Source organism: Ictidomys tridecemlineatus, chromosome 11 (assembly GCF_052094955.1).
Source record: "Ictidomys tridecemlineatus isolate mIctTri1 chromosome 11, mIctTri1.hap1, whole genome shotgun sequence".
NCBI classification, from domain to species: domain Eukaryota; kingdom Metazoa; phylum Chordata; class Mammalia; order Rodentia; family Sciuridae; genus Ictidomys; species Ictidomys tridecemlineatus.
The window spans coordinates 116000317-116061918 of NC_135487.1; the positions used below are offsets into that span (position 1 = coordinate 116000317).

Here is a 61602-nt window from a genome sequence, read left to right on the forward strand (position 1 = left end):
ATAATTGAAATCTGAAGGGATCTTAATTGCCTTTCCTTCCCACAATGTATCATAATGGTTTATGACATTATGCTGATTGAACTTGGTAAGCAAATTCTCTTGTATTGCTGGAAAAACATTTGTGTGGCAGAGTGTTAGAAATATATCAGATTAAAATTCAGGTACCTCTAACACAGTGAAATATCTAGGAGGTTCAGCAGTGTGGGGCATATTGAGATACCACTTCTAAGGTGAAGGATAAGTCCTTGCATCTGTTTCTCCTACAACAAAGAATGAGGCACAATGTCTAGTGGGCTTATTTGGATTTTGGAGTAGCACACTCCTATCTGAGTGTGTTATTCTGGCTCTTTATTGAGTAACTTGAAAAACTGCCAATTCTGAGTTGGGTCCAGAATAGAAATCTTTGTGATCTGGGTGTCCTGATTGCAAAAGTGTCCTAGGACCCTTGGACTCCAAAAGTTGCGCCCCAGGTTTTCAGGCCTTTGACCTAGGACAGAGCTGTAATACCAGCTCCCCTTGTTCTCCAGCTTAGAGATGTGATAGCATGGGACTTCTCAGTTTCCATAATGTGTGAGCCAATTCCATAATAAATCCCCTCTCAGATTTCTCTAAGTCATATGCAACTAATATTTTAATCAATGATAAAGAAAATATACAATGGTGGTACCATAAAATTATAATAGACCTAAAAAATTCCTATCTCAGGGCTGAGATGCAGCTCAGTGGTAGAGTCTTGTATAGCATGTACAAGGCCCTGGGTTTGATTCTCAACATTGAAAAAAAAAAGTTCCATTGCTTAGTGACATCTTAAGTCATTGTAATGTCATTGTGCAATGCATTACTGACATGCTCATAATAATGTTGATATAAATAAACGTCCTATTGTCAGATATATAAAAGCATAGCACATATAACATATACAGCACATATTTGAGAATTATAATAAATGAAGTACAAGTTTATTTATGTACTGCACTCCTCTCACTGTTCTGGAGATTGAACCCAGAAGTGCTTTATCACTGAGCCACATCTGCAGCCCTTTTTATTTTTTTATTTTTTGACAGGATTTCACTAAGTTGCCCAGGCTGGCCTTGAATTTGAAATCCTCCTGCCTCACCCTCCCATGTAGCCGTGACTGAAGGTGTGCACCATCATGCCAGGACATATTACACTTATTGTTTTAGGGTGTACCCGCTCACCTTTAAAAAAAATTACTATGAAACAGTTTGCCATGTTACACCAGCAGCGACTTCAGATATCTCATGTTGCTGTCTTGATTTTATCAAGAGGCTGCAACCAGTGATTAGGTTTGTGCCAGAACATCTGATAAAGTTTGCACAATGATGAAATTGTCTAACATATTTCTCTTTGTTAAGTAATGCATGACTATATGTCTTTGGGATTTTGTTTCTCTGAAGAAGCCTACTATGGGGTTTTTAACAACTAAAATAAAAATGAGATTTCTCTTTCTTCCAACATGTTCCATAAAATACCTCCCAGCGGTTGCCTGTCATCAGGAAATGGTTTGTCTTTTTTTGTGTGATGTGGCATATTAGTTTCCTGTGGCTACAATAACAAAGTACCACCTACCTGGTAACTAACTAACTTCCTTCCTTCCTTCTTTCCTTCCTTCCTTCTTTTTCTTTGTACTGGGGATTAAACCCAGGGTTGCTTAACCACTGAGCCCCATTCATAGCCCTTATTTTTATGTTTTGTTTTGAGACAGGTCTTGCTAAGTTCTTAGGGCCTTACTAAGTTGCTGAGGTTGGTCTCAAACTTGCAATCTTTCTGCTTCAGCCTCCTGAGATGCTGGGATTACAGGTGTGCATGTCTGCACCCATCTACCTGGTAACTTTAAACAATGAAAATTTCTTCTCCCCTGATTTTGGAGGCAAAAAGTCCAAAATCAGTTTCACTGAACTAAAATAACTAAAATGAATGTTATTTCACTCTTTCTCACCCCTCCCTCCCTCCTTTCCTCCCTTTCTCCTTCCCTCTTCCTCTCTCTCCTTCTTTCTTTCTTTAACCAGGGATTGAACCCAGGGGCACTTAAACACTGAGCCACATCTCCAGTCCTTTCTATATTTTTATTTTGAGAAAGGGTCTCACTAAGTTGCTGACGCTGGCTTTGAACTGTGATCCTCTTACCTCAGCCTCCTGAGCCACTGGGATTACAGGCATGCGCTGTCTCACTTGGTTTTCTCTAATTCTTACTAGCATCTTCAAATCTTTCTCTCTGCTTGTTTTTTGATGGGGGGAGCGGGAAGAGGAGTTGAACCCAAGGGAGCTGTGCCACTGCGCTACATCCTAATCCTGTTACATTTTTATTTCGAGATAGAATCTCATTAACTTGCTGAGGCTGCCCTTAATTTGCAATTCTCCTGCCTCAACCTCCTGAGTTGCTGGGATTTCAGGCCTGTGCCACCATGTCTGGCTAAATCTCTAGATTCCTTCTTCACACTGCTTTCTTCTCTGTAGCAAATTTTTCTCTCTTTCCTATAAAGACATTTGTGATAAAATTGAAGGTCCACCTGGATAATTCAGGAAAAATCTCAAGAATCTTGAATCATGGCTGCAAAGACTCTTTTTCCAAATAAGATAACATTTATGGGTTCCAGAGATTAGTATTTAGATATGGGGGGCATTTTTCAGCCTACCACATATTACATCATATCTATGCACATTTCCGCAATTACTGCTGAATTTTGTACAACAAGTTTTCTGGGCATATTGTAGCATTTTGAGGATAACAACTAAAGCCCATAAAAAATAGACTAAGTAGGAAAATGGATTTTTAAGGGCTCCCTGTACCAGTATTAAATTAAATACTTATTCTCTCTAGTAAGTAAAGCTTTTTTTCTTTTTGTCTGCTTGAGGCTCACACTAGTCAAGTTTTCCCTATTTCTGCAAGTACATTGACATATATCAGAGGGTGTACAGATGACACTACTTTCTCTACTCATTATGTAAGCTTCATTTATTGCAGAACTGTGCTGCATAGCCTTTTAGCCTCAAGAGAACCTATATTGCCAAGGCAATGCCCAGAGCCACAAGTAATGACCTAAGAGCTTAAGAAGACAGAAAAGGTATATAAAGCAAAAAAGAAGATTCTGAGACACAGACAGGCAGTAAGAGATAAAAGAGGGAATAAATAGAAAGAAATAGCTCTATCTGGAAGGGAAATGTCAACCAATAAATATCAATCAATTAATGAACAATTATAATACAATGTAATATACTAGATCCTGGTGAAGGAAAGAAAACAGGTAGAACCTTGTCCTTCCATAGCGAGCCTTCAATGTAGGAAGAGAGGAATGTACAAGTCTAACGAAAATATAGGGTTTATTAATGTAAGGACCAAATAAAAGGGTCCAAATGATATGGGAATTTCAGGTCCAATGGCACATTCCTGTAATCCCAGTGACTCAGGAGGCTGAGGCAGGAGGATAGCAAGTTCAAAATCAGCCTGGGCAATTTAGCAAGGCCCTCAGCAACTTAGGGAGACTGTTTAAAAATAAGAAGGGCTAGGGATGTAGCTCAGTGGTAGATCACCCTTGGGTTCAATACCCAGTGCTGAAAAATGGAAGAATAAAATATGTGGGACTTAAAGAAAAATCTACACCTAGCAAAAGGGATCAGGGAAGTTTCCATGAAGGACACAAAGTATGTGTGATACTAGAATTAGTACATAAGAGACAAAAGAGGTCACGCAGCTTTGGGGCAGAGTATTTTACAAATCCATGGTCTATAACCTCAGCGGAGCAAAGCTTCAATATGAGGCAGATTTTCTCTAGGTCCTTACAAGTCTATCCTTCCCACATGGCAACTATTTTAGACCCTCTGCACCTTCCCTACTCCCATTCTTCCCCTAATTCTTATTGAGAACTCTTAGGTTGTCCAAAGAACATGTGAGCCTAACTGCATAGCCCTCATCCACCCTGCTTCTCTTCAGCTCACAGAAGAGGTGGAAGGCATGGATAACCACCCCACCTTGTGCTTGGAATTATGCCTCATTTGACCTCTTGCTGGACTTTGCTCTGCTTGGTATTTCCTTTCTCTTACGGGAAGTGGTTAAGAGAGCAGTCTTGACGTGGACAGTTGGGCTCAAATCTCCACTCTGCTTCCTCCTAGCTGTGACATGAATATTACCCCTTTCTGGAGTTTGTTTTAATTTACCTAAGTGGCCAGGTGCAATGTTGCGTACCTGTAATCCCAGGGGCTTGGGAGGCTGAGGCAGGAGAATTGCAAGTTCAAAGCCAGCCTCAGCAATGTAATGAGGTCCTAAGAAACTTAGTGAGACCCTGTCTCAAAATTAAAAATAAACTGGGGATGTGACTCAGTGGTTAAGCACCCCGGGTTCAATACTTGGTACAAAAAAAAAAAATAGTTACCTATGTGTAAAATGGGAACGACAAAAGGACTTATTTTGGAGGGTCCAGGGGAAAACATGAGCTATTCCTTGTAAAAAAAAAAAAAATCTAGTTACTGACCTTGAGAAGTTGTTCAATGAGTCCCTGTATGTATCTTTAACCTCCCCATCACTGGGCTCTTTAATTTCTGTCTCAGATCATGCTGAAGTCACTTCTGTCTTTAGAAACAAATTCTCACCTCCTTTACCATTTGCTTTTTTTTTTCCTTTTTGCCATGCTGAGACTTGAACACAGGACGACACCATGCTAGACAAGCACCCTACCACTGAGTAGGCCCCGAGGCCTTTTAAAATTTCATTCTGAGACACTGTCTCAGTAAGTTGCCCAGGCTGGCCTCGAACTTGTCATCCTCCTGCTTCAGCCTCCTGAGTAGCTGGGATTACAGGCATGCGCCACCATGCCTAGCACCATTTGCTCTTTATCCCATATCTCTTCATAACCCAAACTCCTGAAAGAATGATCCATACAGGTAGAAGCTGCTGAGTTTCAAGAAAGCCTGGAGCATGACTGAAGAATACAGACAGGGATGGAAGAGAGTGACTGAAGGTGGTGTGGGGCAAATCATGGGCAAGCTGGGGTGTTGAACTTTGACCTGAAAGTCATGGGGAGCTACTGACCTCTGGCAGGGAAGTGATCCATTGGAATGCAGTTTTTTTAATCAGATAGCAGTGTGCAGATGAGAACAGATTTGGTCCATTTTTTTCTTGCTATACCTGAATACCACAGACCAGGGAATGTACAAAGAATAAAAGTTTATTCAGCTCACAGTTCTGGAGAATGGGAGGTCCAAGGTCAAGCGGCAACATATGGTAAAGAACTTCTTGCTGTAGGGACTCTCTGCAGAACCCCATGAGGGCACATGGTGTCACATGGCGAGAGGGGCATCTTTTAAAACAAACCACTAATGGATTAATCCACTCAGGAGGGCAGAACCCTCTTTAATGTCCCACCTGCTCCCACTTCTAATACCTCACAAGGGAGATTAAATTTCAACACAAGTTCTGGTGGGGACATTCAAACTACAGCAAAACTTAAAGTTGTTTAAGATGAGCTCATGAGTCCAAAAGAGGCAGCAGCAAGTAGAGGCAAGATATATGAAACTGATGCCAATCGTACTGATAGACCTTGGCAAAGGAGAGCAGCGAGAGTAAGTTATTCATGATGTGTGTCAGGTTTCCTACCTGGTGGTTGTTTGCACCCAAACAGAGGCGTGATGGGGAAGAGGAGAAGCTGGTTTGGGGACAGAGATGATAAACTCAAATTGGAACTTGCTGAGTTTAAAAAAATGGCACCAGACACCAGGTGTCACTATACTCCCACTATGAAAATCGCAAAGCAGCCACAGCTACCAAAGGATCGCACTAAGCTGTGTCCACTGCCATCTCTTGTCAGGATCCTGTCTTGACTTCCCTTCCCCTGCAGGGCTGGCACAGAAGCTCCACAAGCACTAGAGATTTGAGATGTGTTAGCTATTCCATATTGTCTGTGGCTCGCTAGGAGCTCTGAGCTCTGTGCTCTGAAGTTCCATGATTGAAAAACCAGTCCTTGGGGCTTTTAAAGATTTTTGATTTGGGGAACACTAAACTCATGGTACTGAGGATTTAACCTAGAGGTACTTTAGCACTCCACAATATCCCCAGCCCTCTTTATTTTTTATTTTGAGACAGGGTCTTGCTAAATTGCCCAGACTGGCCTTGAACTTGCAATCCTCCTGCCTCAGCCTCCCAGATCTCTGGGATTACAGTAATGTACCACCACAACCAGCTTGATTCTGACGAGACCAGTCAATTCTGGCAGCAGACCCTGGGGCAGCCCTCCTGCTCCTCTCTTCTCTCCCACCTGCCTTCAAGCTGTAGGTGGCACAAGTTAGCTATGTAGTCACTATGTTATAATTTAAGGAAACACAGGATGCACAGGTGTTGGGGAATGTGTCATGAAAACCACGAAATGCCTACTTTTCTCATATCTCAAATATTCAACATTTCCTATAGGGACTGTTGGCCTTACAGAAATGTACAAAACAAGTGATTTTTGTGGAAAGCTGCATTCAAGCCAGCTGTATTTCAGCTCATACAACAGAAGGACCAATAAATCAAATTACTTGGTTTTACCCAAGAATTCAAAATCTTAGGGTTGAAGGGGACCACCCTGGAAAGCACTGGGTATAACCAATTTTCTTGGCAAATAGACAAAATTGAGGCCTCTGTCTTCCCAAAGAGGCCAGTAGCTTCCCAAGTACACACAGCTGTAGTGGCAGTGGTGAGGCCAGGTGCCAGGTCTCCTAGACTGGGACAGCTCACCACCCACTGCTTCTGCAGTCAGTTATTTTTTGCATAATTTTGCCCCTTGCATGTAGTGGTTAAAGAACCTTAAGTCCAGAATTTTAGAGAGAAGGTATGTGGGTAAGGAGCTAAATTCAGGGTCTTTCTTTCTCTCTCTCTCTCTCTCTCTCTCTCTCTCTCTTTCTCTCTCTCCTTCCCTCCCTCCCCCCTCTCTCCCCCCCCCCCAGAGTGTTCTACTGAGCTGCATCTCAGCCCTTTTTATTTTTTGAGACAGAATCTTACTAAGTTGCTGAGGCTGGCCTTGAACTTGTGATCCTCCTGCACCTCCCAAGTCTCTGGGATTACAGGTGTGTGCTCCTAGGCCAGGCTAAAGTTAGGTTTTAAAAGTCTAAATGTTCCAGGATAGGATGTGATAAACAGCATAAACTTAGGATAAGATAGACCTGGAATCAAAGTTAGCTTGAGAGATGGGTAAGATAGAAAGATACAAAAAGAACACCAAAAATTCAAAACGTGAGGATGAATAGAACGCACATACAGGTTTTTATTATTTATCTCTTTCTGTGTTCCTTGTTTTTATGATCATCTAATGTTGCTATCATTTCAAAACAGCTTGTTATCATTTAGGCATAATCAAAAAGGCACTTTTCTTGTAAACCTCATGACAACCCCCAAATAAAAATAATAGACAAACCAAAAATAATAAGCCACGAATTAAAACACAATACTAGAGCCACGTGTGCTGGCACATGCCTATAATCCCAGCAGCTCAGGAGGCTGGGGCAGAAGGATGGTTCAAGGCCAGCCTCAAATCTTAGTAAGGCCTTGTCTCAAAATAAAAATTTAGAACGGCTGGGGATGTAGCCCAGTGTCAGAGCACCCTGGGCTCAATCACCAGTACCGGACGGGGGTGGGGGCAGGGACTAAGTACCAAGTGCTAAAATTCTTACTGTTTAGCAGATCCATACACACCTCATGGGTGCAGCTTGGTTTAGAAAGAGAAGTAGTCTGTGGAATCACAGTGTCTGTATCACTCAGTCTTGCCCCACTGTGACAAATGCCTTAGAAAATCAACTTATAGAGAGAAATGTTTCTTTTACTTAATTATTCAAAACGTCACAGTTTTGAAGATTCCAGTCCATGATTATGGGGACCCATTGGTTTTAGGCCTCTGGTTGCAGGGAGCACAGCACATCTCGGCAGGAACATACAGTGGAGCAAAACCATTTACCTCATGGCCAGAACTCAAAAGAAGGGAAGAGGAAAGAACAGGTTTTTATTATCCCTTTCAAGGGCATGCTCCCAATGACCTGAAGACCTCCCACTAAGCCTCAGCTCTTAAAGGTTCCACCACCTCCCCATGGTGCCTGGTCACAAGCTTCAACATATAGGCCTTTGAGGAACATTCTACATCCAAACTATAACAGCAAATCTGAGCAGAACTTAAATCAGGAATCTGGTGTTGGGTGCACCTGCCTGAATAGTGAGTCTCTGAGGGTCTTTGAGCTCACAGACTTACAGAATGTCAACAGCAAAATACATCAATAAGCTGGGTGCAGTGGCACACGCCTGTAATCCTAGTGGCTTGGGAGGCTGAGGCAGGAGGATCAAGAATTCAAAGCCAGCCTCAGCAAAAGCTAGGCACTAAGCAACTCAGTGAGATCCTGTCTCTAAATAAAATACAACATAGGGCTGGGGATGTGGCTCAGTGGTCGGGTGCCCCTGAGTTCCATCCCTGGTACCAAAGTGGGGAAAATACATCAATAAAAGCCTTAGGTTACTATAAGATTTTTAGAGGGGCACTTGATAGCAAAATTAAACTCTTTCAAACATTATAAGGGATAAATTACACACAGCAAGATGCAAAAGTCTTTTTTTTATGCAAAAGTCTTAAGCCTGTTAATTTCTAGCTAGATGTACTTTGTGTAAACACCACCCATATCACAATACACAATGTTCCTAAACCCAGAAAATTTTCTTCTGTTCCTTCCCAGTCAATACCAACATTTCCAAAGAGACACCTATTCCAATTTCTAGCACCATACATTAGTTTTATATGTTCTTATTTTTTTACATATTACAGCCTCATAGAGTATATGGTGATTTGTCTATTTTTTTTTTTAGCTCAGTGCAGTACTTTCTACTTTTATTTCTGTTATTGCATGTATCCATAGTTAATTAGTACCTTTTTTACTGTGTATTCAGTTACTTGAATATATCATTTTTTAAAAAATCTGTTCTCCAATTCATATATATTCGTATTGCTTCCAGTTTGGAGTTGTTACAAATAAAGCATATATATGTATGTATTTGTTGTTTTTGTTGGGGTACTGAGGATTGACCACAGGTATGCTCTACCACTGAGCTACATCTTCAGCCCTTTTTGTTTTTATTTTATCTTATTTTTTTGAGACAGAGTCTTGCTAAGTTGCTGAGGATCTCACTAGGTTGCCCAAACTGACTTCCAACTTATAATCCTCCTGCCTTAGCTTTCTGAGTTGCTAGTTGCACCACCACCTGCCTGTGGTTATAAACATTCTTGTTTGTTTTTTCAATTTTGCCTACGACTTGCCAGTTGTTTAGTCTTGTCCTTTGTCAAGTGCAGCTTTCTGCCTCGGTCTCCTCATCTGCAGTCTGAGGTTAACAGTATCTGCACTGCAGGATGATTGTGAAATGAAATAGAATGCTCAGAAGGGACCATATGAGGTCTGCAAAGCTTCATTAACCCCAGGGGACACAATTCATCTTGAAGGGTCCCCTCTGAAGGCACAAAAAGGCAGTGTGTTTTAGAGTAAGACACTAAAAACTCTTGTGAAAGAATAGAGAATTCAAACAGCACATAGCTGTTTAGAAACACACCTACCATTTTCAGAAAATAGAGTTCCAAATATTTTTTTTCTTGCAAGAAGTGAGGAGAGAAGAGAGAATAAAAGAAACCCAGATAAAATCAACAAGGAGAAGGAAGTTTAGAAATGAAGGGACTTCCAAAATTAATTGGAACAAGCTTAAGGTGAGGTTATAAGGTTTTTTAAAAAATATTTATTTTTTAGTTATAGGCGGACACAATATCCTCATTTTAATGTGGTACTGAGGATCAAAACCAGTGCCTCACACATGCTAGGCAAGCGTTCTACCTCTGAGCCACAACCCCAGCCCAAGGTTATATGGTTTTTTGTTTGGTTTTGCTCCATTTTGGGGTGTGTGTGTGTGTGTGTGTGTGTGCACGCGCACACACATGTACATGATGGGGATTGAACCCAGGGGAGCTCTACCACTGAGCTACATCCCCAGACGTTTTTTTATTTTTTTTAAATTTTGAGACAGGGTCTCTCGAAGTTGCCAGACCTGCCACAAACCTGTGATCCTCCTGCGTCAGCCACCCAAGTTGCTGGGATTATAGGCATGTGTCATCATGCCTGGATCCAGGTTAAGTTTTCAAAAGGAAGAAAAACATTTTTTAGAGGAAGAGGAAGAAGAAATGTCAACAGGAGTTGGAACTTGACTCAGTGACATCTGACTTGATTGTGTTGCTGCTATTTAGGTAACTCTCTCCTGGGATGGGATCTTTGGCTCTTAGGGCTCAGAGCTGGGTTTCCTCTTGTCTGGCATGAGATGTCCCTTAGGTTTTCAGTGTCAGGCCAGGGATACCTATGCCAGCCTCACTCTGCTTACCATCTTGCTTCAGGTGGTGCTATCTGCTCTCCCACAGAAGTCCTCCCCAGGCCCCAGGCCTGCAGGCAGCACTTCCGTACACAGTGGCAGCTGGTGAATGTGACTGGCCACTCTGCCAACAAAAGCAGGAGCTGGCCCCACAGCCCAGTCTCTGAGATCATTTCAGGAATAACCCAAACTTTACAAAGTTACGTAATAGTTAGTTCCTAGAACAAAGTAAACCAGAAAATGGGAAAAACTCATCTACCTAAATCACAATCACCTTCACCTATCTAAATCACAATTGCCAGACCGGTTGTACACAGTGGTGCACACCTGTAATCCCAGCAACTCAGGAGGCCGGGGCAGGAGGATCACAAGTTCAAGGCCAGCCTGGACAATTTAGGGAGATGCTGATTCAAAATAAAAAATACAAAGGGCTGGGAATGTAGCTCAATGGAAAAGTGCCCCTGGGTTCAATTCCTTGCATGAAACAACAGCAACCACAACAAAACTTACCACTGAAGGCAGGAGCTGCTGACCCCATCACAGGGATATGAGGTATCTGTGAAAAGGCAGGAGAGTTACCTGAAGGGCCCAGAAAAGCACACCACGCAAAGAGCTCAGGGTGTGTAGGGGCTACCCTGAGTGAGCATGGAGGTCTCCCAGAACTAGAGAGAGGGAAAGAAAGAAAGAGGTCCTGGTGTGTGGAGAGCCACAGGCTGTATGTGGTGCTCTCAACCTGTCCCAGGACGGGGATCAGTGGTTGCCAGATGTGCCTTACTGGGCTCCATTCCCATGAACTGTGATATGAATGGCGTTCCCTGGAGTGTTGTCATGTAGCAGCACTACATAATTCTCTGCAAAGGTAAATTGCCTCTATCTTTCCCTCCTTTGGTCACCAGAAGTCACAGAAGCAAGGAAGCTTCCTTTTGAATCAGAGCTGTGACCCATCCAGTGCAGGACTCTGGCTCAGGCAAACCCATTGCCGAGTGTTCTGCAAAAAGAGAATTATGGCCCTCACTTTGTCTTTCCCTGTGCAGCCTATTCATTGCCCCAGGGTGATTTGGCTAATTTGCCTAGAGCACTCATGGCTCCTCATTGCCTGGAAGACATAGTCCCAGCTCTCTGGCATGGGGCCCTGCTTGCCAGCTTCATTTCCCATCGCTCCTTGCTTTGTATTTTACACTCCAGCCTCTGCCCACGTCACATTGCTCATGTATTGCCACCGTAGCTCCTGGCCTTCCACTTGACCTGGAAAGTCCTTCTCTCCTTGCTCCACACCTGCTTCCCCTGGTCCTACCTGCTTGTTCTCCTGCCTTCAGCATCACTGTCCTTGATCTGGCCAACTCTTGTCCCCCACTGAAAGGCTCTGCATAGGCATCCTTCCCCTTAGTAGGTTCCCTGGGACACCCTGACACTGCCCTGCTGGGTTGGCTAGCCATGACTGGAGCATCCTGTTAGTGCTTCCAAGCTGTCTGGCATTTATCTCTTTCTGTATCTTTCTCAGGAGGCTGTGAGATACCAAAAAACAAATGCCGAATGTTTTCTCTGATATAAGGAGGCTGACTCATAGTGGGATAGAGAGGGGGGAGCATGGGAGGAATGGATGAACTCTAGATAGGGCAGAGGGGTGGGAAGGAAAGGGAGGGGGCAGGGGATCAGCAAGGATGGTGGAATGTGATAGACATCATTATCCAAAGTATATGTATGAAGACACAAATCGATGTCAACATAGTTTATACACAACCAGAGATATGAAAAATTGTACTGTATGTGTGTAATAAGAATTGTAAACTGTCATTTGTTTTTTTAAAAAATCAATTAAAAAAAGAAAAATGAAGAAATTTTAAAAAGAGAGATTGTTGAATTAATTATTATCTTGAATTAATGTCACATGCGTTCATGTCTCGTTAGTATCTCAGTACCTGGCACACAGATATTATGCTTTATACTTGCTGAATAAATGCTGAATGGGTGAACAGGCCATGCATGATTCCAAATGTGTCTGAGGCCCATCTCAGTGCAAATGGTATTTTCAAATTCTAGTTACTTATACATTACCTAGGTAAGAATAAGAATATATATAGCCACTGAGACATGAAGATTGAAAGTTTAAGGCTAGCCTGAGCAACTCAGGGAGATTCTATCTCAAAATAAATAAAAAGGGATGGGAATTTGGCTCAAGTAGTAGAGCACCCTTGAGTTGAATCATCAGTCTCTCTCTCTCTCTCTCTCTCTCTCTCTCTCTCTCTCTCTCTCATACATATCTGGACACATTGAAGTCATTTCAGGGAGAGGCAGGAACAATGACTTTTTGTGGAATGCATAGAAACTGTGAGCAGATAGAAATGCTCAGAATCCAGAAACCTAAACAACATGTCTTTACTGAACCTATGTGATTGATAGCTACATGTTGATTTTACTTTAATTGCCTTGAAATCTAAATTTAATTATGTAAAGTTTGATTTACTAGGAAGAAATCTCCAGCCGGGCATGGTGACCCAGGCTTGTAATCCCAGTAACTCAGGAAGCTGAGACAGGAGGATCACAAGTTCAAAGCCAGCCTCAGCAAGTTAGCAAAACCCTGTCTCAAAACAAAAAATAAAATAAAAAGGGCTGGGAGTATGGTATGGCTCAATGGTTAAGTGTCCCTGGGTTCAATCACTGCTACCCAAATAAAAAGGTTTCCATAGTTGGTTGGCACAGTAAATAGCATAGTAAAAAAATTAAATTAAAATTTTAAAAAACCCCTGGACTGGGGATGTGGCTCAAGCGGTAGCGCGCTCGCCTGGCATGCGTGCGACCCGGGTTCCATCCTCAGCACCACATACCAACAGAGATGTTGTGTCCGCCAAGAACTGAAAAAAAATAAATATTAAAAACTCTCTCTCTCTCTCTCTCTCTCTCTCTCTCTTTCTCTCTCTCTCTCTCTCTCTTTCTCACTCTCTTTAAAAAAAAAAAGAATTTAAAAAAAATTTTAAAAAAACCCTGAGAAAATCCAGAGGGGAAAAAAAAATCATTTTTTCTTTACTAAAATATCTTGGGGGGAAATGCTCTTTGTACCCCTTCCCAGGGTCACACATTTCTAATCTTTATGACATAAGCTCCCGAAGGCAGAGGTCTTGTCGTCTTCATTCCTTTATGCTCAGCAGGTCCCAGAGTGACTGACTGCTCATAATATATGATCAGCAACTGAGTTAAACCGAACTAAAGGAGAGAAAGAGGGTAGAAGATCAAAGGCAAAATAAGAAGCTGGAAAAGCAGCAAAGCAGAGTGAACAGGGAAGAAAGAGCTCATTTTTGGGCTGTGCTTTCCATCATCCCTTTCCAGCATTTTATGGCAGTTCCCTGGCACAGCTCCCACTCTCCAGCCGGCCAGAGAAGGGAGATGGCAGAATGATGTTGCTCCTGGGACTTTGCTCCGCTCTTTGATTCTACGGCTAAGGGGCAGGTGCATTTTCTAAATTACACACTGAGGTGGCAGGTCATTTCTAGCTCCCCCAGCCCCACCTGGCAAATGAAGACTCGATTGGCGACAGACAGACATTTCAGAGCAAAGCCCGGAGACTCCTGGGTCAACTGGAAAACAGCTGCTCACGTCAGAAGTGGACGTGGCTGGGGAGGGATGGTGGATGTGCAGGCTGAGGGATCCCCAGCATTCAGCAACCTGCCGGCTGAACAAAACTGGAGAGGGTCCTGGGTCCTAAAGAGGCACCTTGTGGCTTTCTGAGACTCTGGTTCTTTGAGCATTCCTCTCTAAACCCACTTCCTCATTCAAAAAGAAAATGATTCCACCAACTCTGGGGTTCTGGCTGTCAAATGATGCACAGCACGTGGTGAGCATTAAATGCAGAATCGTTATCACACATGTCATGGTCTTGGTGCCTCAGGGACTCCATCTGTTAACAAAGAGAGTGATACTTATTTCACACTAATATGCTGAGGATCCAGTGAACTGGAATCTGTGGGCTCTCAGCAAAGGATGCGGGGAACTTACAATATGTCAACTTGGGTGTTCTAACGCCAAACCAAACCCAACTCAGGATCTTCCAGCCAGGTCACCAGACTGGCAGGTGGGAGAAATGCCACGGACAGTGTATCTTGATTTCAAAAAGTAGGTGACACATCTCTAGATACACCTGTATACAGAGTGAATACATGTGGTCTCAGCACCAGCACCTCTGCCTGGTCACACACAGAAAACGTTAACATCAATAAAGGGAAGGACTGGAGATGTGGCTCAGTGGTAGACAGCACGAGATCCTCAGCACATATGAGGTTCTGTGTTTTATTTTCTCCACCACCAACAACAACAACAGAAAAGAAAAAAAAAAAAAAAAACAAAGGAGAGACTTTCCCTATGATGAATGTAAAGTTCTAGAATCTGGGCCTATTTGAATAAATAGGGGTTTGTTCGTTTGTTTAATTTGGGTGCTGGAGATTGAACCCAGGTTTCTTAACCACTGAGCAACATCCCCAACACTTTGTTTAAATTAGACAGGGTCTCTCTAAATTGCTTAGAGCCTCACTAAGTTGCTGAGGCTGGTTTTGAACTTGGAATCCTCCTGCCTCAGGCTTTCGAGTCTGCTGGGGATTATAGGCATGTGCCACCACAATCCACTAGTTTTTTTTTCTCTTAATTTATGATTGGAATTAAGACAGAAACTATGCTTATTGAATTTGGAAATTACCCAAAACTGGGATAAAAGCAAAAATATCAAGATTGCAACAGGATTAAAAAATGAGCCAAAACCACCATACTATTCAGTGGGTAAAAATGTATAAGCCTGTATTTGGGTTAAATAGAGAACATAGCTGGAAAAAACAGGATAGAGGAAACCAGCTTAACATTCATATGTTATTTTTTAAAAAGTACATTTAAAAAATAAATCAATATGAATCACTGGTGCAATGTGGCTGCCAAAAAAGCTAAGGCAATCTTGGGTTGCATTAATAAAAGAACAGTGCACAGAAAGAAATAAGAAATGATCTCAATATGCTGTAACCTCTATTCTAACTGGAGTCTTTCTAGTGAGAAAATGATCAGAATAATGGAGAATCTGGGAGGCCATATGGTCTGAAAAATGGGTGAATAAAATGGAGATAGAAGACGAAGAAAGTGAACATAGTTAACTTAAGAAACAGATTTGGAAGGTACTGATTTTCTATCTTTAAGTGAAAGAAAAGTCCTGTTGTATATTTTAGACTAGTTTTAGTATAGACCATAGGACTGAACATTAAAAGGAGACTTTAAAAGTGAGCTTTAAAAGAAAATATAAATTTCACTTCAATATGAGAAGGGACTCATGGTCATGATATGATTGCAACAGCTCCAGACATCATGACCATAAGAAAAGACTATTAGTGAGAGAAGGACCATATGGTATCAGAAAGCTCTACTCTCCTATTTATTTCTTTTATCAGGAAACAATGTATTATTTCCAGAAACTCCCTGAACATCTATTTTATTTTATTGGCTAGAACTAATAAGGCTACCCCTATCTTAAAAAGACTGTGAAATTGAATGGTAATAAGGTAATTGAGACAATCTTAAATCGATTATGATTAGGTCAAAATTAAGAATAATGAGATGGAGCCAGGAGCCAGGCATGGTAGCAGATGCCTGTAATTCCAGTGGCTCAGAAGACTAAGCAGGAGGATCACAAGTTCAAAGTCAGCCTCAGCAATTTAGCGAGGCCCTAAGAAACTTAGCAAGACCCTGTCTCAAAATAGAAAATCAAAAAAGGGCTGGACATATGGTTCAGTGTTTAAGCACCCCTGCGTTCAATCCCTGATAAAAAGAAAAGAAGGAGGAGGAGGAGGAAGAGGAGAGAAAGAAAAATGGAATGGAAAATGGAAAGAGTTTGGGTCCTTGATGATATCATTGAGATACTCAACAGCCAATTTTCAGTCTTCTTAGAGAAAATAAATGTGTATTTAATTAAGCCATTGTGAGGAGTCTCTTGTACTTGCAGTTAAATGCACCCTAACAGCTACAAAGACACTTTTTATGAGGGTAATTGGGAATATATTCAACATATTTGTAGTTCCCATTCATTCAATCATTTATTTAGTGTCCACTAGGTCACAGAGATGGGTGAAACTGAGGATGTAATGGTGAGCAAAACAGACAAACTTCCTGTCCTAGTGGAGTTTTGTTAGAGTCTGTAAACAAGTCAAAATAACACCTGGTATTTTGCCAGGGGAATGTTAGAGTTCCTAAACAAGTCTGGATGGTGCCTGGCAAAATGCCAGAGGGAGTGGTTTGAGAAGTAACAAGTAGAGATTCCTTATTGGTTGACTGATGTATCTAGTTTATGCTAATTAAGATAAGCTGTGCAAAATGTATAAATAGCTCTGTTGTCCTACAATAAAGGGCTTCCACTCCTGCTGTATCAACTGTCCACCCCCCCCCCTTATTTTGCTGCAGCCAGCCGGACTGAGGCAGAGTTTACAGTCTATGCAGGGAAGAGAGGCACCACTGAAAAAACCCACTATGTATACAAATACCTACCTCCCATGAATCTGTAAAGAAGAGGTACATGGCATATGGGAGCATGCAACAGAGGAAGTCAGATGGAGTCAGGGAAGTCTTTCCTGAGAAGGGAGCACCAGTTTGAGAACTGAATATGTATATTCAGACTAATGTCTCTACCCAGAATGGCTTCTGTCTCTTGCCTACATCTTGTTGACTTATCTACCACCATGTTGAAATCTCCCAACCCAGTTGTCTTTAGTATCACTCTTTCAAGAAATCCTTTCTGACCTTTCAACTGAAGTGACCTATTCCTTTTAAGCCCTACTGGATACATTCAAATCTGCCTCACAATTCCAGGACTGTTTCAAGTGCTTCCTCATCCTCACCCCCACTCCTTCTGTAAGAAATGCTCTCATGCTCCCAGCAAATGCCTAGCAACCTAGCTTGTTGCTTTGGACTTAGCCAACATTCAAATTATATTATGATGATTACTGTGGTACTGGGGATTGAATCCAGTGGTGCTCTACCACTGAGCTATACCCCCAGCCCTTTTTATTTTATTTTTATTTTGCCCAGGCTGACCTTGAACTTGTGATCCTTCTGCCTCAGCCTTTTAATCCCAGTAGTTGGGATTAAAAGTACATGCCTCCACATTCAGCTAAACATTTATTTCAATCGAGCCTTTAAATTACATCTTATAGACGTTTACTTCCATCTTGTTTCAGAAAAGATTTGATAACTTACATAGAAAGGTGTTTATTGTGTGACATTTTCGTAAACCCCAATCTTCACAAATCCCGAACCTTGGATTTTCCCCCATAAACTGTTTTTTTTTTTTAAAAAATACCAAAATTTATTAATGTTTATTATTGGGGCTGGGCATGAGCTTGGCTGTAGACTCTGAGTTGGATCCCCAACATGGCAAAACAAAAACAAACAAACAAACAAAAACCACAATAATGATTATAATTATCCTGTCCGCTATCATTATGTATAGAAGTCGTCTCCTTGGTTACCTGGATTATGAAAACCTTTATTCCTTAGCATAAGGGTAGAGTGCTTGGACTTCTCAAGGTCGTGACCTACTTTTTACGTCTTGGAAGTGACCTGGCTCTTCAATATTTTCAGGGTGACAGCTGTTCTGGAAGGACAAGACCCTTAAACCCACAAACTGTTAATCTTCACAGCGGGTTTATGAGAGGGACCCTAATTAAAGGACCTAGCAACATAATCGAACACTGAAAAGCAGGTGCCCTTGTAGAGATCATCTGGTGACAGAAACCCCGATACTTCCAACCTAGGCGAGGGTAAAAGGTGTTGTCTTTCGCGATCACCCGAATATGCGAGACTCCCAGTCACTCTCCTTATTCCTAACACTGAAGACGCACTCCAGCCGGGAGTTCCGCAGCCATCCTCTGGGTGGAGGTAGTACTGGGTTCTAAAACCGTGGCGAGCCATCAAACTACCAATGGCGCTAAGTTCAAAGCTACAAGAGATCACGCCCAGAGTCAGGTCCAGAGAGAAGAAACACCCAGAAGAACCAACGCGCCTTCTTTCCGGCCCCAGGTTCCGCATGAAGGGAGAGAGCCGAGTCTTCGCACCGGCGCTCGGTGCCTGCCTCCCACCCCTTAGGAAGAGTCGCTCTTCTGCGAGCGGAGAAAATGGGTACAAGGAGTCCCCAAACTTCAGAGGCCCTGCTCGGGGTCCTCTCCGTTCATCGTTTGCAGTCTGACGAAGGAAAGCGAACTTGCAGCCTCGGCCCTCGCCAGTGCGCCGCAGCCGAGCTGCAGTCGGGGGCGGGGTCGGCGGGCGCCCCTCCGCCGGAGCCCCGTGCGCTTCCCGGTCCTCCTCCTCCGCGCCGTCACTGGCTGCATCTCCGCGGCCCCGGCACAATAGAGGCTCCGCCCTCTCCCCCGCGCCCTCCCTTCGCTGCGCCCTCGCCTCCCGCGCCGCCGCCGCCGCTCTCCTCCCGGCGCCCAGTCCCCGTGCGCCCCGAGGATCCCTGCAGACCGCGTCTGCCTGGACGCCCGCCTTCCACCTGAGCGCGCTTGGCTAGCCTGTGCCGGCCTCCACCTTCGGGTCACCTCCTCTTCCCTGCTCACGCCTCTTTAGTCTTGGCTAGAGTCTGGAAGGCAGGAGATGCCCAGAGTCTCCGGGGCGCACCCTCCAGCCCCGCTTAGCTGCACCCATCTTTAGAAGGTGCGCGGGGCAGCCACTCTCGGGCTCCTGCTAAAACATTCTGTAGCCTCAGTCTTTGCTGAGATCCCTGACCCAAGCCGTTCTCCGTAGGGGCGAAGGTCTCTGTGGTCTTGTCCCTCATGGCCAAGGCTCTGCTGCTAGTTCTTTGCTTCTCTCTGATTGCGGCACGGGTCTGGGGTTCCAGCACTGTCCCCACAGGGACCAGCGAGCCTCCAGATGAGCAGACGGTGGCTCCCACAGAGGATGAGATTCTGCAGAATGAGGCGGACAACCAAGAGAACGTTTTATCTCAGGTAGGATGTCCCGCACACCTTGTCCTGGGTGGTGGCAAGGGCCAAAGGATGGTTCTGGATGAAGCGTTTGGAGGGAGAAGTTTTTCTTTCCATTACTAATAGGAAGGACATTTGGTTTTCGTTTATCAGAATATTTTCTTAAAGGGAAATCAGGGGTCCTATTCCCAAACTCATGAGGTTTTTCAAAGTTACCAAATCTGGATAAAGGAGAGGAGAGGAAAGGGAGGACTTCACAGGACTCTCTGAGAAGGAAGAAAAGGGGTTTTTTTTTTTGGTGTGTTTTGTTTTTTGGGTTGTGAAGAATACTTCTTGTCTATGTAGCTGTTTGTCAGATTTGGAATGGGTAAAAAGGAGGAGTCAGATGGCATAATTCATGAGAGAGATTTTATGGCCTAGGGTGAACCACCCAGGCAGAGACATGAGGTGTAGACGGAGCTACAACATGTGTAATTCATGCGAGGTACCCCCAGAATAGAGGAATTGACAAGACCCAGGGTATTGCAAGGATACAGTGGAAATTTATATCCACAGTCTGGCCTGCTTCTCAGTGGAGGCTGAGCCACAGATTATAGTGATGAGCTTTGAAATATGTCCATTTGTGAACCTGAATCAATCCCCAAAACATCCTGATACCCATTCTATAGATAAGGACCAGAAAGCTAAAGAGTGCTGGGAGTGGTAAGAATCAAACCATCGGGCAATTCTCAGCCCAGAGCTCGTGACTGTAAAAGAAACTTCTCTCTGGTGTTGTAAACTCTCCAGAGCTGGCGTGATGGTATGCAGTGGGTGACACCATGATCCTCAGGACCAGAGATATCAGGGGAAGGATCCCTAGAGCAAGCCCGGATCTCCATTAAGCCCTTAGACTGGGTCTTGTCTCCTTCCTGTAGAGGGAGCGATCAGCTCTGCTTTGAGATTTCTCAAACACTGTTCTCCTCATTCTTCTTTCATAATTATGCTAATATATGCTTTGTGCCCACCCATAACCTCATACTGACCCATAAATCGAAAAGACACAAAAATCCTTCACATTGGGACTCTGGAATATCATAAACAAAAGCTTTCCTGAAACCCGAGCCTCCAGAAAGGAAGGAACCCACCCAGGGTTCTCAGAGCAGGGTTGCGTAGGAATCTAGGATAAGTTTCAGAAAATAGACAGCCATGATTTACTGTCAGCCCAGAAAAAAAAACAGCTGCTTAAGTCACCCCGAACTACACCTCCTTCTTCCACTGACCCATTCTGTATTTGACAACAACACTTAAGCAAATATTAGTCTTAGAAGAAACCCAACCTTGGCAGGGGAAACTCCCCCTACACAGCATCCCAAAGAACATTTCTACTCAAACAAGTTTTATGCCTGCCTGCTGGGATCCTAAGTCAAATGAATTGAACACTCTGGCTGTCTAGGAAGGGAGTCCTGGCTTTTAGTATTTAGGGCATGCTGGAAAGCAACTTGGGGTGGGGGAACCTTTTTCCCCACTAAGTGCCCAGGGTGAGGGCTCTATAAAGTCTGCTCTTGCAAGTGTTTTCTTGTTTGGGGGAAGATGGTAGAAGCAAGAACACAGAAGGAAGTGTTTGTATTGTAGAAAGAAGCAGATGTAGCCAGTTTCCTGGTTTTGGCCCTGGGTTTGGGTTCAGAAACTGCTCTAGGAGCCAAATGAACCCTTACACTGAATAAACCTTACTGACTTCTGGACCTGTCTCTCTCTTCCCAACTCCCTTTCTCCAACTATATTCTCTTTTTTGTTTTCTTGGTACTGGGGATTGAACCCAGAGGTGCTCTACCTACATTCCTACCCCTTTAGTTTTTACTTTTTTGAGACAGGGTCTTGCTAAATTGCCAAGATTGGCCTCAGCCATCTGAGTATCTGGGATTACAGGTGTGTGCCACCATCTGGCTCCCTTTCTCCAATTCTAACCCATCATCCCAGGCTCAGATCAAATACCATTTCCTCCAGGAAATCTTCCCTGGTACCCAATTGGAGCCTCTGTTGACTTCAAATTATACTTTATCCCTGCTCTTCAGGGCACTTATCCCTGTCTAATCTGTGCTATTTTTTATTTGCCTCTTGCACTGTAGGCTCCTTGAAAGCAGGCTGTCTGTCTGACCCATCTCTACCTTTAACTGCACTTCCCCCAGTCCCTAGGAGGTACTCAATAAGTGTCAAATGATGAATCAGGAAAGATGCCCCAGTAGTCCTCAAATCTGAATGCCAACTTTCCAATCATCTCTTCTTCAACTCTTTCTTCCTTTCCTTTTCACATCCAAAACTGGATTCTAGCTGAAGGCAAGACTATTGGAAGAAGGATGGAGCTCATTTTTTTTTTCTTTTAAATGATTAAAGACAAAGGCCCCCTGAAAATCCACAGCCTTCCAAGATAAACGAAGAGAGCTGAACTCCGAGTGCCTTCCCGGAAATGTCCAAGTCAGCAAATTGCTTTGTGATGACCTATTCATTCCATGGTTCAGTGTTGTTTGAGGTGTCTGGCTGGTGTAGGACATTTTTTAGGTGTATTTTATTTGCATATGTACTTATTGCTTTGACTTTTGAATTTTTTTTTACATAAAACTAATTGTTCTCTATATATGGATCTATAACTTGAGTGGCTTAACAATAATTCCTGGAGATTTTTTCCATGTCGATATATATTGTTTTCTCCTAGAGTAGTACATTTGACTAAGTTCATCGACAGACTCTTTGAGGAACCATATATTTGTATAACCCCAACTCATTTGCTCTGTGTGTGTCTAGTTGCTGGGGGACTATGACAAGGTGAAAGCCGTGTCCGAGGGCTCAGACTGTCAGTGCAAGTGTGTGGTGAGACCGCTGGGCCGAGATGCCTGCCAGAGGATCAATGAGGGAGCATCCAGGAGGGAAGACTTTTACACTGTGGAAACCATCACTTCAGGCTCCTCCTGCAAGTGTGCCTGTGTTGCACCCCCATCTGCCCTCAATCCCTGCGAGGGAGACTTCAGGCTCCAGAAGCTACGGGAAGCAGACAGCCGAGACTTGAAGGTAGGAGCTGGTGGGGGGCGGTGCCACAGATGAGAAGCTCTCCTGGGAACCCATGAGCCCACGGGGCCATGGCTGGGGATTGTAAGGCCTTTGAAGGAGGCCAGGCCTAGTCCCTGGAGTCTTGTGTGTGGAGATAAGGCTGTTGTTTTGACAAAATGGTCAATTTCAGCTCTGGAGTCTGAGGGAGATGTGAGAGCAAAGAACACTGGCCCCTCCTCATAGAGACTAGGAGGCCAGGCCTGGGATCCGCTGCCAGGCCCAGCTGGCCAAAAGAACTCAGTGTTCTCCAGGAAAATTGCTGTCACCGTTTCCCGTCAGCCCAGGGTGGATGTTGAAGAGGTAAAAGACAGAGAAGTGAGCCTCTCAGTCCTTGGCACCATTGTTGAAGTGACCCGGGGATGAGAGGCCTGGGGCCTCTCATCAAAACTGATGCTGTGGTCATACCTTATAGGGTGGGGAAGCTCAGGCCCTACCTGGGCATCTTTACTGGCTGACTTCATGTGATACCCCAGCTTTGCTCATGATGTGGGGTAGTAGAATAAGCTTGTTTTTGGAGTCAGGCAAACCTGGGTTTAAATCAGCACTGCATGAACTTGCTGAAGTTACTTAATTTGTCTGACCTCGGTTTCCTTGAATAAAATGTGGGAATAATATCTACTATGAGAATTGATGAGATGACAACTACTGAGTACAGAGCACAATGCCTGATATTCAGTGAGGCATGTCTGTGTAAATGGATGAATGAATGCTCATGTAATGCACTCCTGCTGGTACCTGATACTCAGGGACTAGTAGTCATTGGTATCTCTTAAAGCAGTCGTGTTTATCAGAACAAGGAATGCCCCAGGATTTGGCCATATTACTCAGAGCTGCAGTTCTTCCATGAAACTACTTTCTGAACCATGTGCCGCACTCACTTAGTTCTAGAATGGGACTCTGGGGGAACTTCTGGAACTATATCAGGCAAAATTTCTATTAGGAATCAGAAAATCATCCCATGGCAAACTAATCAGCTATGGCCCTTACCCAGGATACAGCTGTCTTCCTCTGATGCAAAAGAAAAAAAACTTCTAGCCAGGTGCAGTGACACACTCCAATAATCCCAGCAGCTTTGGAGGCTGAGGCAGGGATGATCACAAGTTCAAAGCCAGCCTTAGCAACTTAGCAAGGCCCTAAGCAACTTAGTGAGACCCTGTCTTGAAATAAAATATAAAAAGGGCTGGGATGTGGCTCAGTGGTTAAGTACCCCTGGGTTCAATCGTCAGCACCCACCCCCCGCCAAAAAAAAAAAAAAAAAAAAAAAGAGAGAGAGAAAGAGAACTTCAAAAAACGAGTATTTCTATGGAATGTTTTATCTGGAAGCAAGGCTAGGAAGTGAGTGGGGAATAGAGAGATTGCAATGGATCACCCAGCCAACTCTTCCAGGGTCTGGTTCTTGGTAGGGAGGCTCCATTTAAGCATATCTCATCTGCTTCCATTCCTGTATCCTCACCCGCTAAATGCTATCTGAGCCTCAGCCACCTTCCTCCTAGTGGCACTATACTGGCAGGGGATCATATTGAAAAAAAAAAAAAGTGACAAGTTTAGGTGCCCGATGACCAGGAGCTACCTCAGACATGGGCTATCCGGCCTCCCTCTTGTTATTTTTTTTGGAGGGGATGATACTAGGGATTGAACCCCAAAGTGCTTTGCTACTAGACTACATTCCCAGCCATTTTATCTTATTTTGAGAAAGGTTCTTGCTCAGTTGCCCAGGCTGGCCTTGAACTTGCCATCTTCCTGCCTCGGCCTCCTGAGTTGTTGAGATTATAGGCATGTGCCACCATGCCCACCACACCACTGGGTCTCTCTTACATCAGGATTGGTTAAGCTGTTCCCACTCCCTGCCCAGGGCCTGTACATGCTAGGCAAATCCTCTTACACTAAGCCATTTTCTCAGACTAGCTGAATTTTTTGAGATGGGTTCCTGTTATGGTCTCCAGCCTGTTCTGGAACTACTGGGCTCAATTGAGTCTCTTGAGTTGGTTTTCTGAATAGATGCAACTATGCTTTTGATGCTAAGAAATCATCTCTTGATATCTTCCAGGACCTTTAGTAGACAATGAAGTTGAGGGAGGGTTTCATAACCATATCCTGAAGGTACTTATGTTACAATCACTTTGTTGAGCATTTATAGATTACCTGTTATGGGCCAGGTACTCTGCTAGATATCTTGAGGAAACCGAGATGAAGAAGCTTTGAAGGAGTTATAGTCTAATAGGAGAGATGCTGATGACTGATGGATTCATAAAAGAGTCCTAAACAGTTTGTGAAGATGTTCAGACCTTGGATTTACTTGTTCTTGTAGGATTCTTCTATTTTTTTTTTTTACCCAAATATTTCAGAAGGCAGAATACATCATTTGGCTTGTCCCTACAAATGTGCTTCTAGGGCTACCTTTCAATTCCTGGCTAGTGGCTTCCCTGTTGAGCCTACAACATGGAAATCTGAAGGAAACTTCTCCCACTGTGCTCTCTCTATCCCAACCCTGGACTAACCCCTGGCTCTTGTTTCATAGCTCTCCACCATCATAGATATGCTGGAAGGAGCTTTCTATGGCCTGGATCTCCTGAAGCTGCATTCGGTCACCACCAAATTGGTGGGGCGAGTGGATAAACTGGAGGAGGTAAGGAATATTCTGATTTCCCTTCCCCTCCCTTCCCTTCCCTTCCCCTCTCTTTTCTCTTCTTTTTTGCAGTCCTGGGAATTGAACCAGAGTATGTCACATGCTAGGCAAGTGCTTTTCCACTGAGCTACATCTTTATCTACATTTTTTATATTTTATTTTGAGTCAGGGTCTCACTGTTGACCACACTGGCCCCTAAGTTGCAGTCCTCCTGCTCCAGCCTTCTGGGTAGCTGGGATTACAGGTGTGCACCACTGTGCCTGGCTTCTCATGATATTTTTTTACAGAAAGCATGTGTCCTAACTAAACCCATTCTCTGTTAAGGTCTGTAAACAAGTCAAAATAACACCTGGTATTTTGCCAGGGGAATGTTAGAGTTCGTAAACAAGTCTGGATGGTGCCTGGCAAAATGCCAGAGAGAGTGGTTTGAGAAGTAACAAAAGTGAGCCATTAAATGTGGAGATTCCTTATTGGTTGACTGATGTATCTAGTTTATGCTAATTAAGATAAGCTGTGCAAAATGTATAAATACCTCTGTTGTCCTACAATTAACGCTTCCACTCCTGCTGTATCCATCGTCACCCCCTAGTTATTTTGCCCAGCCAGCCAGGCTGCGGCAATTCTCTTCTTTGGAAAGAGAAAAATATATTTTAAAAAATAAAAATGTAAAGACTTTATTCTTTTTCTCTATAAGAACTGTATAAATAATCTGTTTTAATTTTTATTTTGACTTCCAGGGAACTCAAAGCTAAGTGATATGTAAAATTACAATAAACATCTTACTTCATTTTTAAGGTAGAGTTGTCACCTCCTGGGAATGTGGTTATTGATTTGTTCTTTTTTTTTTTTTTAACTGTTCTAGTGCACATATCTCTGTGTGTGTATGTGTTGTATGTGTGAGAATGTGTGTGTATCTCATCCACTTAAGAGAAAGAAAACATAAAAGTGATCATTTTATTTTATTATTATAATCATTAACACATATTGATTGTACAAATAGTGGGTTCCACTGTGACATTTAAATATATGCGTATATCCCCCCTTGATCATGTCCATCTTCCCTTCTGTCCTTTCTTGCCATACCCTCTCTCCTCTGATTACTATTCCCATTCCCTTCTTTGAAAGCCCTCTTCCACTTTGAGGTCGTCTTTTTCAATTTTTTTTTTGTTTGTTTCCACATAATGAGAGAAAACATATGATATTTGTCTTTCTGTTTCTGGTTTATTTCACTCAACATGATGCCTTTCATTTCCATCTGTTTTTCTGCAAATGACATGATTTTATTTTTATGGATGAATAATAACTCAGTTGTATATATATATGTATCCTGTTTTCTTTATCCATTCATCTGTGGATGGGCCCCTGGGCTGATTTCATATCTTATGTATGGTAAAGAGTGCTACAGTAAATGTGTGCGCATCTTTTGAATGATGACTTTGTTTCCTTTGGATATATATACCCAGGAGTCATATGGCTGGATCATATGGTAGTTGTATTTTCAGTTTTTTGAGGAACCTTCATGCTGATTTCCATAGTGGCTGTTGGATTACCTATTTCTTGGTTGTTATGATTTTTTAAATTCTTTGTATATTCTGGACATTATTCCTCTGTCAGATGAATAGCAGGCAAAGATTTTCTCCCATTCTGTCGGTTGTCTTTTTCACTCTTGATTGTTTCCTTTGCTGTGCAGAAGCTTTTGAATTTGATGTAATCTTATTTGTCAATTCTTGCTTTCGGAAGTCCTATTCAGGAAATTGTTGGCTGTTCCAATATCTAGGGGTGTTTCCCTATTTTCTTGTAGTAGTTTCAACATTTCAGGTCTGATTTTTGTACAGGGTAGAGGGGTCTACTTTCAGTCTTATACACATGGATTTCCAGTTTTCCCAGAACCAACTACTTGTGAAAAGGCTGTCTTCTCTAATGTGTTTTTGTGTTCTTGTTGAGAATCTGTCAGCTGCAAATGAATAGGTTTATTTCTGGGTCTTCTATTCTGTTCAATTGGTCAGTATCTCTGTTTTTATGCTAACACATGCTGTTTTTATTACTATGGCTCTATAGTGTATTTGGATGCTTCTAGCATTGGTTTTTTTTTTGTTGTTGTTTGTTTGTTTGTTTTGTTTTTGCTCAGGATAGCTTTGGGTATTCACGGTCTTGTATGCTTTCATATGAACTTTAGGATTATTGTTTCTAGTTTTGTGAAGAATGGGTATTTTGATGGAGATTGTACTGAGTATGCAGAGAGTTTGGATATTTTAACAATATGAATTCTCCTACTCTAAGAACATGGGAGATCTTTCCATCTTCTAGTGTCTTCTTCAATTTCTTCAGTGTTTTGTAATTTTCAAAGCAGTCTTTCAGGGCTGGGGATGTGGCTCAAGCGGTAACGTGCTCGCCTGGCATGCGTGCGGCCCGGGTTCGATCCTCAGCACCACATACCAACAAAGATGTTGTGTCCGCCGAGAACTAAAAAATAAATATTAAAAATTCTCTCTCTCTCTCTCTCTCTCTCTCCCCCCTCACTCTCTCTTTAAAAAAAAAAAAAGCAGTCTTTCATCTCCTCAGTTAAGTTTATTCTTAGATTTATTTTTTTTGAAGCTATTTGGAATGGAATTGTTTTCTTGCTCTCTTTTCCAACAATTTTATTATTGGTATACAGAAAAGATATTGATTTTATATGTATGTTGATTTTGTACTTTGCTGTATTTTGCTTATCAATTCCAAGAGTTTTCTTGTAGCTAGAATCATATCATCCAGAGGGATATTTTGGCTTCCTCCTTTCCTATTTGTATCCCTTTCATTTTTTCTCTTTCCTAATTGTTCTAGCTAAAAATTCAAGTACAATTTTGAATAAGAGTGTTCAGAATGGATACCCTTGTCTTGTTCCTATTTTTGGAGGAAATGCTTTCATGTTTTCCCTATTCAGTATGATGTTGGATATGGGTATGTCATGTATAGTCTTTATTATGTTTTGGTATGATCCTTCTATACTTAATTTATTCAGGATTTTAATCATTAAAGGGTGTTAACTTTTATCTAATGATTCTTCTGCATCTACTGAGATGATAATGTGACATAAAAGTAATTTATAATCAATAATGTTCCTACATTGGACATTCAGGCTGTTCATGCCCAGGATGAATACCAGTCCATAATACCAGTAATATAATGTTCACAGTCAAAGTCACCACATCACTTTGGGTATGGAGGAATACACAACTGGTGCCATGGTTTTCATTTAATGGTATGTGATGTGATGTAAGAGTTATAAATAGTTATAGACATAACAATAATGGAGACATTGTTTTGTGGTTGTAATGCTTTATTTATAAATAAGAAAGTCTAGTCACCAGAAAAGTAATATTCATCATTCAACCCTACTGGTAAGAGGCTTATGGATATGTTTTATGGACTGGCATCTAGTTTTTGGACTGATATTTGAAATAGTTACCAAAGAGCTGCTACTTCAAATAGAAATCTATTCTTTAATTTTCATAATGTTACTTATAAGTGATAAATTTAATAAAGGAATAACTGTAAACATATCAGTATTCCTCATGGGGAAAAATGGACTTTTGAGGGTCTTTTTCGGGGTTCCCTGATAAGTGTTTAGTAGATATGGGATGTAAAAAAAATATAAGAATCTCTAGTTTGTAGCTGAAAGAGTACCTGACTGAGTCAAGACAGAGAAAGCTACTCTTTGCCTGCTATTCCCAAGCAACCATATCTTAGGTTCTCCATATGTAAAGTGGGAATGGAACCCTACCTACTCCATATGATTCCCGAGGGAATAAAATGCACACTAATTATTATGAAAATATTTTGAAATGATTAAACGTGGCACTTGAGTTATGACCAAGGAGAGATTGGGGCACACATTCCTACATTCCTTTGCCAAGAGAGCTAAGACAGAGGTGAAAAACATTGAAGTTAAAAGGATCATTCTAGCATGTTCCTTCTATTCCTAAAAGTAGTCTCAAAAATGTAAACCCAGCTCCTTCTCTACCCACCCTTAAGCTTGGCCCCTTCAGCTCTGAATGTTGCCATTTTGTTCTTGGTGGGGTGGCAGGTCCACGGTCACTTCAGTTATAAACTCTTAAGAAAAAGGGTGAGGGCACTGGAGTCAGAGCTTTGTAGACAGGTTGATGTGGCCAAGAGGATCATATCAGCCTCCTGAAATATCTGCCCATTCTCCCCAAAAGGGGCTACCTTAGAGACCTAGGACACAAGCCATCTTGAATCTCTCCTTCCCCAAGCATTACATTGAGAGCTGGAATGATGAGACTGGAAATAGTCAACACCGTCCTGCTCCCAGGGGACTTCATGCAAAACTTCTGTCTGATCCTTCCAGAATGGTTCAAAAGGAATTGAACCAGGGTCCGATATTGGACAGTATCTATGTTTCCTGAGCCTCCCCTGAGATATGCCCCTTTAAGAAAAGGACTGTATTTCTATGGATCAAGGGGCATTGGCAACATCTGCTTTTACCTGACTTTGGTAAACATGTGGTTTTAGTCTGTCTAGAGAATACAGATTGGGAAAGTTAGCTGTAGGGGAAGAGCAGATGGCTTGGGAGGCCAAGGTCAGGGACCCAGCCTCTGAGGGGGCCAATGGGCTGGGTTCTGATCAAGGGCTACAGTTCATCCCCAACCTTATCTAGCAGCAGAGCCTCCTCCTTACTGGCCAAGGGTAGGAGTGTGGATGAATTTGGTGCAGTGCCAGCTCAAATGTGTGGTATCCTGTGTATAGGAGCACAGTAACTGGGGCTTGGCCAAAATGAACTTTGTGTTTTTTTTTTTATTTTGATACTGGGGATTGAACCCAGGGATGCTTAATCACTGAGCTACATCTCCAGTACTTTTTATATTTTATTTTGAGACAGGGTCTTGCTAAATAGCCTCACTAAATTGCCAAGGCTGTCTTTGAACTTAAGATCATCCTGCCTCAGCTTCCTGAGCCACTGGGATTATAGGCATGCAGCACTACACCCAATGAACTTTATTTATTTATTTAGTTAGTTAGTTAGTTGTAGGTGGGCACAGTACCTTCATTTCATTCATTTATATGTGGTGCTGAGGACTGAACCCCGGGCCTCACACATGCTACATGAGCGCTCTACTGCTGAGCCACAACCCTAACCCCAAAACAAATATTTTTATATGGATGGTAATATCTCTTCTTTCAAAACTGTGGTATTTAGTAGCAAACACTGGACTTTTATAATAACGATCCCTTATATTTGTATAACATTTTACAGTTTCTAACATTTCATATACACTTAGTCCACTTGTTCCTGTGAGCTGGGCAGGATGTGAGATCTAAGGAAATTAGATGAATCCCCTGAGATCACCGTGCAAAGACATATAGGGTTGGAGCTCAGGCCTTTTGGCTCATCGTCCAGGGCTCTTTCTAATCAACTGCGTCAGTTTCTTCGAATCATTCTTGTCTGCCCTGTAAGCATCAGTTTTTCCTAACCAGAACTTGAAAATAACAGTTCTTCCAAGGGAGTTTCTAGGCAGGACTGTGGCTGCATCTCATAAGCCTCATTAAACAGAATTAAAGTTGAGTTGGGGAAGGTCCCACCCAATGGGAGTTTTCCCAAAACCACAGTCCAAGAGACAGGGTGCTGTGGTATGACAGGAGGGTCTTTGGTTGGGCCCAGCAGCCATGGAATGGAATACTGTATCTTGGATTAAGGTTGTCTCCTGGCTTGTGCCGGCTGTCTGGAGTGTACAGTAATTGAAAAGGCAGAATGTTGGGTAAATGGATAAAACATTCCCTCTCCAGCCTGGCTCTGCAGAAGGAATGGAAGTGAAATTCTGCTCTGGGTCCTTGGATATTCTTAAATCCCAAAGGGAGTTCTTTGAAAGTCAGACAGGACAACGGGGGTCAGATTGGAAGGGCTTTTTGCCCAGAGTCAGATCAGTGCTTGGCAGTATAAATGGGCACATGTGTGTACATCCACCTTGGGTACATAGGAGGATGTAGGAATGGAAACTTCATTTGCAGAGGAAAGGGGAAGGAAGGAGAGAGAAATGGAATCTGAACTGTTCAGAGCCTCACACTCAGGAAAATCAGCTCTGGGAGCTCTGCCTAGTGGGATGATTTGGTTTAAACTTTTGTCTTAAATTGTGAAAAATAACAGCACAGATAAGTGCACAATGAGTATACAGCTTGATAACCTATTATAAAGCAAACACCCCTGTCATCATTATCCAGCTTCAGAAATAGGTTAATATTAACATCCCCCAAGCCCTCCCTACAACATGTCTTCTACTCACACCCCCTTCCTGCGGGGAACCTCTCTTTTCAGAGCCTTATATTTTAGTTATCTTTCTTGATTTTTTTATAGTATTCACAAATAAGAATACATCCCCCAAATCTCCCAAAATAATTCATCCTCCAATATAATATTTTTGCCTGCCTGCTTGCCTTCCTTCCTCCCTTCTTTCCTTCCTTATTTTCTTTCTTTACCAGAGATCAAACCCAGGGGTGCTTTCACACTGAGCTATATCACCAGCCATTTCTTATTTTTGAGACAAAGTCTCACTAAGTTTCTGTGGCTGGCCTAGAACTTGCAATCCTCCTGCCTCAGCCCCTCAAGTTGCTGCAATTATAGACCTGTACCAGCATGTCCAGCAGTCTAATTTTGCCTCTTTTCTTTCTTTTTAAAGGGAATTTATAATTTATTATTTTTATTTTTAAATTTAAAAAAATTTTAATTATTGATGAAGGTTTATTTTTATTTATTTATACACGGTGCTGAGAATTGAATTCAGTGCCTTACACATTCGATGCAAGCACTCTGCCACTGAGCTACAAACCCAGCCCTATTTTAAAATTTTTTATTGGTGCATTAAATTTAATAGTGGGATTCATTGCACATAACATAATTTGGTCAACTTCATTCCTCCTCTTTCCTGCTCCTCCTCCTTCCCAGGAACCATTTTGCCTGTTTTGGAATTTTAAATGTACAGAATTCTACAGAATTGTGTGTGTGTTAGTGATGTGTGTGTATGAGTGTGTGTGTGCATGTATTGGGCTTCTCTTATTCAATTTCATGTTTTTGATATTTACCTATATTGTTTTTGTGTCTTGCTCATTCATTTTTATTGCTATGTATTATTCTATTGTATGACTATGCCACAACATATTTACCCATCTCCTAATGATAGATATGTGGATTGTTTTCAAGTTCAGAATTCATAGTGGCCCACGAACAGCCCTGTGAACATCTGAAAAGGGAAAGAAGATGTAGGAAGTGGGGGGTACAGTGTTAGATTGGGGGTACAGTAATTGGGCACAGAGCATAGGATCTAGGGAAGATGGGAAATAGAAGTCTACAAGGAAAACCTGTAGCTTCCAAAGACATAAACCCTGTTCATTGCACATAGACCCAAGTTTGGCATTGATTCAACTGGAGAAAAGACTTTCATCTGAACTCCCAGAGACTTATAGGCTGCCCAGACCTAAAAATGGATTTGTGAGGCAGCAGGACTAGAAGCATGGGATAGTATCATGTACTGCTTCCATGAGCAGATTTATTTTCAAAGTGGTAGAAAAAGACAGGGACAGAGTATAATCTCTAGCATTAAAGTACTAACTGAATTAACGTATTCCCATAAAAGTTGAAAATCTTTGTGGTAAACCCTCCTTCACGGTCTAGCTGCAGTATACCTGTAAACATTTATAAATTCTTGGTATGCTCATGACTGTGTGCATATAGACCTTCATATCCCTATAAGCTTCCACGGTGTGATATTTGTAATGGAAGCTCTGCCCCGTGTGGTGTGTGTGATTCTTCTCCTTCTTTCTCACCTCCCCGCTGGAGTTTGTGGACTCCATCCATGGGCACAGATAGGCACCAGGGAACTTGGTGTGTCAGTTGAAGGCTTCACTCCTCATTATGTTGCCCTCATGGAAGATCTGAAATCTGTTATGGGTTTAGCAGACCCAGAACTGGCCCGCATCTCAGAATGTGGGAGCTTCTCTCCCAAACCTAAAAGTTTGGTGGCTTTTGGGTTTTCCAGCATACAATGCAAGATCAAAGGAGGATTCCTGCCCCTTGGGGATGTATCTTTTTATCATTAGTAGAAAAATGTAATTTTCATCTGTGCATTCCTGGCAGAGACTTAGGGGAGCTGTGTCTTTCCAAGTCTCCTCTTTCCCAGCCTCCTTGTGCTCCCATCAAGACACCCCAACTTGTCACTGTCTCCTGATTGAATCTACTTCTGCAGAAGGTTCACAGTCGGCCATTTTACTCTTTCCTCAAGTGCAGACTTGGAGAGGAGTGTCACTCACCCTGTCCTCCTGAAGAGAAAGAAGGCAGAGGGCTGGAGGTGATGTCGCTAAGATACATTTTGATGTTAAGGTTATTTAATTCAATTTACATCTTAATATGAGTTCAACCTCTCTTGGGGTTGTATATCCTTAAAATCGAATTTGCCACCATGGATTGTGAGCTTTTTTCTTCTTGGCTTATGGTGTAAGAGTCAGCCCTCCATCTGCTGGCTTAGGAATAGCTGATAGCTGCCAGGATGTGAGGAGTGCGTGGTTATTGCAGAGGATAAGGTTCCCCCTCATGCAGAAATTCATCATCAGAGGCCTGGGACTTCTGCTCTGCACGTGTTGACTCTCCTTCCAAGCTTGGGGTCTTTTGAGGGCAGCCAGGGTCTAAGTCCTCTCTTTGTGTCTCCAGTCCTAGCCTAGCACCTGCCGTGGAATGGAAGCTGAGCAGCTGTTTGGATGGATGGGGGATTAAGGCAGCAGCTGGTGTCTCCCTTACCTCAGGCCTGCCTGCCTGTCTCCACCAGCTGTGCTTGAGGGATTGGACCCCTGCTGCCTTTTCCGACATTAGGAGACGGCTGTTTCCAGCTGCTCTTCCCCTCTATTTCTCTTACAGGGGCTGGGGGGCAGCTGTCAGCTGGGTGGCTGATCCAGGCCATCTGGTCCTTGTTGGGTCCTGGAGGGCTCAGAGGGGGAAGGGCAGGGTGAGCTAATGAAAACCCAGAGCCCTCCTTGGATATAGTGGCACAGGCCTGCTATGTGATTTGGGGGACAAAGTTTGTCCCACCTGCAGTCTAGCCCAGTCTCCTCCAACAGGTGTCTTGTGCCTCTCTCCCACATACCAGCCTTGGGTCCTCTCTTCCTCCCTGGCCTAGTCATACCAACCTTAGCTGTTCCTCCTTTCACACCTAGGTATGTCCACAGTCCTCTTTGATGCCAGGCACTCATCCATTCTCAAAACTAAGATCGTCAATGTAGATACCATCATCACTTCTTTTTTTTTCTTTTCCATTTTTTCCTTCTTTTCTTCCTCCTCCTCCTCCTCCTCTTCCTCCTCTTTGTCTTCCTCTTGTCATCCCCCTCTTCCTCTTTTCCCTCACTATACCCCCAGTCCTTTATTAAAATTTTTGAGACAAAGTCTCACTAAGTTGCCCAGGTTGGCCTCAAACTTGCAATCTTCCTACCTTAAACTCCCAAGTTGGCTGGGATTACAGGTGTCCATCATAGTCCCTGGCTTATTCTTTCTTTTCCCAAGGGTCCTAGAGAGATTTCATCACTTCTGTCCTATGGTTACATTACCAGGCTATGACTATGGAGCGGATTTCACACCTTATCTCCAGAGCCAGCATTTTTCCTCCTGTGTCCTCCCATTCACAGGGAATGGCCAGAGTCCTGCAGCATGGTCATCTTTCCCCCTAGCTTAAGCCACTGCATGATCACACTTGTCTAAGAGCTGGACAAGTCGAGTCCATAGCCAGGGCACAGCCTTTCCAATGCCATTCCATCAATCTGCACATCTGGTTGTGTTAGCCCACCCACAGCTCACTCAAGCTGTGGTTTTTTGTTTGTTAGTTTGTTTTTGGCGTGCTGGGGATTGAACCCAGGGCCTTGTGCATGCTAAGCAAGCACTCTACCAACTGAACCATATTCTCAGCCCCTTAGCAAGCTGTGTCGACCAGCTGTGCTCACCAATGATAGCCAGCTGTACCTCAGACTCCATCTACGTTCTGATCCCCCTTGCCAAGGGACCCTTTCCAGTTTACTTGCTTCCTATTCCCTGCTCTCTGTGTGTCTGACTGAGACCTGTCCCCATCTGTCCATGTGGCCTTGCTCTCAGAAGACAATCTCCTGTTTCCAAACTGCATAGCCCTTCAGCATGCCCCTCCTGCAGGGTGACATTTGTTCTGTGAACCCTCTCAGTTCAAGCTTTTCAGAACACCTCTCTAGCTGAAGGAGTCATGACAGAGTTCCCAGATCTTAATTGTATCCATCCTTCTGTCCTAGTCCTCTAGCTGCCTCTCCCCCCCCCCCACCTTCCCTCTTCACAGCGCCAGCGTCCTTGGGAGGGACCATGTGGCACACTGGCACCCTTCCCATCTCCTCTGCCACCTTGCTAGCCCTGCCCACAAGCCAAGTTGCCTGCACCATAAATGTCACAGTTGCAGCTGTCCCAGAGGGGAAGAGCCTGAGGCATGAGGTCATGGGGTTCAGTTGTCTGCCAGGGTAGGATCTAGAGCACTCTGCATTAGGAGCGTCCCCTGCCCTGCCTAAAAGAACCCACAAAATGCTCTTGGTGTGAGGGAAGCAGAGCCCTAGGGAGGAGTAGGGAACAAGGCAAGGTCAGCAGCTCCGGGTTGGGGTGGGGGTGTCCAAGGAAGGGCAGCTGCTGCTGCTGCCCTAGGGACACCAGCTGGCTTAGCCCAGCAGGCCAATGGGGTGATGCCACTTCTAGCCCCGTGTTTATTCAGGCGACTGGCGGGCTTTGCTGTTCCCACGAGGGGAATAAACTATACTGCTCCTCTGGGTTCTCAGAGCCAGGCTGGCCTCAAACCCTCCTCTGTGGAAATCTAGAATAATGGCTTCTACTGAAAGCAGAAGAGATTGGAGATTATAAATCAGTGAGCAGGGGTCCCTCTGGGGATCAGGAGGCAGGAGCTACATTTGTGGGGCTGCCCCTTGCCTCACTTAGGGCCAGTTTCAAGGTATTCGGGAGTCAGGTGAGAACTTATTTCAAATAAAAAAAGATATTCTGTCCACATAGAGTTGCCAAAACTTTTCATAGAGTCCTGTATCCACCACAGGGAACCAGAACACAGGGCGACAGGTATGGATTACGTTAGTCCCACCCTTAGTATAGGGGCCAAGATTGTAAGGTGTTAGTTCTCAAGGTAGTCTATTATCAAGGTGGCTAAGGGGTCAGTACCTTTGTCTGTCAGATTGCCCTGACGTAGGGCAGCACTTTTCACTAGTTAGGATCTTCTTGTTTGTTTATTGCTTCCTGCCTGCTTTCGGAGGGTGATCTTCACCAGGGCACCAGGTTCATTGGTCTTGCTCACACTTGATCCCTCAGCACTGGACACATTCATGAAAGAACAACACACTGGACCTAGAGGGCTCTGTTATCTTAGGACAGAGAACTACAGCAGGGACATCCACAGTCCTGCTCTTGACAGGTGCTTATGGATTATGGAAATGCTTGAACCCCATTAAGATACCAGAATCTCAGCCTGAGGAAGACCTGCCCCTCTCAGAGCCTCTCACACAGTTCTGCCCCCTTTTCCAGCAGCCATACTTAAGGTGGCACTTTTCATGCTTGTTTTGTTTTTTGGTAAGATACTGGGGATGGACTCCAGGGGCCCTTCACCACTGACTGAAGTACATTCCCAACCTGCTCCACTTTTATTTTGAGTTTGTTGAAGCTGGCCCCAACCTGTGATTCTCCTGCCTCTTCCTCCAGAGTTGCTGGGATTACAGGCAGGCCTGCACCCATACCAGTTTGAAAATCTGCATTTCTATAAATTCCTGTATGATGCTGATGCTGTTGGTCTCTACCTACCAGGACCAGGGCCAGGAGGCTGGGTGCGGATTCAGCTCAGCAGCTTTTAGGGGGCAGGGGAATACTGGGGATTCCATAAAGGGCCTCACACATAGTAGGCAAGTGCACTACCACTGAGCTATACCCTGAGCCCTTTTTAAAATTTTATTTTGAAACCCTCTCATTAAATAGCCCAGGCTGGCCTTGAACTTGCAATCCTCCTCCCTCAGCCTCCCAAACTGCTGGGATTACAGAAGTGTACCACCATACCTGGCAAGCTCTGCCACTTTTTAAAATGACTTTCAGCTATTAAGGTAGCTTAATAATAAAGCTTTTGCCTAGCATGTGCAAGGCCCTGAGTTCAATCCCCAGTATACTGCAAAAAAAAAAAAAAAAAAAAAGAAAGAAAAATTATAAAATGACTTTCAGCAAATCATAGCCTTATTCAGGGCCTCAGGATTCTTTCTATGAAAGGTTAGGCTTGAGTTCTGGGGTCTGTTCCAGTTGTGACAGTCTATGAAAAATAACCACTTAACATATTCCATGCACATCTCTGTGTATTAACTCACTCAGTCCTTATAACAATGCATAGGGAAAGTGCTAGTACTATACTATCCCCATTTTTACAGATAGGAGACTGAAGCAGAGGGAGTTTGAGTAATTTGCCTGAGATCCCAGATCTAGGAATAGAAGTAATGAGGTATGAACCAGTTTTCTCCAGAACTCATGCTGTTAACCATTGCTCTTGACTGTCCTTAACAGCCTCCATGAAGAATGACTGCACACCCAATAAGACCACTCACTCTGGGAATTCTCAAAACAAGACCTCTTTCTCATGCACTTTTGCTCTTACAGTTAATTCTGTGCAATTTACAGAGGCTGGTCTGGCTTAAGCCCCATAGAACACAGTGAGTCCTTCCAGGGCTTAAAATCTGGCATGCATTGAGATGTCCTGAGAATGGCATGGCCAATGTTTCTGGAGTCTGGTTAGTTTAACAAGCATCTACTGGGCTTCTCTGGGCAGCCTCCGTAAGAGCCATTGGAGCCACAGTGTCTGGGTGTCACGGTCTGCCTGGATATATACACGTTGCCCTGGCTCTGAGCCACCAAGGCTTCCCTCTGGGACATTAGTAACATCTTACCAGGCTGCAGATCTGTGGCTGGCCATGTCTGAACTTTACACTTCCCATGTCTATCTGTTAAGGATGATGAAAAGCAAACACATCCTGTATTTTGCATAGTTGCTTCCTCTACCAACCTCATAAACAGGGCCCAGAGAGCATCACATCAAACATTTTAGATGCTCATGGAAACCTTAGTATAGGGGCCAAGATTGGAAGGTATTAGATCTCAAGGTGGTCAAACTTCTCTAAAAATAACTCCAGGAGACAGGAGTTGACAGCTTTCCTATGATTCAGATCCTATTCAGTGTTTAACTTCGGCTGGATGCTGCCTCTGCTGCCCCCAGCCCACTCTTGCCCTGCTCTGAACTCACTAAACCTCACTCATAGAGTATAGGTAGTCTGTAATCCAGGACAAGAACCCCATGAGCATTTAGGTCCTTTTTCTCTGCCATACTGCATTTTAGACACTTGGAAGACACTCGCCAGAGTTGGTTGACGGAAATGTAGCTTTGGCCCTTTATGGTATAAACCAGGTCTGAATAGGGCTGATATGCCAAGGAGGGGTGGTGTAGGGAAACTTCCCACTGGTGATAGAAAGGTTTGAAGTTAGCCTATCAATTGTCTACGTAAATGATACTAAAGCTAGAAAATAGTTTGTGCTCATTAGAATAGCAAACGGAGTTGATTTTTTTGGCCCCTCTTCTAAAATTGCTTGGAAAATCTTTAACTGAGCAACTGATTTACATGTGCAGATGAATAGAGGTTTGTTATAGTGTTCTTCATCACTGGGTAAGGCAGACTCTACAAATGACAGGAAAGGAGCCAGGTCTCCTAGGAGTGGCAATGCTATTATTAGAAAAACAATGATGGTTTGGGCAATATTTCCAACAGTTGGACATCCTGTGCCCTGCCTGGGGCTGGGCACACTCTTGGGCTGCAGTCACTTATTGGCCAATTCCTCAGGAGTGTTCTCAGGAGTCTCCATGTCTATTGTGTATCTAGGCTCCGTGGCTGCTGGCTGCCTCCTGCATGTCTTAAAACACTGTAACAGATTCTCTTTTTGAATCTTCTCTCTTCCCAGGAAGTTTCTAAAAACCTCACCAAGGAAAACGAGCAAATCAAAGAGGACATGGAAGAAATCCGAACTGAGATGAATAAGCGAGGCAAAGAGAACTGCTCTGATAACATCTTAGACAGCATGCCAGACATCCGCTCAGCTCTGCAGAGGGATGCAGCGGCAGCCTACGCCCACCCAGAGGTACAGCCCCAGCCCCTAAGGTCCTCTTCTTACAGCAGTGGGGGTATGATGCTGGTATCTCTCATTTGCATAGAGCTTTTCAGGGTTCAGTCCTTTAGCAGTCATGGTCTCATTTCATCTGTACTTAGTTCTGTAAGTGCACTAGGCAGGGGATGATCCCATTTACTTAACCCTGAAGCCCAGAGAAGTTCAGTGAGTAAGTGTCGAAGCCAAGACTCAGATCAGGATCCCTCCAGTCCCAGCCTCATTCTTTTCATTATACCCATCATGCATTTGTGATCACTGACAGAAAAGGAGGACATACGTGTTGCCTAGCATGGGACCATACAGGCTCATTCCGCTGTCCTGGCATCATTAATAACATCTTTTTTTTCTCAGAAATGTCCCTGCTTGAAAATGATAAATTACATGGTTCCCCCATTTGCAAAGGGTTTAGTTATTTACTACATACTTTCACCACTAACTGTGTGGTCTTCACCGCAGCTCTGGAAAGTAGGCCAGGCAGAGGTCAATACCCCACTATCTTGCAGACGACACAGATCCAGCAATGTTCCTTATCTCCCTGGCTCAGTTGGAAAGCAAAGGCAGAGCCTCAAACCTCTATTTCTTCCCATCCAGTTCTGTCGCTAATATGAAGCTACACTTTTGGGAAATAGAGCACTGTCTAAGATAATTTGAGTGATGCCAAAAGATCTGCTTGCTTAAAAGTGCCTCTACATTTAATGCCTGTTTCTTTTGGCTCCGGTTACTACCAACTTATGTTTATGTGCTAATGATTAAATGCAATGTACTGAGTTATATACTAAATTCATTGCCAAGGAACAGGCATTAATTTGGAAGATAACCTGAAAGTGTGGAAGAGGAAACAAGTAAATTTTGGTGGCAGGACTGGAAGAGTCCTGTAAGACATGCTGTTAGCAAAGCTGGTCTGGACAAAGTTTTATAAAAGGGTCTCAGGGACAGAAACACTTCAGGGAAGCCTTGCTTACTGACTTAAACTGGACACCAAGAATCAGTGGTGGATGCACATTGGTGCCTTGGGGATAGGTGTGTCATTGAAAAAATCCCTCTGTGGAAAGTAGGTATGGGGGGGCTGGGGATGTGGCTCAAGCGGTAGCGCACTCGCCTGGCATGTGTGTGGCCCGGGTTCAATCCTCAGCACCACATACTAACAAATGTTGTGTCTGCCGAAAAACTAAAAAATTCTCTCTCTCTCTCTCTCTCTCAAAAAAAAAAAAAAAAAAAAAAGAAAAGAAAGAAAGAAAGAGCGTAGGTATGGGTATGGGTTGAGCAGGGTCTGGGTCAGTTAGATTCCCTGAGCCAGTTCCTCTGTGTGTTGTGACGTGAACAAGGTTGGGAAGTGTGTTAGCTTTCTGTTAATGCAACAAAACACCTGAGATAATTGACTGAAAAAGAGAAAAGATTTAATGTGGCTCACAGTTTCAGAGGTTTCAGTCCATGGTTGGTTAATCTCATTGCTTTTGGTAGGGCGTATGTGGTACCCCAAAGCCAGTCACCTCATAGTGGCTAGGAAGCAAAAGAGAAGATGAGAAAGAGGCTCGGGGTCCCTGCACCTCCTCCAAGGGCATGCCTTCAATGATCTACCTTCTTCCCATCTCTCAAAAACACCATGGGCTGAGCCAACCCTTTAACACATGGTCCTTTGGGGGACACTTAAGGTTTGAACTATTGTTTTGCAGAACTTTATGAGTTGAGAGGGAAGGAAGGCTGGGTATGTGGCTCAGAACTTTAGGATAAAGAAACTCATCACAGAGCTTCCAAGCAGGCCACAGCAAAGGGTTTAGGGAATCTTGGTCACATGTGTACTGGAGGCGGGACAGCAGGCAGATTAGGTCTCTGAGGCAATAAGCCCTGAAAAAGAATGGTGCCTGCACCTCCCCGATATATAACCAAAGTACAAACAATCCCAGACCATAGAATAATTATAAGGCAGGGCAATAAGTCTTGCTTTGCCCATGATGACTACTTTGGTGATTTTTTGGAAATATCATATTCCTTCAGAAATTATTTTTATTCTCATTTTGGGGTGTCCCCAACATGCTGCCCACTAAGCATGTGTTTAGTCTGCTCGGTGGGTCACCCCTGAGTGGGCCTGAACTTGTAACGGAAGAGCCACGGAAGAGCCAGGGGACTTTTGACAAGAAGGGGAATGGAAGGCACCTGCTGATCACATGTGGAGCCAGAACCTTATCCCAGTTCATCTGGCCTCCCCAGCCACCAGCTGCCCAGGGGAGCCAGCATTCCTGACCATCTCTAGCTTCCAGTTTCCCAGTCGGCTAGGCTGGAGGATTTATCTGTTGTCTTGATGACACAGTATGTGGTATGCTCAAGGAACCCAGCTCAGATTTCCTGAGGGCAAACAGCAAACCAAACCAAACACACTAAACTCTTTTTCTCCTTGCTCAGCAAAGTCCTTCCCCTCCCCAAATTCCCATTCAGCACAGTGCTGCAGTTAGCACAATCCACCCAAACCAGACGGGCGGGGTGGTCAGGGGAAGTGGTAAAGAAGACCCTAAGGTAGGATCTTCCTCTCCCTTTGCAACCCTGTCTCTTTAGTGAACCCCATGCCGAAAAGGGGGTCGATGGACATGGTTGTTCATTTTCAGGGTTCTTGCAGATGACGTCAGGGGTTTCTTGGAATGGTGAGTGGTCAATTTGTAGGAGGCCTCTCTTCAACCTGGCCCCTGCCTAGAGGGTTGGCAAGGGGCTGGGGGACTGGAGTGGAGAGGGCAGGGTGGGAATGGGAACATCAGTGCCAGGAGTTGAAGTCATACAACAGCCTCTTGGATTAACAGAGAGGAAATCAAAGCTTGGTCGGAGCAGCTGCCGCCCAGTGCAGCCTGTCGCCAGTGAATCCAGGGAAATTATATGTTCCCTGGCAAAGGCTGTCCATGGTCTTGCTCCATCTCCTTGGCTGGAACAAAAAAAAACTGAAGTTCCCACCCTTGCCTGGGAGCCTGGAACTAAAGACAGTTGCTAGGGTTTGCCACGAAGAAATGACAACCTCCTTTTGCAATGCAGAGGAAAACCAGGGCTCGGCAATTAGGTGCCTCTCTGGGTCTGAGTCAGGGGATGTGGCCGGGGGGCCTCTTGTCAGCCTCCCAGACAGCTCTTTCCACTGGGAAATGAGGGATCTCCCAAGTCTGCTGGGCAGTAGCCAGACCGTGGCCCTGAGGTCACGGGGATGTAAGGGAGTTTTGGGATGGCAAACAAATGGTCCTGTGGTCACAGCTGTGGGTAGTGTGGCTCAGAAAAAGAAAGAGTGCAGACCCCAAAGTATGGGCCTGTTTGTTGGTCATGTGATTAGATAAGCACCACTTCCTCAGCCCCTTCAATTAAACGATTTTCAACTAAACTGCTAAATGACTCTGAGCCTCGGTTTCCTCATCTGTAAAATGTGGATAGCAATAACTACTCTGCCCCGTGATGGTGGAAGGGTTAGAAATAATATGAAGGGTCATAGCCGTAATAAGTGCTTAGTAAAATATCATTATCAATGACCAGGTGTCCACCACACCTCTGGATAAGGTCACTTCATCATCAAGAACAGGGACTTCAGGGAGGGACAGGTAGCTGGAGTAGGGGCTGCCGAGGGCATGGTCAGCATGTGGGCCTCCTTCTTCGGGGAAGCTCTTTGGCCCCAGCCAGGGAAGGCTGGCAGAGAGGTGTCTCTTGCATTCCAGGAGTCTGTCGCCACTGCGTGCCAGGAGAGAGAGATACAGGCGTGTTTGGGAACTGCCATATCTCTTGCACCATCTGAGTAAACTCTTGTCACAGGAAAACAAGAACAGACTTGGAGGTGTGGTTGGGAATAAGGACTCTGGGTTTCTCCAGGCAAAAATTTAAAGGTCAAAACAGACTGTTTTTTTTTTTTTTTTTCCTCCTGTGCAAAGTGAAGAAATTGGCTGTGGTGGTGGGTCCCTGCAGTTAAGGTGAAGTGGCCGAGGCCCTATTCTGCCTCCAGGCCTTTGCCGTCTGGGACATAGGTTTTATTTCTTCATGGGCTCTGTGGTCAAGGAGGATTTTGCCAGGACCCAGAATTACAGAGTCTGCCTCCTCCTGGTAAAAAGGGGGAGGTTTTGATGGCTCAAGTGACAGCAGGAAGCTACCTCTTCTTTATTACCTGTTGGAGGCCTTGTGACAAAAGATCTGGACCACATTCCTCTCAGTTTCCACACTCTCCTGAAGGAGCCGTGCCTCTCAGAAGCTGGACTACCTGAAGTGTGGCCCTGACTTTGAGCCCAGCTGGATCACCAGCCTTGTGCCCATTGTCCTTTGCTTTTTAAATTTAAGGGAGCATACTCTATGGGAAGGGAATATGACTGAACAGCCTAGTGCAGGACTGAGACCCTGCCCTACTGTGGACACAAGAGGTCAGTTCTTGCCAACTGCAGTGGCTCACACCTGTAATCCCAGTGACTCAGGAGGCTGAGGCAAGAGATCACAAGTTTGAGGCCAGCCTGGGCAGCTAAACGAGACCCTGTCTCAAAATCAAAATTTTAAAAAGGCTGAGTGTGTGGATCAGAGGCAGAAGCACTTGCTTAGAATGTGCAAGGCTCTAGGTGCTATCCCTAGGACCACACAAAAAAGAAAGCAAACAAAAATAATAGAAAGGTTTGTTGTCGTTTCACAAAGAAGAGCTCTGGAGTCAGACAGTCCACAGCTGGTATGGTTAGCTCCAAGACACAGTGATTTCCGTCCTCCAGAATACCCTCGGGATCCACAAGGGGATGGCTGCTCAGCTCCAGCCATCTTGTTCACATTTTAATCCAGGAAAACGAGGAAGAAAGCAAAAGATGCCTCCCTACTTAGTTGGCACTCCCTTTTAGCAACTCTTCCGAAAGCTCCTCCAACCAGCTTCTTCTGCCTATACCCCACTAGTGAGAATGTCCATGTCCATAATATCGGGTGTCTGTTAGGATTTGGATAATCAATTAGAAATCTCTGCCACAAGGAGTGAAGTGGGGTCAGAGAGAAAAGATTAATTCTGTATGAGAAGGTGTGGGCTATTTCCTGGGAGGCCTGGGATTTTAGATGTCTTTAGAAGTGGGTAGATTTTCGTAAGTGGCTATATGTGGAGGGACATGGAGAGGAGTTGGTAATAACTTTCCAGATAGGAAGTAAAAAATAGTCTGAGCAAAGATCCAGCTGCTCAGAAGAGCTTAGGAGTTCGTTAACTGACTAACCTAGAGTGTGGGTATTGATGGAGTAGGCAAGAGAAGAAGTCAAGGACTTTGGACATTGTTCTGTATGCAGTAGGAAGTGTTTGGGGCTGGGGAGTGACAGAGTTGTCGGGTACCCATTCTGATAGCTATAAAACCAATCAGGCTTCATCTGGAGACAGTGTGCCTGATGGTCTTCAGGCTTCATGTCCCATCTGGGCACCCTCCCCTCACATTTGTCTCTCTGGAAGCAACTTAGGGCTAAGTTACCTAGGCCAGAGCTGAGAGTAGAACTGGGTTCTCTGGGCAGAGTAGCACTGAGGTCAGAGACATCAATTCCGCAGCCTCACTGCCTGGGTTCAAATCCTGCTTCTGCTACTTACTTGTTGTGGGATCTTGGGCAATTTTAATGACTTCTCTGTGCCTCTGTTTCCTAATCTGTAAATGAGCATGATAAAAATGGGACCCTACCTCTCAGGGCTAATGGGAAGATTTACTTATTTAATGTTTCTAAACACACATGAAGTAGCTAAAACAGGACACGGCTCTTGGGGAGTGTTACTGTTATCTCTCTGGCTTTGCCCCCACCTAACCACTCTCTCTCTGACCAGTGACCTGACCTTCCCTTGTGTCCCCTCTGAGGAGCAGTATGAAGAGCGGTTTCTGCAGGAAGAAACTGTGTCCCAGCAGATCAACTCCATTGAGCTCCTGCAGACTCGACCCCTGGCCCCACCTGAGGTGGTGAAGCGGCAGCGACCCCTTCACAGGCAGGTCCATCTGAGGGGCCGGCCGGCTTCCAAGCCCACCGTCATCCGGGGCATCACCTATTATAAAGCCAAAGTCTCTGAGGAAGAGAATGACATCGAAGAGCAGCGTGAGTTGGGGCCAGCAGGGAGGGAGTGGCCATTTGGACCATGTGAGATGGAGCCACACACACCTCCCACAGTCCGGATGACTGTTGTAGCCCCCACGCTGCAGGGTTACAAGTTATCCAGAATTGTGGTGCAGTTCTTTATAATTTACTAAGTGGTCTTGATGCAAGTTACTTAACTTCTCTGGGCTTGCAGAAGACCACATGACAGAATGTGGCTGAGCTGGAAGGGACTTCAGTGCCCTCTAGCTCAGTCCTCCCTGTTTGCAGATTTGAGAGAAACAGTTTGGGGGAAAGATGCCTTAGAACCACATGGTAGGCTTCTACCACCTGTTTCTCCCTCCAGGGCCTTTGAGCTTACTATCTGAGCCTCCAGAACCTCCCCCTTTGGATCTCATCCTTATTATTTATTTATTTATTTTAACAGAAAATAGCTTATCCCTCTCCTCATCATTTTAATCTTGTTTCCTTAACACTTCCTCTGCCTGTGCTCTTCCTGGTCTCCTGCCTCCTCCCGTCCTTCTCTTGTCCCCTTTCTATTCCTTGTCCCGGAGTCCCCCAAAGGCCCCCATTCTTTTCCTCTCCCCAGGCGAGCTCCTTCCACTACCTGATCTAAGCAGCGGCCTCCTGGGTATGCTCCCTCTTTTGGTCTTTTCCTCCATCCAGTTTATTCTCAGCAGCTGGCAGTCATTTGGCTCATTCTGAACTGTGTTTTGGTCTTTTTATTCTTGTTGGTGTCCTTATTGATTTGGGGGAGCTCTTGAACATATTCTGGATTCAGATCCTTTGCCAGCGTATGCATTGCAAATATTTGCTCCCCACCTGGCTTGCATTTTCAGTTCCTCTTTCCTTTTCTTTCTTTTTTCCCAGTGATAGGGAGCAAACCCTGGGCCGAATGCCTGCAGGCCAGGCAAGTAGTTGACCACTGACCTGTGTGCCCTCAGCCCTGCTTTTAGAGTCCATGAAGTCTGATTTACTAATGATCTTTTTGCAGTCTTTGTAGCCTCTCTAAGAAATCTTTGCCCTCCCATGTTTTGCTTCTGCTTAAAACCCTTCAGCCTATTCTGTTTTACTTACAATAAAAATGAAAGTTTAGGCCGGATGTGGCAGCATGTACCTGTAATCCCAGCTGCTCAAGAGACTAAGGCGGGAGGACTGTGAGTTGGAGGCCAGCCGGGGAAACTTAACAAGACCCTGTCTCAAAAGAGAAAAGAAAAAGGACTGGTGATGTCATCAGTGGTAGAATGCCCCTGAGTTCAATCCCCAGCACCAAAAACACACAAACAGACTGGAGTCCGAGCACAACCCAAGCCCCATGTGACCTGGCTCCTGATTCCCTCTGACCTTGCTGCCCTGTTAGTCTCCCCTCCACCCCTTCTGCCTCATTCTGTCTGTCTATCTTGCTGCTCCTGCACTTCCACAGGCATGTTCTACCCTCAGGATCTTTGCACTACTGTTTTTTTCCCCCCTGGAATGCTTGGCCGGGCTATCTCCTTTTTCTCCAGAATTCTGCTCATCCCTTCATCTCAGTGAGCCCCATCTGACCACTGTATTCACAACTGCAGATTCATTCCCAGTATACTTGAGCCACCTTACCCTGCTCCCCCTCACAGCACCTTTAAACTGCAATCGATCCATTTATTTAGTGTCTCCACTAGTAGACAGCAGAAGCTCATGAGGTCAAGGGTCTTTATCTCGCTCAGTGTTGTTGGATGTGCCCTTTAAACACTTGTTGAATGAATGGACTGGATAAATAATGTCCTGCTGGTTATCAGGGTTCATAGCCTCCACCAGGGACCTCTGAGTTCTGGGTGGAGTTTAGCTGCAGTCTGTTCAGAAATACTCTCCAGGAAATACAGTGTCCCTTATCACCTTCGTCTAAAATCCCAGCTAGGGTCCATCTCCAACCAAGCCACCATGTTGAGAAAAGGAGTCCCTAATTCACTGGTGGGTTTCACTTGCTTTTGGCCAGGTTGTTTCTTACCCCAGGGACCAAATTGACCTTATGTCTGTTCCATAGAAGATGAACTTTTCAGTGGTGACAGTGGCGTGGATTTGCTGATTGAAGATCAACTCCTGAGACACGATGACCTACTGGCCAGTGCCACCCGGAGACCGGCAGCTACCAGTCATGCCGCTCTTGTAACAACTGACCTGAGCACCCAGACCGCACCCCTGTTCTCAGCACTGCCACAGGCCTCGACCTCAGCACCTGGCCTCACGGAGCCCACTCTCCAGGCCTCCTCTGAACAACTCTCAACCACTCTCCAGGCCACCTCAGTGTTTCCAGACCACATGGGGGAGCTACCTCCTACTCAGGTGCCACCCACCACTGTGGCCCACACGGCCACCCAGCAGCCTCCAGTCTCGGCTTCTCTGGCCATGGCTCCGGGAGACATGTTTGTGGAAGGGATGCACACAGTCCCAGTGCTTCCCACTACAGTCAGGACAAACTTCCTGGAGAAAGATGTAACTGCTGGGCAGGGCGCAACCCCAGCCAGCCCCACCCTGAGCCCTGAAGAAGAAGATGACATTCGGAACGTCATAGGTGAGTTCCTCCAGGTAAAAGACTGAGCATGGAAATAGGTTGAAAGAAGAGTAAGAAGCCAGATGGTCAAAGATCTTCATAAAGAAAGGCAAATGGGGGGGCTGGGGTTGTGGCTCAGTGGTAGAGCGCTTGCCTAGCATGTGTGAGGCACTGGGTTCAATTCTCAGCATGACATAAAGAAATAAATAAAGGGCCACCAACAACGAATAAAATTTTAAAAAAAAAGAAAGGCAAGTGGGGTGTTAGGGGTGTAGTTCAATGGTAAAGAACCCCTGTGTCAACCCTTGTACCCCAAATAAATAATCAAACAAACAAACAAACAAACGAAAAACAGATCACCAGATTTGCAAAAACAAATCCAAAAGGGAAGTGGAATTATGTCTTTGGCAAATAATTAATTTTAACATCCAGGGTTTATGAATTTAAAATGTGCCAGTGACAAGTTCATAATCTCCTTTCCAAAATATATGTATAAATGAATACAGACGATATCTCGTCTTTATTTGTCAGTTTTATAGACATTTATCAAGTAGACTTTGTGATGAGTATTAAAGTACATGCAATTAGTGAGTAAAGTTTTCTACAGTAATTTTACTTTATTTTATGTATTTGGGACTAAAGATGAACCAAGGGGTTCTTTACCTCTGAGTTACATCCCTAGTCCTTTTTACTTTTTATTTTGAGACAAGGTCTCACTAAATTATCCAGGCTGGCCTCCTGAGTCACTGGGATTACAGTGCACCACCACGACCTGGCATCTATAGTAATTTTATCAGGCCTCATTATGAAATAGCATGAGGGCAGGTCCCAGAATCATAGCAGAGTGGGAGCAAGAGAATGATCAGTACAATGGGCCCTAGTGCAAAATCCTATGAACCCTATCCCTTGAGAACATGGAAACATTGTGGTATCATGTGACAAATGCTATAACAGAGAAATAGGAGAAATGAAAAAAAATGAAATAGGAGACACTTATTGGTCTGGCTGCTAGGAAGACCAGGGCATGTTTCTAAAGGAGACATTATTTGAACTGGGTTTTGAAGGATGAGTAGAAGCTTTTGATGCAAAAAAGGGAAGTCTTCTGATATTAGATCTAAAGGAGCTAGGTGTGTTCCAGAAGCATGGAAGTTCCATGGCTACAAGATGGCTATGAAAACAGGGAAACAGGAGAGTGAGGTAGGAGAAGGAAAATGGAGCAGTTACACATATGTCTTCCAAAAAGACCTAAACCAAATATTTATTAAGTCACCACCGAGAATCACTAAAAACTGCTAACGGATAATAATGTTGTCCAGATACTTGTGGAGCAGGGTGCAGTGGAGTACATCTATAATTCCAGGGACTCAGGAGGCTGAGGCAGGAAGATTGCAAGGTCAAGGCTAGCCTGGGCAATTTAACAAATCCTGTCTCAGAATAAGGCCAGGGATTCACCCTGGGTTCAATTCACAGTATCTCTCTCTCTCTCTCTCTCTCTCTCTCTCTCACACACACACACACACACACACACACACACACACACACCAAACTTGTTGAAAATACACAGTTTGCCTTATACATCTGTTTTCCTTCTCCCCAATTTCCATTTACTTGGCAGCCTTGTTCCCAACCTGTCTTCAGAATAAGATGTGAAGATATCAGCTTCTTGTAGACCCAACGTAGTGGAAGGAGCACCCACCGGGAGACACACCCCTGGAAAGGCCTGGTCCCTGCCATTGTGTAACCCTGTTTACATCCCTGCCTTTTGTTCAGAACCATCATTTACATCATTATCCTGGTGTTCTGCTAAAGTTCACCACACCCTGATATAGAAGGGATTCTTATTGGGTAAAAATCCCAAAGTCCTGGCAGAAACAAGGACACAGCCATTAAGAATAGACCCCAGGGCAAACCCTCATAAATGCTGGCCTGGAGAACACTGAGCAAGAAAGCAGTGCTGGACCATAGAGGCTGGAGTGGGAGCAGGAGAGAGTGGTTTTTTTGCTTGTTTGTTTGTTTTTAATTTTCCTTCCATGGTAGGAGCAGCTAACGAGAGCAGAAGGCTGATTCTCCACTGCATGGATAAGTTTTGTTGCTCTGGGTGCCGCTTAATTTCTGCAGAATGCCTTGGGGTCTGAACAGAGGCTCCTACTTCTACACAGGCTCTAGGCAGCCTGGATTTCAAGCTTCTGGAACCACAGTCCTTTAGTCTAGCACACCACCCCTACTTTGCCATGGAGTGAGCTCTGCTGGGCACCGGTACCTCTACTCTTGAGCTTTCTATCAACCTTGGGCAGGAGGGCAGTTCCTGCTGGTATTTAGAAATCTGCTCTCATGGCCCCTCCACACGTAGACTGGACACTCATGGTATGGACAGGCTACAGGTGGGACTCACACACCTGTCTGTTCTCAAGCCATGGGTTTGAGCCTGGGAGCCTCTTCCTTTGGAGACACACTAGCCAGGAGAGGCATTCCCCATTATCTCAATAACCAGCCTCCATCCTGGCTCCCAGCTTCCACCCTTTCCCTGTCTGTTTTTTCTAGGTTTTGTCACCAGTGGGCTTTTCCAGTGTGAATTCTGACTTGTACCTTTCTGGGGTTCTTAAGACTCTGCCCCCTCCTGATGGGGATGCTGATGCCCCCAAAGAAAAACCCTTATCTTAGCAGCTATTTACTTGGGAGCTGGGGACTAGGGACACATATTCTCTTTTAACTAGAATAACTGTCAGACGGAGAGGATTTTAGGCTCATTAGCCAGCAGTATTTCCCAGAATAGCTGGGGTTTTTGCCTCTGTGTTTACTCAGAAAAAACTTGGATGTGACCCAGGCATGGTGACACATGCCTATAATTCCAGTGACTCTAGAGGCTGAAGCAGGAGGATCACAAGTTTGAGGCTGGCTTGGGAAACACAGTGATATGCTGTCTCAAAATTAAAAAATAAGAAGGTCTGGGTATGTAACTCAATGGTAGGGCACCTCTGGGTTCAGTCCCTACTATCACTATATCATTTGGCTGAAACAGACACAGGCCACTGACTTCCTGCTGGGGGAAAGCTGTTTGATGGCAGTTTTGATTTTTGAGCTGCTTAAGATGTGGTTTTAAACTGGGCTGCTTTTAAAAGGCACGTCTTATCCCAGGGTTTCCAAACCTGATTTTGTGATGTTGTAAAACGCCTACCATTATCCTCAGAAGAGTTGTAAGATTTTAGAAGAATGTCAAGCATAAGGAAATAAGAAATTATTCTTGGCTGAGCAAATAAGCCTTTGGTGGTAGCATTGCTCAAGAACAGGGAGAAGAAAGATGCTGTCAGTGACAGGAGCCAGGGCTGTGGGAAGGAGCGATGACCTTGGAGGTGGTGCCCTGCTCACAGCCTGGCTTGGAGTGGATTGCTTCAGCTGCTGCAGAGGAATAGAACAGTTGAACCATGTGGCCATGACTTTGCACGTCCTAGGCCTCATCGAAGATGGTTCCTGATGTGTTTTTTAGAAGGAACTGGTTTGGACAGGGAGCAGGGAGTGGGAAGGAGCAGACAAAGAGGATAGTCATCTTAGGACAATACAGGCAAGAGACTTTCTCATATTTGCATCTAGGAAAAATCATGATCTGTAAAGAATGTCTCCCCCACAAAGCACATAGCCTTAACAATTCCCAAGCCTTGGCCAGCCACTCTGGCTGCAGTGTGAGATGGCCAGGCCTGCTGGCCTCGGGTCATGGAAGCTGCTCCGTGGCAGCTGGAGAGGGGATGCTGATGTGGACTAGGGAAAGTGCTTTCCAGAGACTCCAACTGTGGAGGCTTTTTCCTAATCATTTCTTTAAGTCCTTGACAGGCAGGTCCCTTCTGAATCCACAGGCACCCTGAAGGCTCCCCTAGTCTCACCCCTCAAACTTCTGGAAGCTTCAGTCATCTTAGAACACAGGGGCTACTAACCCTAGAAGTAAGATGAGAGCCAGGCATGGTAACACATGCCTGTAATTCCAGCAACTTGGTAGGCAAAGTCAGGAGGATTACAAGTTCAAATCCAGCCTCAGCAACCTAGTGAGACTCTGTCTCAAAATAAAAAATAAAAAGGCTGGGAATGTAGCTCAGTGGTGGAGCATACCTGAGTTCAATTCCCAATACCTCAAAAAAAAAAAAAAATAGAAAGTGGGGCTATTCTTTATAAATGAATACGGATCAAAGTCTAAGCCTCTGGACAAGGATAAGGAGTCTACTCGTAATGTCTTCTGCCCATGCCAGGCCAGGCTAGAAAGATCCAGAGGGAGTGAAACATGATCCCTTCCATAGAGGAGCTAACTGCATGGGAAAGGCCACAGATGGCTAAAGGGGCAGAAAGCAAGTGGCCAATGCATGCTCTCAGGTTCCCTCTCCAAGGGTAGCCATGAACTTACCCACTCACAGGACAGAGAGGAACCTGAGGCAGAGGTAACCGTGGGAGTCGCGGGTGGGCAGGGCAAAGTGAAGGCAGCCAGGTATATGCTCACAGCCTGGGATGACAGGGAGAAGGGTGAGATTCCTGGATAGGGAACCAGGGCCAGAGGATGAGGGGGCATAAGAAGTTAGGATTTCATTCTAAAAGTGGTAGGGAGGGGTCTGAGCATGGAAGCAATGTGCAGATTTGATCAGTTGTTATAATGAGCACTGACGATTGTGTGTCAAGATACCAAGAAACATTCTGCCCTAGAGGCCGCACCCAGACTTGAGTATGGACCAACAGAGAAACATGATTTTAGCTGAACTTAGTAGTGCACACCTGTAATCCAAGTGACTGAGGATGCTGAGACAGGAGGATCTCAAGTTTGAGGCCAGCTTCAGCAACCTAATAAGACCCTGTCTCAAAAAAAAATAAAAAGGGCTGGGGATGTAGCTTATGGTTAGAGTGCCCTGGGCTCAAACCCACCTCCCTGCCCCAATGCTGATACATGCAAGTAGGAATGGGCAAGAGATTTACTTTAAGCTGGTAATCTGAGGATCAAATTTACCCCATAACGTACTTTTACCGTGTTAAGTTTGAATGCTTTTGGGACAGCTGCTCTTCCAGTTCTCCTTTGTCTATTGCTGCAAGTTGGTCTCACGCTCTAATTGGCTCAGTTCTGCCTGGACCCTGGAGGCAGCTGAGTTTGAGATCTCTGAATAGAGGCAGATGGCAGGAAGTAAGAATGGCACTGCCAGAGGGGCTGATATGCTAGGGTAGGGACCTTGGACTTCACAGATTGTTTGGAAATGGTGAGTTATTAAAGGTTTAAGCAGATGTCCACCAGAACAGCAGCTCAGGGATTATGGGTAGAATATGTCAGAAGAAGGCAGAGATGAGCTAGAGATCAACTAGTATAAATGGAGTGAGCCAGGCCAAAGTCAATGAGGCCCAAACTAAGTCCCAGAGGTGGAGGGGAAAGGCCAAGAAGTGAAGAGGAGAGAGAAAGGATGCCAATCATTGACCACTAGGAATGTGGGTGGAGAAGAAGGGGACATCAGAATGACCTATACTTCTGGCTTGGCTAGTGTGTAGCATACCGGGCCTTTCTAGGACAGGACACATAGGCAGAGCAAGCTACGAATGGAAGCAAGTTGATTCCCACTATAATGCATTATTAAGTTTGAAGAACCAGGAGGACACCTGGGGAAAACAGAGTAGGCCATTGGATGTCTGATGCTCAGAAACAAGACCTGGTCTGAGAGTCATCAATAAGAACTGAGCTTAGCCAATGAGGGCACAGGGCTGAGAGGAGAGGAGGCTGGCAGTGGAACTTGGAGATTGAAGGAATAACATCTGGAAGGTGGGCAGAGCCAGCCCAAGAGCTGGAGATGGGATGGTCAGGGAAATGGGTGGCCCCAGGAGAGAGTGGGGTATGGAAAACTAATGGGGTATGGAGAGATAACTCTTGGGCTGGGTAGGGGGACTGGAGGCAGCCTCTGACCTGAAGAGAGGCTTGACAAGAACCAGAGGATTCGAGAGCTTTCCTGAGGGACAGTGCCAGGTGTATAGGGCAATAGGCTAATTGAGCTGAGGAACACGCAGGTATCATGGGTGACAAGGGGATATACCCTGCAGAGAGGCTTGTCAGGGGGGCTCACAGCTGGGGGCAGGGAGGGGAGGAATGGTTCTTGTTTGCTGATGTACTTTTTTAGGATACTGAGATTCAAGTGGGTTTATATGCTGAAGGGAGAGTTTCTTCATCTCAGACCTTGGTAACATTTGAAGTAGGGCCAGCTGCTTCACAGGACTATGATGGGTAAGCGAGTTAATACACAGAAAGTTTGTGGTCAACGTTATCCATCACCATCACCATTATCTTTGGCAGCTCTGCTTTGGGAAACCTAAGATGAGTCACAAGACAGCACCATCCTTTCTCTGAAATTCCTTTGAACTGCTTCCCATGTTTCTGACATTAACCTTGAAAAGGCGTCAACATACAGTTGTCTTCTTTCCAAGGCTGACAATCTCTTGTCAAGAGTAGGAGCTTCTGCACTGCCCCAGCCTCTCACAGAATGGTGATGTGGCTGACCTCCTTCTCCCTGGATTCTGTCTTCAAATCCTCTGAAGCTGCATCAGTGCTGTCATTCCTGCCTGGGCTCGTCCATCCCAAGTGCTGGCTGGTGTTTGCTGTAGTTCAAAGCATGTGGAAGTGTGTTCTATGCTCCCAGGTATTAGAACTATGAGGCTGTAACCTCTTCCTTCAGAAATCAGGTTACCTCCTCAGGGTAAGTTGACTCCATTTGTATTAGTTTCCTGGGCCTCTGAATTATAACAAGTTTTAGTGGCTGAAAAACAACAGAAATTTATTCTCTAACAGATCTGGAGGCCAGAAGTCCAAAATTAGTTTTATAGAGCTAAAATCCTGGTGTCAAAGGGCTGTTTCCTTCCAGAGGCTCCAGGGGAGAATTCGTTCCTTGTCCTTTCCAGCTTCTGATGGCTGCCAGCCATCCTTGGCTTGTGGCCACAAAACTCCAATCTTTGCTTCCACTTATCACATTGCCCTCTCCCTTTTGGTTGTCAAATCTCCCTGTGACTCTGTTAGAAGGATCCTGTGATGGCGTTTACATATCCAAGCTAATCTTTTCAAGATTCATAACTTAGTCATAGCTACAAAGTTCCTTTTGCCATCTAAGGTCATCTAAGGTCACCTTCACAGGTTCCAGGGATTACAGCCATATCTAGGGGGACATCTCTCAGCCTGCCATACCTTTATCAGGACAGATTCTCCAAGCACTCTGGTAAAGTAGGCAGAGCACATATTATACGCGTTTCACTGCTGAAAAGGTTAAATCTCTGTAACGTTATGGAGGCAACACCAACTTTGGAGTTAGTGGCAGGGCTAAGACAAAAGCCAGGCCATTGACTCCAAGCCTGGGCACATCTATAGCTCCACATGAGCCCATGAGAGTCTTGGTGCTAGCCAGGTGCAATGGTGCACACCTGTAACCTCAGGAATCAGGAGGATCACAAGTTTGGGGCCAGCCTGGGCAACTTAGGGAGACCCTGAACCCGCTCAAAATAAAAAATAAAAAAGGGCTGGAGATGTAACTCAGTAAAACATCCTGAGTTCAATTCCAAATACTCTCTTCCCCCTACCTCCCCGCCCCCCAAAAAAAGAGGGAGAGCCTCATTCTGAGACAGGATCTTGAAGGGATTTGAGGGGATGCCCAGAGTGGTTCAGGACATTAAAAAACAAAACAAACAACAACAACAACAAAACAGGCTTTCCGAGCCCATTAACGTTTTCTTTGTCTGGTCAGAGAGGTAGCATGGCTGTGGCCACCCCAACAGAAATACCTCACCTCACGTAGCTGTTTGTGGGGCTTTGGGACATGGCTGGCAGGCACCTCTGAGACAGGGAATCCATGTTTTACTGGACTCTGCCAGGAAGGGGCACATGAAAGTGCCCTTCCTGGCAACGGCATGCAAGGGCTTACCTCAGTGCAGGGAGCACAGCGTCTCCACGGGCAGCCAGGGCCTCACTTAGCGCCAGAGAATGAGATATTTTTCCATCAGGCGCCACAGGCAGGGCTCGGCCAGAGACTTCTGTTTTATTGTCTTGAACAGATGAGCTCAGTTGTGGGGGGATGAGGCATTGGCGGGTAGGTCCTGTTGTTTGTCATGTGGAGACTGAATCTCTCCTCTCTCTGTCAGAGTAGGACTCCATAAACCCCACACTAAGCTGCTAAACCCTGCCAAGTGCACCCAGCTGTGGGGGCTGCCTGGAAAACAATGTTCATCTCATTTCTACCCCCTGGCTGCCCTGGACCCCGTGCCAAGGGCACAGCTGCCTGCCCCCATCCTGCCAGCTGGATGCCTTGGGCTCCTTCCTCACATCACTTTTGGATGAACAGATTGGAGCAATTTGGAAATGGGGTGGCTTGGACTCTAGAGAACCCCGAATTCAAACTATAGGCCTGTGGTACTTTTATCCCAGGTGAGTGTCAAGAACCGGTTAATTGCTGGGTGCAGTGACACACACCCATAATCTCAGTGACACCAGAGGCTGAGGCAGGAGGATTGTGAGTTAGAGTCCAGGCTGAACAACTTAGTGAGAACCTGTCTCAAAATAAAAAAATAGAAAGGTCTAGGGATGTGGTTTAGTGGTAGAGCATTTGTCTAGCATGTAGAAAGCTCTGGATTTAATCCCCAGCGTTGCCAAATAAATCAATTAGCAAAAGAACCAATCACTCTCCTCACTATTGATCTTCTGGTCTTCCAGTCTTGATGGCCTGTAGTCTTGCTGGTCCCCGCTGTTAGAAGGGGCTGAGGAAGCTTTGAGCATTCATCTGCTTCTCCTGCTGCCCTCTTGTGCTGTCTCCTCCACTGCTCACTTGTGTGGGTATGGAAAGATCGATATGCCCTTAATCTCATGTGGGATTTCAGTCTCATTCAAGGATATGTTAAAAACTAGTATTACATATTAAGCATCGTAGGCTGTCAACTTGGTCTGGAACCCAGTATAGTTTTAGTGACTTTTTAAAGTCTATCCTGGATCCTAAGCCACTCTAAAGAGTCATTAAGAAGGTTATTGCTGAGTTCCTGTTTCATTAAGGCAGACTTGAACTGTGTGTGTGTGTGTGTGTGTGTGTGTGTGTGTGTGTGTGTGTGTGTGTGTCTCGCACGCACATGTGTATATGTGTGTGAGATACTGGGGATTGAATACAGGAGGTTCCTACATCCACAGTAAGCACTTTGTGTGGGGACTTGGTGCTCTTCCCCTCCAATTCCCAAGCAAGGGGCCCTGGCATCCTGCTGCCAGAGTGACAGACATGGATTGGGGATAATGCTCTAGGATCTGGTGGGTGAGCCTCAGGAATGTGAATACCCACGTGTGGGGACTGGTCCCGGGCAGCTTGGCAACCTAAAGAGCTGATGTTCCTTGTTCCAGTGTTCCTGGTTACACCCAGCAGAGTCCTCTCCTCTTCTCACATTTCTCATGTGATGCAGTAACAGTGTTACTGTGTTAACGTGATGCTGTTACTGAGTCACTGTGGTGCACTCACTCAACTATCAGCCCATCCACTGGTGTCTGTGAAGTGACAGGTGCTGTGTGTTCTGGGTACCAAGAATACAAAAGGAAAGACCACAGCCCCTGCTCCCTTGGTGCTTACACTCTGATTGAGGTGGGTGTTGTGGGAGGAGAAAGATGCATAGGCATTGTGGAGATGAAGATGGCAAATCACACTGAAAGGTACATTCATGCTGGGCATGGTGGTACACTGTTGAAATCCCAGTGACTCAGGAGGCTGAGGCAGGAGGATCACAATTTCAAGGCCAGCCTGGGCAACTTGCAAGATCCTATATCAAAATAAAAAATAAAAATGGCTGGAGATGTAGCTCAGTAGTAGGGCACCCTGTTTGATCCCCTGAACCACAGAGAAAGACACATTCGTGGCTCTGTGGGAGCAGTATGGAATAGAGGGATAGAATGGCTTTTCAGAGGATGGTGTAGAGCCAGAAAAGGACTTTGGATATTAGGTCCTTGAAGAATAGGATCAAAAATTGAGAAAATAATAGGAGCAAAGCCTGGTGGCATGATAGTGGCCCAGGATGGGGAGAGTGGATGGTTTTGTAGGAGAGTGTAGGATAGATAAGGGGAATAGCAGCAGATGCCTAGGGTTAGGTCATACAGGGCTGTTAAAGGCTGCCAAAGAATTTAGATCTGGGTGGAAGAGCCAACCAAGACTTCTGGGGTGGGGCATTATTAGGTGGTCTCAACCCTTCCATCCACCTCTCATCCACCAGGAAGGTGCAAAGACACCCTGTCCACAATCACGGGGCCGACCACTCAGAACACATATGGGCGGAATGAAGGAGCTTGGATGAAGGACCCTCTGGCCAAGGACGAGCGGATTTATGTCACCAACTATTACTACGGCAATACCCTGGTAGAGTTCCGGAACCTGGAAAACTTCAAACAAGGTACATGTGATGGGTCCAACTCAGGTACCTCTTCCTTGTTTCACTGTCCTCTGTTTTAATCACAGCCAGACCTCTTTGAATGAGAATGGTGACATCTTCTGATGGCAGAAGGGCCTGTCCCAGGAGGTGGTCTCCCACACTGCCTCACAAGCTCTACTGTCTCTCTCAGCTCAGCTCAGCTGCTCCTTCCTAGCTTCTGTAACACAGGATGACCTTGAGTCTAGTCCAGGAAACAGTAGCGAAATAATTTCCCTTTCCTATTGTCCTTGAGAGTTTACAAATCTCACTGAAATATGTTAAGCACCCTGGATTCTTGATATAATCCAGTAAGGCAAGGGGAATTTGCTCTTTCCACATGACAGATGAGGATGATCATCAGATGAGATAATGTTCAGGATATTTAAGCAGCTTTCTATACAACACTAGAAAGGGGCAGACCCAAGATAGCAACCCAGGTCTAAAGACCCCTAGTTGATAACTTATCCCATCACAGAAGTTGACCTGTCCCTCTGCAATACTGCCCTGAAGCCTCCGCCTTCTTGCTACCCACAGGTCGCTGGAGCAATTCCTACAAGCTCCCATACAGCTGGATCGGCACGGGCCATGTGGTGTACAATGGCTCCTTCTACTACAACCGGGCCTTCACCCGCAACATCATCAAGTACGATCTGAAACAGCGCTATGTGGCTGCCTGGGCCATGCTCCATGATGTGGCCTATGAGGAGGCCACCCCCTGGCGGTGGCAGGGCCACTCAGACGTGGACTTTGCTGTGGACGAGAATGGCCTGTGGCTCATCTACCCAGCCCTGGATGACGAGGGCTTCAGCCAGGAGGTCATTGTCCTGAGCAAGCTCAATGCTGTGGACCTGAGCACACAGAAGGAGACCACATGGCGCACAGGACTGCGGAGGAATTTCTATGGCAACTGCTTTGTCATCTGTGGGGTGCTGTACGCCGTGGACAGCTATAACCAGCGGAATGCCAACATCTCCTATGCTTTCGACACCCACACTAACACACAGATCGTCCCCAGGCTGCTGTTTGAGAATGAGTATTCCTACACTACCCAGATAGACTACAACCCCAAGGATCGCCTCCTCTACGCCTGGGACAATGGCCATCAGGTTACCTACCATGTCATCTTTGCCTACTGACACCTTTGTCCCTGCAAAAAGAAGCACAGAGGGGCCACTTGCACCGTGTGTGTGTGTGTGTGTGTGTGTGTGTGTGTGTGTGTGAGCACGTGGACGGGTGTTGTTTAAAAATCTATATTATTTTGTATAATATTACAAATGTAAAATGACAGTTTGGGTCTATTTTTTTTTATATGGATTGTAGATCGATCCATACGTGTATGTGCTGGTCTCATCTTCCACAGTTTATATTTTTGTGCAAATGAACTTCTCCTTTTGACCAGTAACCACCTTCCTTCCTGCCCTCCACCCCTCCAGCTCCCAGATCCCAACAGTCGAAAGGTCTCTTAGTCTGGCTCTTGTGGACAGACTACCAGGAGTAGGAATGAAGGAGGCAAGAAAGAAGTGCTCAGTGGCGGGAAAAAAGTTTTATGTATTGGAGAAGTTTTAAAAACACAGAAAAATGCTTTTTTTTTTTTTTTTAATAAAGAAGATTTTAAAATCCTCCCCCGGTGTGTTTTTGTTTAGCAGGAATGTGTCTTGACAGGTGTTGGATCCCTCTCCCAGGAGGAGGTGCTACTTGGTGTAATCCACAAATGTTTTCTTGCTGAATGGACTGTGTCCAAGTTCAGGTCCAAGGACTCCCTCTCCCCTCTGGATGGGGGTTTTTCTCATGGGGGATTTGGAACGAAGTGACCTGTGTTCTCTTCAATTTTGCAACACTGATTCCTTCATTTCTCTTCTGCAGTCTCACCAGATTTTTTGCTCTTACTGTACTGCTTTTTTTTTTTTTTCCTGGTCATTTTACCCAAGATGTGGGAACCTCTTTGTTCCTTAGTCATTTTTCACATTGTCTGGCACTGTCAAAAGTGTAAAGCTGGGTGTCCTCACCATACCTTAAGAAGCTTTTAATCAGTCAGTCTCTCTTTGTCTCCATAATCCTGTCCTCTGCCTCATTTAAAAAATTCCATTAGCCAGGGTTTTCCTTTCCACCTTTCCATCCAGGAAAATGACCCATTTCTGAAACAAGTCCTCTGAGCAGAAGAGAGAACCACAGCCCCTCCCAGTGCAAGGCTAAGCTCTGTCTAGCCCTGGGGGTGGGCTTTTTCCTCCCCAGTACACCCAGCAGGAGACAGGACACCTGAAGATGCTTTGACCAGCATGGCCTGAGGTGTGTGTGGGAGGAGGACAGAGCTTGGGCATGAGGCAGGGAGACAAGCGCATCTCTGTGCTCACTGCCTCTGCCCTAACTTTGGGGAGCAGCTGCTACCTATCCTTCACAGACCTCAGACCTTCTCCCTCCACCTGCCTGCCAATGCTTGTGCTGCTCAAGTCTCCCCAAAGGGTAGATGGCTTCCCATTCCACCCCCCCATTTTCAAATGATAAATATGCAAATGAATATACTTTGTCTTGAGGCTGTTTGGGTCAAATTTGACTTAGCAAATGCAAGCAATGGTCTGGTTTGGTGGCAAAAGAAGGGTTAGAGGGAGGGAAATGGTAGGTTCAGGGTTCAGAAAGCATTTGATGGATACTGAGGTAGTGGAGCATCTCATGTCCAGAAGTCTTACCCTCCTGAAGCCCTGGACTTTCTGTTGGGACCTGGGTTGGAAACTATAGCAGAGATCCAAGCCCCAGCCTGGCAGTGCTGCTCAGGGGAGTGAATGAGGCTCCCTGGGGAGTTGCTGGGAGGCAGGGGTGGGAATTGCATCAAATGAAGATGTTATCTACACTTACTTACTTACTATATATCTAAGATGATATATTTATAATTGCCAAACTCCCAGACTGGACTATCCACCCCTCCTGAGGACCTCATTGTCTGGTTGCCCAGAGGCCAGCCCAGCATATTCTGCTCTCTGCCACCTGTGTCTGACCTCCAGCTTAGGTGATTCATACAATCCCAGGGCATCTGATCTGCCCATTCTTTGGGTCTCTGCATTAACCCTCTGTCAAGCAGAGCTGGCCTACACTGTCCAGAGTAGCCTCAGATCTCAGGGTGCCTGGGCAGGTGGATTTCAAGGATGGGCCTAAGAAGAAAACAATCAGGGTCCATGGCAAGAGGTCAAGGGCTTGGTGAGGGCACAGCTAACATGTTAAATAATTGACAGGCTCAGGCTGGATCCAGACTGAGAAGCCTCAAGTGGGAAGGAGTAGTGTAGGGACCAGGCAGGCATAGCCCCTGAGCCAAAGGGAGCAGTCTGCGGACTACCATGGCCAGGATCTGCTGGCCCAGGTCAGAGGCCTTACTAGTCACCCCTTTAGTGAAAGTCA

General features: G+C 45.0%; 1 protein-coding gene across 6 annotated transcripts; it reads left to right on the forward strand.

The window, feature by feature from the left end:
* The first annotated feature begins 18695 nt into the window (after nucleotides 1-18695).
* On the forward strand, nucleotides 18696-59837 carry Olfml2b (olfactomedin like 2B). 6 transcript variants are annotated; one of them, XM_078027136.1, is made up of 8 exons: nucleotides 18696-19335; nucleotides 22090-22353; nucleotides 24911-25018; nucleotides 39042-39218; nucleotides 45044-45275; nucleotides 47293-47820; nucleotides 58021-58210; nucleotides 58750-59051. In XM_078027136.1, exons 1-8 carry the CDS (start codon nucleotides 19162-19164, stop codon nucleotides 58904-58906), a joined length of 1830 nt encoding a protein of 609 aa, XP_077883262.1. In that variant the 5' UTR covers nucleotides 18696-19161; the 3' UTR covers nucleotides 58907-59051. The 6 variants fall into 6 exon arrangements, with proteins under 6 accessions (XP_077883262.1, XP_077883263.1, XP_040143246.2 ...); XM_078027137.1 differs by having other exon boundaries at nucleotides 18700-19335; nucleotides 45050-45275; XM_040287312.2 differs by having other exon boundaries at nucleotides 18725-19335; nucleotides 47296-47820; nucleotides 58021-58197; nucleotides 58750-59837.
* The last annotated feature ends 1765 nt before the right edge of the window (nucleotides 59838-61602 follow it).

Bases quoted from the DNA above. Each gene is read 5' to 3' on its own strand.
- Olfml2b (XM_013365513.4), top strand. From the start codon at position 19,162: ATGGCCAAGGCTCTGCTGCTAGTTCTTTGCTTCTCTCTGATTGCGGCA. The intron at 25,019-39,041 runs GTAAGGAATATT...CTCTCTTCCCAG, and splicing joins GAGTGGATAAACTGGAGGAG to GAAGTTTCTAAAAACCTCAC. The intron at 47,821-58,020 runs GTGAGTTCCTCC...CTCATCCACCAG, and splicing joins TGACATTCGGAACGTCATAG to GAAGGTGCAAAGACACCCTG.